The following is a 60,948-nucleotide window of genomic DNA, read 5'->3' as shown; positions in this document are numbered from 1 at the left end:
CACACTCCAAAACATTTGTCTTCCATTGGTGAGTTCCAGACCTTTAAAAATAGGCTTGCAATGGAAATGCTAACGTGCCAGCTGGCGGCTGCTGCAGTGACACATTCACTCTTCAGCCACAGGGAACCGGGAATGGGGAGCTTTGGGGGACTGGGAATGAGATTTAATCAAGGACTGCAGCAGCACAGCATCCTACACTTGTCTGTGCAGTGGTTGACTTCTGAGCCAAAAATTCAGCATGGAAAGTGTTTGAGCTATGGGGTGCACCAGCTTGTTCCCTTGTTTGTGCTCATTTCATCAAAATTATTTGGCAATTAAGAACGGTTTGAGTCTTCCTTTGCTCTATCTAAAGGGCAGGGCTTATTGATAAGACATAGTGTGTTCAAATACAAACTGTCATTGAGGCAGTTTTCTATCCTTTAAAAACATACTTTTGACAGTATCATCTAGTGTCTTCCAGCTCCTAAAATCAAACGGTGAAGGGGGAATATTATTTTTTCATGCACGCTTTTTCTCCTGCCCCCGTCTCCTAGCGCCGCTGTGTTTCTCTCCGAACACATGCCTCCAAACAAAGGCGTCGGGGCCGGTTTGTTGTCACCGCAGCGAGGCGGCTCCGCTGCTGCCCCGGCTACTTTTCGCTTCCCACCGTCGCAGGCCCCGTGGGGACCGGGCTGTGCCTCCCCGCCGCCCGCGCTTCCTGTCCCCACACCTCGCAAATTTGGAAAAAACAAAACCAAATGAAACTTTTGGGGTTTTTGTTTTGTTTTGTTTTTTTCCTTCCCCTCTGTCAGTTCTGTGGGAGGAAGAGCCTCCCCATGCCGGGCCCGCAGCCAGTGCCCCTTAGCGCCGATCACTGACAGTCTGCGTCCCCTCGAACCTGCCCCCAACCATACCCGTCCCCTCATCCCCAATCCTCTTATCACCAATCCCTTGATCAGCCTTCATCCCCCTCAGACCTGTCCCCGCAGTCTCGTGTCCTCACCTCCAACTCCCTCATCCCCGTACCTCATCCTGTGTCTCTCACCCCCAATCCATCCATCCATCCCAATCCCCCTCAGGCCTGTGCCTCATCCCCAATCCCTCCATCCCCAATTCTCCTCAGCGCGGCGCCACCTGCCTGCGGCCCCAATGACGCGTCACCGCGCGTCACTCAACCCCATGCAGGGGATTCTCCATCCCGCCCTGACGTCACCGCGGTGCGGCGCAGGCCCCGCCCCCGCGGGCCGCCATGTTGGGGGCGTGCGCGGGGCAGCGCAGCGCGGTGCCGCCTTCGCCGGCTGGCAGCGCCCGCGCCCCGCGCCTGGCCCCGCGCCGCTACGCACGGCCACCGGCAGCGGCCGAGCCGCCGCGGCCCCACAGACGGGACATGGTGCCGTGCGCGCCGCTGGACGACGAGCCGCAGCCCTGCCACAAAATGGAGCTGTACGTGAGCGGCGCCGAGGTCAGTGCGGGACGGAAGGAGGGGGGACGGGGCGGTCTGGCTCCGCGCCCCGCCGGCACCTGCGCCCGGCTCGGTCTCCCGCGGCCTCTCCTCGCTGCCCCCTCAGCCTGCCCGCCGCGCCCCCACCTCCCCGGCCTGCGCCCGGCCGCGACCCGCGCCCGCCCTGCCTGGTCCCGCCGCCCGGCCCTGGCCCGCAGCAGGTGGCCCCCGCCGTCCCGCGGGCCTGGCCGCCGCCGCCGCGCAGCCCCGCGGCCGCCCCGGGCCCGCCCGTGCCCCCCGGGCGCGGGCCGTGACACGTGTGGAGGTAGCTGGACCGGCGCCCGGGGGAGGCCGGTGCTTTGTGTCCCCTCCCGGCTGCTTCGTGTCACAGGTGTCCATCCCCACGTAGCATCCAAGGGGTAGTAAACTCACTTTTATGGCCGTAGGTCCTGTGAAAAGTTACTTTAAGTTCTGATGGTAATTTGCTCGCGCTAATGTGGCTGCACATTCAGGTAGGTTGTCACTACGGAGGTCCCTTTGCCTTCTCCTGGAATAACTATACATTAATTTTCATACACATAACGACTTGAGAGAACCGGGAGTGCCTGGCTGAGGTTTGGATGCTTAAACATGCTAAAGGATGAGGAACGACTTCGAGGTATTGCTTAGTGCTCGAGGTGCTTCATCAGCAAGGAGTAAATGCAATTTAAAAGAAAATAAAAGGTAAAACTGGTTCTGTTGCAATGATTGCTGTGTCTCAGCAGAACGTTGTGCTCGAGTATTAAAACTCTTGCGCTTTGAAATCAGAAGTGAAGGGTTGCATATCAGGTATCGTCAGCTATGACAAATAAAAGATTACACCTAGTTCTGTTAGACACACAAAAGATGTTATCTAAATAAAGCTGCTTAAAACTGGTCAGACTTGCTTTCTGTAGTGCACCAGACTCTTATTGTAAGTGAAAAGGGTCTGTAGCAAAATCATCTCAAAGTACAAAGTGTGCAAGAGAGAAAGGATGTCCTTTAAAGGGTCTTGTTGAATTTTTTTTTCCTGATAAAAATTGAAAGGGGAAAAAAACCCCAAATTTCTTAGTGCTTTTAGTATTTGGGGATTTTAGTACCACTGCAAAGTACTATAATTACTGGATATGCATTTTTATGCCGTGGCTGCTACACTCTAACACTTTAAAATGTTCTAATGATTAATAATACTTGCTGCGGTCCCTCTACCTTAATATTAGAGAACTCCTAATTATGTTAGTGAATCTACAGAATCAGAAAGCCAGCAGAAGTGTTAAGGCTTATTTGTTTATATTGTTTGTAAAAGTAGTTTTTTATAATTGAGGTTTGAAACTTAGCGAAGGTCTGCGAACTTTCTTAGTTCTGTTGATCAGTTCTTTAGGAAATATTAGGAAATTATGATGTATCAGTGCTAAAATAATCAAGTGTAGTGTTGCAGCTGAACTGGGGTGTGCATCCCTGGGTGTTTTTTGGCTGGACAAGTCCCCCCAGCAAGGGGAGCCAGCAGAGCACAGGACAGGGGTGTCCAGCTGAAAGGGCTCTGTGCTTGTGTAACATCTGAAGGCAACTGAAAGCAGCCAGTCACTCTTTAAAATGTATTTTCCTCAGGCCTGTACCTGAGCTATTTCATAAGGTCTGTGTAAAGCTTCTCCAGTTGTGCTCTGATTAAAAGGAGACCTGGTGTTTGTTGTGTTCGTATTAGGTTTGGCCAGCAGCACTTAAAGCCCATTTGTGCCAAACCAGTTTCTTCAAATTGAGTGTGAAGTTCCCAAATTCCAGGAACAAATACTTGTGTTGTCATAACCCTTTCTATATGTGATGTCAGGAATGTGTTGCACTTCTCACTTGTTGGATTTCTACATCCATATGGCTTGAGGATTCAACAAAGGTGTATTTTATGTCCAAATGAATTTTAGTTTCGGCTTAAATTTTATAGAATTAAGTATAGCTCATAGTATTCATTATAGCCTTTTATTGGCAGTCTGAAAGATCTCTGACCTTGGCCTTGCTGGAACTACAGTCAACAGAGCTACTGTGAAATAGGTTTTTATTTTGAAGATTAACTTCTGCCTTCTGGTGCTCTTGTCCATCAGCTGTGGCACAGGAGGAAAAATCAGAGGAATGGTTTTCTTTGAGGACTCTGCTTGTTGACTAAATTTAGGATTTTGTTATTAGCAGTAAGTGCATTTCCAGTAGCACTTGTGTTGACTTAGAGTGAAAACACCTGGCAAGGAAAGGAGGTGATCTTGAAAGTAGGAAACAAATTTTCATGCTTCAAGTCACGAGAACAGTATGAACTTTTGGAAGAAATCATTGAAGGTCAGGATTGAATTGTTTTGTCCTTTTTGGGGGGGGGTCTTTGAGGTGCTGAGGATTTGGGGCTGTGCACTGTGCTGTTGCTGTGTTTATATTCCTGTGACAGTATCACTTGTGAAGTTGTTTTGTGACTCTGGCAATTCCTTAAGCCTAGGTAGGAAGGATCAGTGTTGTGCTGTTAAAGTTTAAATATTCAGTGAACTTCTTTCCCTCTGGATATTTGATTAATAAGTATTTCCATGGTAATAAAAATAGGTACGAGGGTGTTGATCATAATCAACTGTTGTAGATTACTAAAATGTAATTACAATCTACAAAGAAACAGGAAAGTAGACATTAACATTTTACTGACCAAGCTGAATGAAATGCAGAAATAGTTGGAATTGTGTGGAATACAGGAATTTGGGCACTTTCTGCCCCTTGAACTGGGAGGATTGCATTTACAATGAGCTGTGTAATTGCTGTAAGCAAGTAATGAATATTGTGAATTGCATAAATGCAACCTCCTTCTCAAGTACTTATTTTTGCAATAAATACTTCAAGAACCAGTTGCTTAATTGCATGATTGTGACAAGCAAGACAAGGATGAAACAAAAAAAGTGGCTGAAAACTAAAGTGTTCTGCTGGAAAACGGGGCTGCATTGAAAGTTGCTGCCCTTCAAAAGGCATTTTCGTGAGCTGAGCTCTGCTGCTGTTGTGCATAAGCTGCTGCCTTTGCCAGTTGAAATAAATACATCTTTGATTTTGGCCAGTGTTTTCAGTCCATCCTCTGGAGCACATTCTGAGCCTGGTCTGTCAAAAGCCACTGAATTTTGTCAGTGTTAGGAGTTGCATAACTCCTTTGTGAGTAATTACTGGCAGTGACTTGGATGACTCAGCTCTACCTAGTTTTGTGCATCTCAGAATCTCCACAATCGGCTGGTGTTCTGTTAAGGAGAGAAAGTAAAACATTGCCCCTAATTTGAGTGCCCTCAGCCATTGCAACAATGTACAGATTTTGTAAAGATCTTGAAGAACAGGTTGCCTTTTAAAAAAAAAAGTGTTCACGTTAATGCTCTTAAAGGAGAAACAATGAGTGTCTTTATGCATTGAGAAGGACTGCAATACAGTAATAATGATGGTGGGTTTATTTACCACTTCTGACACTAATTTTGGAAATCTGCTATAGTATTCTGAGTATTTGACAGGAGCCAGGAGTCTTGCTGGTAGCTCACCTTGCTTCCCACAGGATACCTTTGGAGACACTTCACAATAACCCTAAATGCAAAGAATGGTATGATTTGTTTACTCATCATAGGTAGAATTCTGCTATTTATGTAGTACTTCACTACATTAAGAAAAAAATTTGAAATTGTTGCTTTACTGGCAGGAATTAAAAGATTTCAAGTCCTTTGCTAATTCAGTGATCCCTGTACTTGGGGTCAGCTTTGTGTCTTGTCAGAGCTATAACTTGGAGGCACACGTAATTCTCCCTTGATCTGATAATGGGAAGGATCAAAATGTTCTTTTAAAATCACTAATTATATGTTGCTGAAGGTTTGGTGTCCTGTCTGAATGTATGATTTATTTGCCACAGGAAAAGAACTTTGTAGCTCTCCCTGGTAATTGATTATGGGTTTCAGGTGTTTTAGATTGCCTTTATCTCCCTCTTTTACTTGGTGTGTTAAAAAGTGTGAGGGAGGTTAGAGCCCTCTTCCCGTTGTGGGGGAAATTGAGGGACTGGCCCGGAGTTTGTGCAGGTGGGGAGTGGATGTGCCCAGAACCCTCAAATTCTTCAGACCTATCTCAGGAAATCCTCAGTAGGCCAATGTGTTGCTAATTTAATTAATGATACAAACTCTCTATAGATGTAATTAAGAATAAATGAGGAACAAATGTGGTCATCCTGTCAGGATATTTTTTTCAAAGTCTTTTTGACATAATTGGGATTTCCGATGTAAGCTTCCACTCAAATATTTTAAAATAAGTATTTGAAGCATTCCTTCTGTGTGTGGGGAAGGAAACTGCTTATTCCTGTGTTCATGTGGGAGAACTGAGGTGCAGCTCTGGGAACACCACAGTAACTTCCCAAATGGAGCCCAGGGAAGGAGGAGCTGTGGAGGATACAGGAGGTCTTGGTGAGCCTTGGGTAGAACTTTACCTGTTTGAAGCCAGACAAGGTTTTAGGTGAGTAGTGTTGAATATTGCTTTTTACTTCTAATTATAGTATGATGATGAAATTCCCAGTTCTGCTTTTTCTAGAATTTTTAAAATTCTGTTTGGATGCCTCAGTGAAGACATGTAAAACCAGGGCAGGATGAACCTACTTTACATCTTCCACTGCTTTTCCTGGGATTAGGCATTTCTGCTGACCTTTGCCTGGCTTCTTTCAGCCAAAACCTGTAAACCCACCAGGTCCTAAGGCATTTACCATGTAAACAGTGAAAACATCCTTAATATGGGGGAGGGCAGATGGTTCAAATCTTTGGTAATACTGGGAATCCTCTGTTCTGCTGTACTAATCAGAGGAAAAACATGTGCAATAGTCATTAAACCTTTTTTCAGCCCACAGAAGCCCTTTGGATATTCTCCCAAGGTAACAGGGATGGTCCTAGCCATGGGATCCATGACACTACTTAAATCCAGAGGCACATTGCTCTCTGTGAGGCAGTTGGGACCCTCAGCCTGCATCTCTGCAGAAGTGTCCGACCTGCCAGGTGCTCTGACCTAAACTTTGAGCTCATCTATTTAGATAGTTCCTTTTGTTATTTTATACTAACCAACAACATGGGGTACTTTGTGTCATTTCCAGAATGTGCGTTTGGAAAGTATTGTCACTGTTTGCCTAAATGTCTGAGTTCAGTTTGTGTTTTCATGGGAGTTAATGTTTAAAATGTTCAGTTGTAGGACTTGAGCAGCACTGAACAGCAAAATGATTGAAAGATGAAGGAATCTCCTTCACAATCATAGTACTGGCTTCTTTCACCTGTTCTTTTTATAGAGAGCTGTGCTTTTTAATTCTCAATAATAAATTAAATTTGTGCATTTGTAGATATTTAGTAAGTAATTACTTAGAGGTTAAAATTGTTCTGTTCTATATATGTTTATGCATAAATATTCATGAATAAATCACTAAAAGGAGCCTCACTTAGCTGTAGAAGCTGCATTTTGTTATCTGGTTTCCACAGAGGTGGGAAATAAGTATTAACTGTCACTTTTTTTTTTTTTTTTTTTTTTTTTTTTTTTTTTTTTTTTTTTGCCAGCTTCTGGTTATTGAAACTTGGCCAATTAAGTGACTCTACAAGACAGTAATGATTTGATTTTTGTCATTGACTTTTTTTTAGCTGAATTACTTAACAAGCTACCAGACTTTGGGGTATATACCAACAAGTTTGCAGATTTTTGTTCCTTTTTTCTTTTAAATGGACAGTGACCAGACTTCACAAACAAATATGGCAAAAATGTAGTTGTGTGTATCAAGTAATAAAAGCATATTCATGCCTTTGAACATCAAATTCTTTGGACTACAAATTGGCAGGTGTCCCAGTCTGTATCAGTACAGAGAGACTGGACAGGAAAAAACAAACACAGACCAAGGAGCAACAGTGAAAGGGAAAAGTGCATGATAGGAAATTGTTAATTAAGATGATTACCTGCCATAAAAATCCAATAGCTTAGTGTACTTGATTTGCCAGCAAGTGGGAAATACATTAAACGGTGTTCTCAGGAACAACCTAGATGAAATAACACACTGATTTTGGGTTCAAAACCCCATTCCAGCCCCATTTTTTGTATCTATATTGTTTTCAGTGTATCTACAGTTCTTTTGGCTGGTAGCATTGGTTCCAGAGCTTAAATTTAAGTAACAGAACTTGGAAAATGTTGCCCATATTTATAGAAAGAAAAGGTGAAATGCACAATAAAATCACTTTGAATTAAAGTCCCTGAAGGTACAATGTTATGACATTTCTGAGTACCTGGAGTAGAAACCCAGTTTATTTCTAGTTCTAAATAAGCTTTTTGGACAATTTTGGTGGGCTTCACATTGGTACACACTTGAATGTAATCTTATCGTGTTGTGAAAAGAGATTGCATGGAAATGAGGTTGGAGGTCAGAGCTGGGCTGAACTTTGGTGTTACTTCTGGATTTATTCAGTTAATTTGTGCAATAGCAACCATCGTGAGTGTCTTGTCCCTCCCACTGTCTAATTTGGAAAAAAATATTTTTGCAAAAAAACAAATAAGTTATGTAGTGAATGAGTGGCTTTGGTTTCTGGATCCAGGGTAATGCATGAGTGATTTTTGGCTGTTAGAATTCAGGTGGCAACACATGAGAGATGAATGATGGGTATGGGTTGGAGGTACCATTGGTTAAACTGAGTTATGATAAATAGAAACTTGTAGAGTGAAAATAAATGAAGTTTTGTGCTATTTCTTTGATCTGTTTTTCTGGGGGGTTTTGTTTGTTTGTTTGTTTTTGTTTTTGTTTTCCCAGTGAGGATATAGTCCAAAAATCAGTTGTCAGTATCTTGCTACAAAAATTGGAGATTTAATTTTATCAAAAGCATTAATTTGTGAATTAGCTCTTGAAAGCTCTCAAAGGCAGGAGTCTGTAGCAGCAGTGGAAGTGGTTGAGGGTTTGCCTGGGTGACAGTCATGGTACAAACCTGTCCCTGCAGCCCCACCTGTTCCTTCAGATTCTGAGTTTGGTTCTGAACAGAGGAATCTGTGGGGCATTTCGTTGTAGTCCTGTGTTTTACCAACTCCCATGCTGACAGCAATACCATATTCCAGTATCTTAGGCAGGGATTTTAGAAAAACTCAAAAGTACAAGAAAAAAAAAGTCGTTACCCAGCCTAGGAATTTAATTTGTTCAACTTCTGTTTTCAGAAAAAAAAAGTTTGGTTTTTTATGTCATTTCTAGTTAGTATTTTAGTGTGAGACCTGTGCCACATAAAGGTAGAGATGCTGAACAATTAATATATAAATAAATTAGCAGTTATTACTAGCAAAATCCATAATGGCATTCACCTGTTTTTGTCGGGTATTTCCAGTTTTTAATGAATGCTTTGCATGTCTGAACAGAGCATGTCCTTCATATTTCTGGGGTTTGGTATTTTTTTATTTATTTTCAGCACTGAATTATTTGTGATTTAGAGAGTGCTTAAAGTAAGTTTTTAATTTTTTTATTTTTACTACAACTGTGAACTTGGTATTTTCAAAAAGGCTTGGAATCATTTTTGCATCTTTTCTGTTTAAACTGCAAATTAATTTTCATTAGAAGACCCTAGGTTTCTAAAAATCATCTGCAGCATAAGTTTCATGCATAACTGAGGAATCCTGCATTAGTGTCATCCTGTAGGGGTGGTATCTGTAGATTTAAAGGAGTTTTAAATTAATACCAATTAAATAACACTGGCATAATAATAATAAAAATGGCATTTACAAAGGGAGATGGTAAATAATACATAAGGGAGATGCTAAATACAACTACTGAGTAGTAGTGTTTGTTTGAAACTACAGCTTTAAATTAGAGCAACCCCACCACCAGTTTTCACTTGTGTGCTCTGAAATGTAAATTGGTCAAATTTCAAACTCTTATTAATTTGAAATTGCTGGGTCTCAATTATGTTTTTTGCCTTTTTTTTCCTGCATTCCCCTCTCCAGCTAAATGGCCTTAAAATGGCAGATGAGCCTATGGAAGAAGGTGAACCATATTCCTACCACGTAAGTGTTCGATTCCTGCTCACTTCAGCCACTCATTAGCATGACCTCCTGTTGAAGCAAAATTTATGCATTGCCTGCTCTTTAATAACTTCTGAACCCATCATTTTATGTGATGGCTTTGGCTTCTTCTCTTCCAAGGTCAGGATGAATAACACGGGAAACGATGTCGAGTTTGGGCTTGGAATGTTTATTATATCTTATCTATTTACAGTATTTACAGTCTCACGAGCCGTGAGCTTAACTAGCAAGCTAGAGAAATGAGGTAAAATGGAGTGCTTCTAACTCTTTCCAAGGTTATTTAAGCGATAAGTACCCAATACCAAGGTGACACCTATATTATTTATGTTTCTGGTCCAGTAATAACCACCCAAACCCATGAAGAAGAAGGAAGAAGAAGGACACAAAGACAACATGCAAAATCCTCCATCTTGACTCATATGTATTACTGTACACTAAAACCCCAAATTCTAAGTTTCTAGGATTCAAACATCTCCCCCTCTTGTTTGAACCATGAAGACTGCTTTGACTGCTTCATTTTTCTTGACTTACCACTCCCTAGAGTGGAAGAAAGAAATGTCCTTGACTATAGATTGACCTTTCTTGTATAGCTAAATTTGGCACGAAAAAATCATGTTTACAGAATTAGTGATGTCTAATTCTTCAGGTTCAAAAGATGCCTTGGGAAGGTGAGGAATTCACAAGCCTCATGCATCTACTGGCATGCTAATTAAACAAGTGGAAAGTGTCTTTTCTAGGATTGTACAGGAAAGACATATTCTATCTAAATCTGATGGACTAGCTAAAGTCTCCTAGATATTTTTTAGGTTGTGTAACTAGTAAATTTGCACTACTACAAGCAAGTAAGCGAAAAGCATGAGCATAACCTTTGATAGAACTCCATATTTCTCTTAAACTATCATCTAACAAAGGAATTCTACAATATTACTGATCTCCAAACTTTGGTCTTTGGTTGATTAACAGGTAAGGTAAGGTTGCATTGCTGAAGGCAAACAAAACAAGATATGAACATGATACCTGATATAACTCTATGATTTTCTTTGGTTAGTTTTTGATTTGAGGCATTTTCTTTTTCATTCTTAATTTCCAAGCAAATCTTTTAGCACATTCCTTTTTTGGTTTTTTTTTCCCCAAATTTGTTCTGGAACCACCCAAAGATATGGCACTAAATTGTTTTGTTTGTATTCAACTCCACATATGTGAATCTCTTTTGATTCTCTCAAAAATTCTGTTCTACGTTCCTCCAGAAGAGTAGGAAGATGAGAACTGTTTTCTTCTTCGTGACCCACTGTAACTAAAAATTCAATGGCTTTGTACTTAGTTTGGGATTCTAAATCATAACATGATGTACACCACGCTTGTGCCAATAGAGCTGTATGATACTGTCTTGGTTTAGGAAGACAGGTATCTGCCAGGGAAAGCTGAAGTTTCCCTTGGAATGGAGAATGTAAACCACCCCCCCCCCCCCTTTTCCAATTATAAATTTGCAGTTAGAGGCTTTCAGGCAAAGATTTGGGGATAGGAATAGCAGTTCTTTACTCGTATGTATAACAAAGCAAACAAAAACAATAACTACAGCATTAATAACAAAACAGTACCAAGGACCTTGAGGGCTTTGCTTCACAAAACCCAGGGCAGTTTGGTCTCGGTGCCCCTGCAGGACCCTCAGAGCACCAAGCTGGAATGGTGGAAAGTCCCAGGCTGGTGACTGGAATGGCAGGGTGTCCCAGCAGGGCAGGGGGGTGCAGGGTCACACTGTAGCAAAAGGAGCAGCGCCGAAGAAGCCACGATGGCGGGGCAGGGCTGGCCCAGCTCCAGCAGGGCAGCAGAGGAGCTCAGAATTCCAGGGCAGGGGAGCAGATGATGGTAGATTTCCCAGGGCCCAACTTTCTGGTGACAGTGAACTCCTCCTGCAGCAAGCAGCAGCCTGGCTGTTCTCTCTCTCCGAATGCCGAAAACCCCAAGAAGTCAAGCTGCCTCCAGCTCTGTCCTTTACCTGCCCCAAAAAACTCCACCTCTTTGTTTTGGTCAAGCACCCTTAAGCACCCAATACTTAGTCTCCTAGTAACTTATGGGGAAAAAAGTTCTTTAGAGTAAAAAAGGAACAAACTTAACCCGCAACAGATACCAACAACTCCCACACTTTTAACACTGTCACAAAACTCAAGGTTCACAGTTCTTGCATGCGGGACAAGAGACGTCTGCCGTCAGGTACAGTCTCTGTTCAGTTCACGTTTGCATGTTTGCTTTTCTGTTCTTGGAGTTGTCAGCGTGTTTCTGTGCTTGATATGACTTTACATTCTTTGCTGCAGTCCACTTGGGTTCTGTATCTGCAGAAACAGAAGCAAGCTCTTTGCCACTGGTTAATAGAGAAAGTGTACCTTGATGGAAAAATGCATAACTCTTGTTAAAAACTGAAAACAATTAGGAAGAAATTTAGATACAACAACTAAGAATATTTCAGATGACAAGCGTAATTAATGACTGTTAACAATAACACATGTAAAGTTGAATGATTGTTAATTACCAAAATACTGTCCCATTGTTCTAGAGTCTGCAACAGCTGAAGAACCCCTTTCCACTAAGGACCTGGATATCCTGTCCCGGGCAAGGTTTTCAGGTTCACTCTACAAGTTGGTCTAGCTATCATATTTATAAGGTTAAATTGTCAAGTTAAAGTGACTTGTATCTAGTTTTTTGGTGCAGAAAACATCTGGGTTTGTTGGTAAAAGCATCCCATCTAGTTAAAGTCAAGGTGTGGTCAGGACCCTGGCTTTATACTAGAGTCATGTCCTTTAATACATTTTTAAAACAAAACTCTTAACAATAGTAGTTATGAAATTCTTAAGCAGCTAAAGAACATAAGGAAGGATCCTGAAATGATACGTATCTTTTAGATAATTACAGAAAGAGATGTTAAAACATATACAAAGTCAACTATAAATATAGAAAATTAACAAATTCACATTGTGTAATTAATATATCAGCACTAGTCATCCTAGGAAGTTGAGATAACACTTTTCTAAACCATTATGTACTTATGACCTTAAGATAAAATACAGAAAAACCCAGTAAAACCGCTTACAACCAATAACAACCACGATGTAAAAATTGTCTTCTTCTATCCACAAATAAGCTTTTCAGTGTTTCATCACAGCTGTTTCAGTCAAAGCTGTCTTATTTTCAAGAAAAAACAACTAAACTTTGCAAATTAGATAAACATATTTTAACAAAATCTAAGATACTTTAAAACCTATGTGGAATAAAACTTTAATAAGATATAAATCTATTATCACTTAGACTTCATAAATCTTAATCTCAGATTTAACTTATACTTAACAGGGCCCAAACTTAAACTAAACCATACAGAAATTACTTTTAATAGTAATAGAGTACTAAAATATAACCTAACTAAAACTTAAATATAGTAAATGACACTATTGTGAAAGTAAGTCTCTTCCCCATACTGTAATGGGTTTTTGCACAACAAAAGAACAAATGATTACTGCTTTTCCTTCTGGTCCTGTAACAATAATTGGATTTTCACTCTGCATGCATAGAGAGGCTCCCCTTATCCCCAAGAGAGATTTCTGAGGTGTCACAAATCCCACTCTCTGGACCAAAAGATATAAGAAATAATTTTTACATGCCCCTGTATCTAGCATGCCTGTGGTTGCAATTGTCTTGTCATTTAGTGTCAAGTTGCAGGTTATATGTGGTTGGTCTTGGCTTATTTGCTTTATCTAGACGACATGAGCCTCCATGTCTTCACTTTCAATTGCTGTCTGCTGACTCGCTATTGGCATGACTTGTTCTATTGCATTGAGTGGTAAAGCAATGGCTTTAGCTATCGGGGTATTTTCTGGAATAATCAACGGAGCTTGTAAGGCTTGAGACAACTGTCAACTCTTCATTCTGATTTGCTGAAATGATTGTTGGATGAATTATGAGCCCTAAAATGCTGCTTCTGTTCTTGCCTATAATTAAAATGTCTTGTCTCTTCCATGGTGTTCCAGTGACTCCTGTGGATATCACTGCATGATTCTCATTCATGAAGTATGTTAATTTGGAAGTTGCCAATTCGCATTGTGCCCCTGGGGGCAGCAATTCTGGGTTGCTTGGGGTTCCTTGCATATTGTGTGTCTTGAGGGGTCCTGTGCTGATGAATCACTGTCTTGGTTTGAATGGACAGGTATCTGCCAAGGAAGATTGGAGTCTCCCTTGGAATGTAAGCCCCCTCCTCTCCTTTTTCAAATTATTATAAATTTGCAATTAAAAGGCTGTTAGGCAAAGATTTTGGGAATAGGTATAGCAGTTTTTTACTAGGGATATAAAAAAAATACAAATGTCACAGTACGAAAGAATAAGCAAACAAACAAACAAGGAATCCCAGAAAACCCTGACAGAGTCAGAAATGCAACCTGACGCCCTGTTAGTCAGGGCATTGGAAATAGTCCAAAGTCAGCCCTCCTGGAGTGGCAGATGTGGTCCTGTTGGAAGCAGAGATGGTTCTGTGGAGCCAGGGGTCCAGAGGTGGGTCCAGTCTTCCTTTGGGAGTCTCGTGGGAACACCGGAGTGCCTGGTGACACCTGTGGCTCTTTTTTTATCTGGGTAGAAATGGTTTGCCTTCTGCTCTCTGGTAGAGCATTTTACAATAGGATGATGAAATGTGTCATGCCATTGGTGAGCTTTAATGGTGCGTTAACAGAAGATATTCCCATGGGGGTAGTGAAAGGCTGAACAGAGATAAGAGACAATACCCCACCCGGTTTTTAACAGCTGGCTTGTTATCAGGGAAGGCAGTTACTTCCTCTCTTCTGGAGTTAGAACAGATAAGAAAAAACCTCCCCAACTGAGCTTTGGCCACCTCTTTGTTTTGGTCAAGTACTCTTAAGTATCCAACACTTAGTCTCTTTGGTAACTTATGGGGAAAAAAATCTTTAAAAAAGGAGCAAACTTAACTTCCAACAGTCACCACCATTGCTTTTGTCATCGCATTGGCATGCTACGCTCTTTTTGGAGTTTCCCTAGAGGTTTTCCATCCACATCCACTTTGGAATGATACTGACTTGCAAAGTGTTTTCCTTTTCTGCATCTTGGGCAACAACTTAATGCTCTTGCACTTTCTGCAGACTCTAGGAAATACTTTTTCAGATGTCTAAATCTTCCACACTTGAAACATGGTCTTCTGGCAAGTTCTGCTGCCATTACTTTTGTGGAGTTGTCTTGCTGATCTGCAGCTTCTTGATGTCTTTCAAATTTTTCTCCCAAGATGTTTGCTTGGACTGCTGCTACATTTGCAGAGGTGCTTATCTTGCTGCAGGCTTCTATCATTTGAAGTAAAGCTGGTTGTGCACCAGGTAAGGCATGAATTACAAGCTTGCATTCTTCATTGGCATTTGCAGAAGCTAGGCTTTGAATTAAATGTTGTGCTACTTCCTCACTGCATTGCCTCTCAACTGCTTGAGTGAGACGATCTATGAATAAGGTGAATGGCTGAGCTACTCTCTGCCTTACTTATGTGTAACTGCCCTCTGGAGCTCTTTCAGGTTGAATTTGCAGAATGGTTTTTGAGCTGCTTCTTTGATATCTGTGAGCGCATCTTGAGGCAAACTCATAGCTTGATCTTCGGGTTTATCGTGAGGCGGATTGCCGGCTAGTTGGGCTAATGTAAGGGCTGTATTTGGGCCTCTAGCATAAAATTCTTGCAATGTGATAAGAGCTCTTCTCCATTTGACTTCCCATAATATGTGTTGTGAGTCTGTTACAATTGTAGTGGCAATGTATTTGCAATCATAAGGCACCAAATCATAAGTATTAAAGATGCCTTTCAATAGTTGCTTGAAGTAGAGAGAACTCAAACAACTCTCTCTAAGTGCTTGTCTTAGGTCTTTAATTACATCGTGTGTCAATGGTATCTATCTGGGATTTATATTTTGTGGACTAAATCTCACTGGGATGGCCATTATTTGTGTTGATACCATGTTGAAATCTTCTTTTAATTCCTTTCTTCTAATTTCTGACCAATTAGTTGGATTTGGTATGTTTCTTGAAGGATCTTTTGCATTATTATTTGAAATGACTTCTGAAACAGGATGGAATGGAACAAATTCTTTTTTTATATTCTGTAAATTTGTGTCTTGCAAAGATACTCCTTCTTCGGGCTTCACTGTTGTATTCATTCCCTCTCCTCCCGTGTGGAGAGCTAGTGGTTGCATATGCAGTGTAAGTATCAGAGGGTGCCATAATAAAAGCGGCCAAAGGTGGCGCTGCAGCAGGAGGTCGAACGTCTTCTTAGAAGATGGCGTCGGCGGAAGTACATAGAATCATTTACGGAAGTACACAGGGAGTTGCCATGGCGACGCGTCTCTGCCCGCTCCGGGTGGTGATGGGGCCGCCCCTGCCGCTTCTGGCGGTGGTGTAACCGCTTCGCTCGCTCTGAACAGCGCCAGAGGTGCCTCAGTATCTTGCGGTGTTTGCGTATCTCACGCAATGTGTCCGATCACTGCTTGCGTAGCCCACGTAACCTGCGCAGTTTGTACTGCTGATTTCTGTGTGCCGGGGGGTCCGCCCAGTCCCAAACTCGTTCCCAGTAATTCATAGGGTCCTCTGTCTATCGGGATTGTGCCTTCCTTTGGCTGAGCTGCGGATAGTGTTCTTTTAAAAGCTGCCGACTCTGTCTGAGCAGGAGAAGGCGGGATCGCTCCTTTCTCCGCTTTTTGCCTTACGAGTTGCATCTGGGAATTTTTCAACTCAGCGATTACGTCGCTGGGATCTTCTGCGTTTGCCTGTCCTCCTGCAAGCTCCTCTTGTCCCTGGCTTGTCCTTGCTGGGGTCTGAGAGGTAGCTGAAGCCACAGCCGCGTTTTGTGGTTTTAAAATTCGTTGTGGAACCGACGGGGTGGCTTTGCTCACTTCTGGCGACGCCGCTCCGCTTGACTTGTGCGGGGGGGCTGCCTTGCCCACTCCGCCCGGTCCGCGCGGAGCCACTCCATACGCCCCGTGAGGGGGAGTTACTCCGCCGACCCCGGGCTGCGGGGCCAGTCTGCCCCGCTGCTTGCTTTGCTGCTACGCTATTTACAGGCGCCTCCGAGGGGATTAGCTCGGCCGCTCCACCCTGTCCGAGCGTCACGGGTCTTGCCGCCCCGCGCTGCGGAGTTGGTCCGCTTGCTGTAAGGTGCGGGATCGGTTCGCCCGGTCCAAGCTGTGCCGTCTTGCCGGCGCCGTGCAAGCGGTCTTTACCGTCCGTCTCGCTTAGTTTACTTAGACCGTTCACTCCCTGCTGCGCAGTGTCCGAGATTTGCGTTGTTTGCGGCAGTGTCTGCGCTGTTTGTATAACTGAGGTGATATGGGCAGCTACCGGCTGTGCAGTTAACATAAGTGGTGAAATTTGCTTGATAGCCGCTTTTTGTGTACGGACACATCCGCTTGATTCCGTACTGTTCCCCCATAAATCCTGGGGTCCTCTGTCTTGGGGCAAAGCCTCCACAGGGTCAGGGATTTCCTTTAACACCCGGGTTTGTCCCCACCTCATGCTGGGTAGCCATCAGTGATTTTTCAGGTGGCAGTGACGCTGCGGACACTGATGGGATGGGGGAGAAACTGCCTCTCCTTCCTGTACTTCCTCTGCTTTCTGCCATGCGGACTCAGTGTTGCTGAAGTGATTTTCGGCTTCATGTCTGTTTGAAATTGCCTCATATATTACCCTTCATACAGGGAGAAGCTTTGCAGCTGTGCTGTTTCTAAGGGTGGCTTGATTATAGTGTTACACTGACAGAGTCCCACAGAAACGGATGAAGAAGCAGTTCTGCATCTGCTTTTGAGAACTATTCTTGTACCCAGATCAGAAGGTCTCTGATCTGATCTCTTGAGACAGAGATAGGGTGATTTTTTATCATGGACTCTAGCCTATCCAGGCCTTCTTTTTGTGTTTTGAACATTGGGTTTCCCATTTTTATACCATATTGGCTCTGAAGGAGTATTTAAAAGAGTTCCTACCTGACTCCTGACTTCACCGTCAGCTTCTTTTCCTTGGTCTCCGGTGTTCCCATAGCCAACCTACAGACATGAGCTCCTGGAGCTGAGCTGTTTTTTCTTTTTTCCCGGGGATTTTATTTCTTTTCTTCCTAGCTTTCTGCTGCTTCTTCCCAGCTTTCCACTGTTTTCTTCCTTCAGAGAGGTTGTGACCTGGCACTAGCAGGTGTTTTTCCTCATGCGATGGGCACCATTTGTGATGGTTTTGGCTTCTTTTCTTCTCTTCCAAGGTCAGGATGAATAACACGGGAAACGAAGATGTCGAGTTTGGACTTGGAATGTTTATTATATCTTATCTATTTACAGTATTTACAGTCTCACGAGCCGTGAGCTTAACTAGCAAGCTAGAGAAATGAGGTAAAATGGAGTGCTTCTAACTCTTTCCAAGGTTATTTAAGCGATAAGTACCCAATACCAAGGTGACACCTATATTATTTATGTTTCTGGTCCAGTAATAACCACCCAAACCCATGAAGAAGAAGGAAGAAGAAGGACACAAAGACAACATGCAAAATCCTCCATCTTGACTCATATGTATTACTGTACACTAAAACCCCAAATTCTAAGTTTCTAGAATTCCAACAATTTTATTTGAACAATATCTGAGAAGACTCTAAGTCTCAAAGATGGCTTTGGAAATTAGTACCTGGATAGGGACTTATGATAGTTTGAGTGTTTACTCTGCTGTGAGATAGGATTAGGAGAAAAAAGGCAAGCAGGCCCAAACTTCAAGATACAAAGATAGATTTATTAACACACACCAAAAGGAGAAAATGAGAATCAAAATTAAACTTTCAAAACACTCTTCCTCCCCCCCACAAAGTGTTTACTTTCCCACAAACAACATAAAGAGACAAAACCTTTGATTTTCCATCAGTTTCACCATTTAAAATTAATCTTTCATCAGTTCTTTGGGAGAGGAGCCTCTCTTAGAACTTCCATGGAAATTCCTCACTGACAACGTAGAACAGTTCTCTTGTGGGTCTCAACTCTCACAAAGACACCTGCCCAGGAACCTGTCTTTGTGAAGTCCCTCCCATAAGCAGCTTTCCCAACACTGCATATGGGTCATGTCTGCTTATTTAGGGTACCATTTAAAGATGCCTCTTCTAGTATAAAACCAAGATTCTCTTCTTCCATCTCCAAAATCATCTTCATCTCAAGAACTAGAGATCTCCTTTTTCCCTAGGAGCAAAGGGCCACATATCACTTTTCCTTCCTCTGTTCAAAATTCTCCATTAAATCTCAATCATATCAGCCCACAACTTTTTACTAGAGCCATGCATCCCCCCAAACAGCATTCATATGTTACAGGAAATAGTCTAGTCTCCATGGTTTCACAAGAGAAGTCCAGCCAAATGAGGCTATTCCTCAGAACTTTACTGTCTCGCTGACTTTGTGTCTCAAACCATGTCTTCTCTATGTTCACTCTGTCCCTTTCCTCTCTCTCAGAGAAGGGTTAGCGCTCTGGAAACTTCATTTGTATAAGGAAAGAGTTAAATCTTGCCCAGGTCTACAGAGGGCATGATGGTTCTTCCTGGCGGTGACCAAAGGTGGTAGGGTCTGGCCTCACTGGGCTGCGCCAGAGTCTTTGGGTTCTGGCTGCTGCAGAGCCACTTGCCCGGCTGCAGAGCGGCCTTTGATCTTAGCTGCATGATCTCTCGAGCAGGCTGGGCTTTCCTTCCCCCCCCTTTTCTTCCTCTGCCTGTGAGTCACTGGAGGGGAGGAGGAGGCTCAGCCCCCGCAGCTCAGCGGCAGGATGTTTTACAGCTGCTGGAAACCTGATCCGGGCTGAGAAAGGGACATATTCTCCTCCTCTCCCCTGGCCCAGGAGTCACCGGTCCCAGCACCTTCCTGGGAAAAGCCTGGCCCGAGCAGGGGCCAGCTGGGCCGCGCATAGGCCCCGGAAGGGACCCGCAGCAGAACAGGGCCAGCCCAACCGTGCCCAGAGCTGCTATCAGGGGCTCGGCAGACATAAGTGGCAGCCTCCCCTCCCCCTCACTGGCAGCTGGGGGGAGTGGGGGGGCCCAGGGGCCCGGCCAGTCGCCGGGCCACGTGGCGGAGTGGGACCAGCCCTGTTACCTGTTCCAAGGCAAGAAGGGAAAAGGAAGTTTCCCAGGATCCTCCATTATTTACCCTCTGTGTGTTCACAGACATATTCCTTTCTAATTGGTTTGTCAAGCTATAACTTCCTGAAAAATCACTTCCTGACCAAACCACCACAGGACTGTAAATGCCTTGTTTGGGAAAATCTGCTGCATGAGGCAGAGCTTTATGGAAAGATTCCCTGTGCTGGAGGGAGCATTTGATCTCTCAGCCTCAGAAATGCTCAGGCCAACCTGGAACCTTTCATACAGAGTGCTGAATACTGCTCTTGCTACAGTCATTTGTTCTGCCTTTGTAGTTTTTAGTGTAACTGCTGTGCCTTCAGCTCAAAGGTACTTAATTCTCCTCTTTTATAACAGAATTAATATGTACACCAGTATGTTAATTTTGCTTTTATGTGGAAATATCCCAGGTAAGCCCCTCTTGAGCATGGGTTTTGTCCAGTGTCTGTTTAGGAGATACTGAAGTGTGATGAATGTTCTGTGTGCTAGCTAAACCTTGGACTAACTTCATGCTCATCCTGTGTGTGGTGAAATGCCTGACTTCCCATGGAAATATTGGCCAGCATTTCTCAACACACTCATCCTTGTATTTTTGAGCAGGGTCATGAAGGTATATGTTGCCCAGAGAGTCTCTGGAAGTGTCCAAGGCCAGGTTGGACAGGGCTTGGAGCAGCCTGGGATAGTGGAAGGTGTCCCTGCCCATGGCAGGGGGTGGCACTGAATGAACTTTAAGGTCCCTCCTAGCCAAACTAGTCTGGGATTCCAGGATAAGTAGATCTTGTCACCAGCTGTAAATACTGCTTTGTGTTACAATAACAACATGTATAACAAAGGGATTTGGAGAATGTAGTCTTAGGCATAGACCCACGTGCTGCCTGGACATTTCCTGGTGTGGAGTGGGTAAATAAAGTGTCAGAGTGGTCTCATGTGTAGCAAAGAAAGGAGCAGTGGATTGTCTGAGTTTTCTACTGCTCTTGAATGAGGAGGAGGAGGAGGGTTGCTGAGCTCTCGGGTGCTTGGAGCCACATTCCATGGAGCTGTGACAAATCATGACTGATCCCAGAGTTTCCTATGGCTCCTTGGCTCCTGGTGAAGCTGTTGGGAGCACGGAAGAGTTCCCTCTTGTGCAAGGCCACTGGGTAGTGTGAAAAACAAGGTTCACTTTTTGGTAAATTTTAAGAAATATGTTTATTAAAAAATTAAGACAATTAGGAGATAAAAAAAGCCAAGTACGGCTGGCCGGGTGACTTGGCATTCAGCCAAGTCCACACCTTGCTATCTTAGAGACATTCGTTAAATACCCTTTCTGTTATATCAATATATGAATATTCATAAAATTCTATAAACTAGTTTCCATATTCCAGGAACTGTTTTGCATGTCTCCTCCTTGGGTCTGCCTTTTTAGAGCATGTGTGTTTCGTGGCTGTGTCTTTTTTTCTTTTCTATCGCTTCCAGCTTGGGCCTTGGTCCATACTTTCTTCAGGTGGTAGATGCTGATAGTTGGTATATCAACAGCAGGGTCCTCTTTACATGTTCGTTGGATGTTATCCCGACCAAACAGGCAGTTTAAGCATGTTACATCAGTTACTACCACTATGCCTAATTTTCTAAAAGCAGAAATAAAAACTTATATTCTATATCCTTACCACAACATTATTAACCATATAGCACACATCTTGCGAAAAGCCAACTCTATAATATATATATAACAATTCCTCCCTCTTTTTTTTTTTTTTTATAATTCATTTGGCTTGAGCCATATTTTTTGTTTTCTAGCCTCCATTATTTGTTCATTTTTTTCATAGATCAATTTTGCTTCTTCAAGGGGGTCTTTTACATAATTTTGTTTCTTTAACACCATAATCCTTTGAGCTGTTCCGGATGTAGTCAATTTTGAGTCTGTAGGTACTGTTACCACTTGCATGCCTTGAACTACATTTGTAATCAGCTGAATGAAACAGGGGATTAAACAAGGAAGAAATATTAGGCCAGCAGTAGCACATAAGAGAAAAAGTCCTAGTTTTTTCCACCATTCTATTCTCAGTAAATTATCCCACCAGCTGCTTTTTAGCATTGATTCCCACTTTTGGACTGGTACATGAGCTACTTTTCTGATATCATTGACTATATCCAGAACAGCATCTCCATTGTCATCTATTTTCAAACAACAATCTGATGTATTAATTTTCCACAAACACCCCCTTCTTCAGCTAGTAAATAATCTAAAGCTAACCTATTTTGATATACTGCGGCCCTTGTTTGGCGTTGTTGACTTGTTATTAATTCCAATGCCTGACCAGTTTTGTTTGTTATTATTTCTACAACAGCCTGGAGTCTTATGATGCGGTTCAGCATATAAATTGGGGTCCGATATCCCCAACTCCCATCCTGTGCCCAGGTGGCTGGCCCATATGTTTCCAATATGCGTTCAGGGGGCCATTCATCATCCTCCCATATCTGGAATCCTCCAATTACATCTCTTTTATTTCTTTTTTAGTCCTCATAAACTGGTATCCCTAATTGATCTCCCTTTGGTCCTGGTAAAAGAAAGAATCCTGGCTGTATGATTCCCAAAGTGCAGCTCCCTTTCCACTTAGAGGGGAGTCTTGGGTATGCTCTCTTTCCACATATCCAGAATAAGCCATCTGGTGCCTTCTAATAATCTTTTTCCTGTTGATTTATATTCTCCCAAAATTTGGATATTTCTGGAATCTCGAAATAGGGGTTTTTTTTGTGTGTCATTACATTGAAAAAGTCCATCTACTTTATTATATTCACAATTTCCCCTTTTTATTTTCTTTTGAGTCCAATACCAAGTTGGTTTCTCTGGTATCCACCAAGTAAAAGTTCCATTGCTGACCTTATATCTTTTACAGGGAGTGTTTCCCACTTCATTAAGAAAGTTTTTTCCAGTGTGCCAGAGACATTTTTCACCTATTACTGTTGAGCTTAAAATCCACCCTTCTGGTCAGTTTTCCCCTTTTGTATTTGTCTGGTTCCACTTAAGGAGTTCAACCGGGCCTAAGCTACTGCCTTTCTATGGCCACTCCTCTGACATCAAAGCTCCTCCACAGACCCAACAGTTGGTTATGTTAAGTTCCTTGCTTATTCTTTCCCCCAGTTCCACAAACAGATTTTTTCCCCAGTCTTCAGATATCTATTTCTTTTTCTAATTGCTGGTCCAGTTTTGTATACAAATTCTGGAGTGAGATTTGTACCGGGTTTGATTGCTGTGCTGGCTTTGTCTTTTTGTTTACCAGTTGCTCTTTTACTAAATCTTGGGCTTTACTCCCAACAGCATATGTAAAACAAATCCATCTTTCTCCTTTTGGACATTTATTTCCCAACCTGTCACCACTTGTTCTCAAGTTTTCCACAATCTAATATTTTTTCCCATTATGAGTACAACTATCTAATTTGGATGGGTTATAGCAGTGACTGTCGATATGGGAATGTGTAATAAGGAAGGAACTTCGGTGTCTTTCTATGTATAACTTTCGATAGCATCTGTGGCATGACTTTGCCGATATCCCATAAGGGAAAAGACAAAGAATGAGTGACAGAAGAAGGAATGACAGAGGTCTGGTATGGCTTATACCTCCACCTTCCATGCCTTTGGGGTTGCAACCCACAGCAGGAGTATATGATCTTCTTGGTGGCAAGTACAGTGGCCAACCCAGTCTTGCCCTCTATTTTTTTTGTCACTTCCTTTTTGCTGATTCCCAGGCAAATTGTCTTTGACACTTCTTAACTGTAATTTCCCACTGTTCTTCAGGTATTTTCCCACTCAACAGTCACTAGTAATTCCCATACACAAAGCAAAGTTACTATTTCAGCTCTTCTTGGTTCTACCAGGATGGGGAATAAATTTGTCCCTCAACACTTTATACAATGGGTGTGTTACTTTTGTGAATTTACAATACTGAATTTTACTTTTAACCCGGCTAACATGTTCAGTATTGGCATGAATCAGGCAGGTTATATAGTATAGTTTTGATGAGAGTAGTAACTCCTCTTCTTCTGTGTATAAGTCCTAAGGCGAGAATATGAGAATCCTCTGACCAAAAAAGTCCTAATCCTTCTGTTTGAGGTGGAAATGTTTCCCCCACGAGGAGTATAATGGAGATATTTCGGAGTTCTTCTAGACAGGACTTGAAACTACTGATATGTTTGCCCTTATTTCCCAGTAAGGTATGATTCTTTATATATTTCTTGGGTCATTTAGGTTCTCCTCAGTTCATTATTACTCAGTCCTCTTTTAAGAGTCAGTTTAGTATCACCCGGTTTAGATGTTACAGTCCATTCCTTCGGTTCTTCCACGGGTCCTTTGATCCTGCTGGCGTGGATCCACCCTCGTTCCCTGGTCCAGACCGCAGCCTCAGTTGTCAGTAGTACCTGAAAAGGACCTTCCCATTGTGGAGTCAAAGATTGTTCTTTTTAAGTTTTAACTAGTACCCACTCCCCTGGATGAATATTATAGATTTTAAAGTCTAAAGGTGCAGTTTGAGGGAGTATTCCTTTTAATCGCAGATTTTCAAGGGTTTTTGCAATTGTATTGACATATTTCTTAACACTCATCTCTCCTATATCATATGTGGCTGTTTCATGTTGGGTGGTCAGAAAGGGTAATCCAAACATCATCTCATAAGGTGACACTCCCAAGTCTGACCTGGGTTGTGTGCGAACTCTCAGTAAAGCCAAAGGTAGGCATTTTACCCATGACATTTGGGTTTCAATTACTAATTTTGTTAAGGTTCTCTTTAAAGTCTGGTTCATCCTCTCTACCCTACCTGAACTTTGTGGATGTCATGGGGTGTGTAATTCCCACTTTATTCCCAAGACTTGAACTATTTGCTGTAAGACTTTTGATGTGAAATGTGTTCCTCTGTCCGAGTCTATCCTATTAACCATTCCATACCTGGGAATAATTTGTTCCAGAAGGGTCTTACATACTACATTGGCTGTGGCTTTGACAGTGGGAATAGCCTCCACCTAATGAGTCAGGTGGTCTGTTATTACTAATAAAAACTTTCATCTTTGTACCTGAGGAAGTTCAGTAAAATCCACTTGGATACTTTGAAATGGCCGGAGAGCTAACTCTCGACCTCCTAATGTTGTTTTTCTCATTACCTTTTTATTTACCTTCTGGCAAATTATACATCTTTCAGTTACTTGTTTTGCCAATCCAAAAATCCCAATACACCCATAATTCCTTAGAAAGTGATCACACAAAGCTTGAGTACCCCAGTGTGTTTTTTGATGCATGTTTTCTAATATTTTTTTTAGTGAGTGGCTTATTAAGTAACTGTCTCCCATCAGGAAGTTTCCATCTCCTTGATTCATCTGACTTCCCCCCTATTTTTCTTAATTCTTCTTCTGCTTTACTGAATTTTGGAGTTTCCAACTCCTCCTCATTTGAAGTCAGAATTAGCTTAACCTTTTTGGTCCCATTCTCTGCTGCATCTTTTGCTTCTTGATCTGCCAGATTATTTCCCCTTATTTCAGGGGTCATTCCCTTTTGATGCCCTTTGATGTGTACTCTTGCCAGGGAAACCTTGATAGAAAAAGGGAGGACTGGACAGAGGCGCGTAGGTCTGATCAATGTGATTAACACTACGCAACTCCTTTATTTCGAGTGTCTTTTATACACTTCTATATAGTTTACAGTTCAGATAGCTCAGTCATTGGCATACAGCGAGAGAAAGAATGCAAACACACATTATTTTAGTTACGATTAAGGTGGCCCAACACGTGCTTATTAACTACTTCACCTAGTGACCTTCAAACCTTAATACTTTTCCCAAACACCTTAAGAACTCTTTTTAACTGCGCCACAACCCTAAAGGAACTTTATCTGCGTCATGGCTCCAAGGCCCTGACAAGGCCTCAAACCAGGCCTTGACCAGGCCTCAGGTCAAGGTAGTTCAACATTCTGGCATAAATCATGACCTCCTACCCTGAGGAGATTAGCAACAGTGTACCACAGCTATCTCCTCTGGCAATTTTAGTGCTTCTAGGACTTCCAAAATAAGGCTCTTATGTATCAACCCTCTTCCTTTTGAATTGAGTAATCCCCTTTCTTCCCAAATTTTTCCAAAAGTGTGTACTACTCCAAAGGCATATTTTGAATCAGTATATATAGTTCCTTTTTTATGTGCCAAATATTCTAGTGCTCTTTTTAGAGCATATAATTCACAAGCTTGGGCTGACTAGTTTGAAGGTAACTTTCCTTTTTCAATGGTTTGCATATTTTTCCTATTCACCAAAGCATACCCTGACATTCTTTTCCCTTGTATACACCTGGAAGAACCATCCACATGTATTATTTCCCCTTCTAAAAGGACTTGCTCTTCGAGATCTTCTCGTACTTTAGTTTGGTACTGGATAATTTCTAAACAGTTATGTGTTAAGTCACTTTTTGGTTCTCCATATAAAAATTGTGCTGGATTTAAACTCTTGTTTACTTTTAATATCAGGTCATCACTATCTATCAGGATTGCTTCATATTTCAACATTCTAGAGTCTGTTAACCATTTTTGAGCCTTCTGGTTTAATATACTTCGAATCGCATGAGGTGTACACACAACTAGTTTACTTCCAAAAGTAAGCTTACGGCTCTCTTCTACTAGGATTGCAGTAGCTGCTATAGCTTGAATACACACCGGCCAGCCGTGGCTCACTGGGTCCAACATCTTTGTTAGATAAGCTATTTGTCTCTTCACTCCTCCCCACTCTTGAAGTAGGACTCTATGAGCTACTCCACTTTCTACATTTACATACAGATGAAAAGGTTTTTCTAATGAGGGTAAGCTCAAGGCTGGCACTGAGGCTAGTTTTGACTTCAATTTTTCTAATTTATCATCATCTTCTTTGGTCCACTTTATATTAGCTCCCTCTGTCATTTTTCCATATGAAAATGTTACTGCTTTTGTATATCCTTCAATCCATAATCTGCAATATCCCAATAATCCAAGTAGTTTCCTTATTTCCTTCTTTGAAGAAGGGGGAGGGAGGGATAAAATTCCTGCAATCCTGTCAGAGTTTAGTTTTTGGCTACCTTTGCTTATTAAGTGTCCAAGATATTTCACTTCAGGTTCTACAAATTGCAGTTTCCCTTTTGATACTCTTAATCCTTTTTCCCCAAGAAAATTCAAAAGTTTTATGGTAGCTTCCCCAACTTCAGCTTTAACTTCCCCTGATAATAAGAGATCATCTACATATTGTATAATTTGTATTCCAGGAGGAGTAGGGAAAGTTTGTAATATTGTTTCTAAAGCTTGTCCAAATAAGTTGGGAGACTCAGAAAAACCTTGTGGCAATCTAGTCCATCTTAATTGCTGCTTCCTTCCAGTATGTGGATCTTCCCATTCAAAGGCAAAGATATTTCGGCTTCCCTCCGCTAGTGGACACGCCCAAAAAGCATCTTTTAAATCCACTACACTAAACCACTGATGCTGGGGTGGGACCTTACTTAGAAGAGTATAAGGATTGGGTACCAGGGGATAACGGGTCTGGGTTCTTTTGTTAACCTCCCGTAAGTCTTGTACTAATCTCTAATTCCCATCAGGCTTCTTTACTGGTAGAATAGGGGTATTATGAGGAGACATACAAGGTTCTAATGTCCCATCCTTTATTAGTCCTTCTATTACCGGCTTCAAACCTTCTCGCCCTTCTAAGGATATAGGGTACTGATGTACACGTATAGGACATTTTTCTCTTTCAATTGTGACCCTTATGGGGTCTATGTTTAATCCTCCCCTATTTCCTTCTTCAGCCCAGATTTCTTTGTTAATTTTATCCTCATCCTTTTGGTCAAGTTTTAAAATTTTAGCTGTCATTTTCCCTTCTTGTGGTATGACCCCTATTCCCAATTCTACTTGTAAATCTCTCCCTAATAAATTACTACTTGCCCCTGGGACTAATAAGACATCTCCCATCCAAATTCTAGTTTCACCTTCTATCACCACATCTTTAATAACAGGAACTGTAAAACTTTCTCCTTTTGCCCCTGACACCTTTACAGTGTCGGCAATTGTATCTACGACAAATTCTATTTCCTCCTCTTGGGGACCCACTTTTAAAGTTATCAAAGGCTCTTGATGGTATTTGTCCCCTAAAAAATAGAGCCTATGACTCCCCTTTTCCTCTTCTCGGTTTATCTCTCTGAAAATTTTCAAATCCTTTTTTCGATGTGGACACTCACGTTTGTAATGTCCCTCCTCCCCACAAAAGAAATAGACATTCTTAGAGTGCTCCTGGGATTTTGTTTGTACTGAGGCTCTGTTTTTTTCCTTTTCCCTGTCTTTAAGACCTGAATATCTAGGAGTGGTACCTGGGGGCTTTGGGATTTTTTTGGAAATTATTTTCTCGCATCATGGCTACCATGATCTTTGCTTCTGTTTTGGCTTTTTCTTCATCTCTTTTAACATAAACCTTTTGGGCCTCCCTTAATAAATAATTTAATGATTTTTCATGCCAGCCTTCCATTTTTTCCAGCTTTCTTCTAATATCTGGCCAGGCATGAGTAACAAAATTAACTCTCAATAAAGCCTGTCCAGCGGGTGTCTTAGGATCTATTTCAGAATATTGTTTCATATTTCTCTTGAGTCTCTCGAGCCAATCAGTCAGTGTTTCCTCTTTTCCCTGCTGTCCTTCAAAGGCTTTCCTGGTATTCTGCCCTCGTGGTACAGCCTCTTTTATTCCTTTGATTATCAAGTTATGATAATCATTCATAGGTTTTCGTCCCACCTCATCATTATGATTCCAATTTGGGAGTTCTATTGGCATTTTTTTGTCTTTTGGTTCTCCTTGTGGGTTTTCCTTTTCCCATATCCTTATGCCAGCAGCTCTAATCATCTGTCTTCCTTCTTGGGAAAAAATAATCTTCATAATTGATTGTAACTCTGCCCAAGTAAAAAAAATTGGCCCTAAGAAGAGGTCTAGTTGCTCTGAAACACCTACAGGATCTTCCAACAACCCTTTAATTTCTTTTTTAAAACTCCTGACTTCTGAAGAAGGTAAAGGATCATTTACAATTCCTGTGCTTCCGCCTCCCATGGGGACTTCTCGTAATGGGAACAAATTAATCTTTCTATCCCAGTTTTTCTGGTTTTTATCCTTATGTTGGTATGGTGTTTCTCCTTTAAGAGGAGAAGTCCCCTGGCTGGTAGCAGGTGTCGTTACTATGGGGACGGTGGCAAAGGCAGGGGCGGCTGCGCTTGGCAGAGAGGGAGGGGTGGGGGCAGGGGTCCGCCCCGGGGCTGAGTCCTCCAGAGAAGGGAGGGGGTTAGCGAGGGCTGTAGCCGGAACTGCCGACAGGGCAGGGTTTTTCAGCGGAAACCAAATTGGGGCATGGATCTTTTGCACGTGGTCTACACTCAGCACTGCCGGAGCCATTGGGGGCAGAGCCGCTGGGGCCGGGACAGCCGGAGCACTCTCAGGCAGGAGAAAGGTGGCCAAAGCGGCCGTGGCTGGGGCAGGCGGGGTTTCTGGCAGAGCTGCTGCAGCCCATGCTGCCGGAACTGAAGCTGGGACATGTCCCAACATGTCTATCGGAGCAACCCCCGGCCATGCGGGCTGGCCTGGAGCAAACACAGGCGCCATGGATGGCTGGGCAGCCAGTGGTGGGGGAACAACATGCAGGGGGGGCAGCTGCTGGGACAGGGGCCAAGGCGGGCGGGGGGGCCGAGTACAGGGGAGCGGCCGGCAGGGAAACAGGGTTGGCTGGGGGGGGCGGCAGGGGTGGGGGAGAAAGCGGCGCGGGAATAGGGGCTTGTGGGGCGGCTGGCAGAGGTGGTGGAGGCAAAATTTTCAATACATCTAGGCCCTTTTCTCTTTTTTTCCCTTCTTGCTCTGTCTTTGGGGTTTCTGATAATTTAAAAATTCTTATCCCCATAGGGTCCATGTCTCCTTTCCAGCAGGCAGCATATTTTTTTCTCTTTTGGATTAAACGGTTCTTTTGAATTTACAAATATATTTAAAGCCTGACAAATCCATCCTTCCAAAGAACCATATCTGGGCCAATAAATATGGTCAGATCTTATTTCCCTTTTTGTCCATTCAATCATACAGTATTGAATCATTTTTACTTTGTCTTTTTTTTTTTTTTTTGTACAAGGATCTAGATCCCAATTTGCTAGCATAACTCCTAAAGGGCTATCTTGGGGTATTTCTACTGGCAACTCTTTTCTTTCCTTTTTTCCTAAACTTTGATTTTTACTAAGTTTCTGTCCCATTTTCAGGATTTTATCTAGTTATTGCTCGGTCTCTTTTCTGTTATCTAACAGCCTGAACACCACCTTTTCCCTCCCCCCCCGAGACACAGAAAACTCTTTACTCTTTATCTCAGTAGTACAGTACCATGTGTTGCATGCACAGTCTTTCAAAACAAAAATTCCTTTTTTACTTCAGCAGTCTATATTACACATACATTCACTCACCCCACTTACACAATTTTTTTTTTCTTTCACTTTCCTCCCCTTCACAACCAGACCACACAAGCAGACAATACAAGAAAATGGTACCCTCTTTTAGTATTTAATATTTACCTATAGGTATTTAACTAACCCCCAGATTTTCTTGGATTATCACACTTTTTAAGCCTCTAGTGTTTCTCGACCTGGCAGCCTTTTTTTTTTTTTTTTTTTTTTTTTTTAAACCCGTTTTCCCAGTGGATTGTATGGGAAAACTATTGGCTCCCTCCCTGAGAGGTCCAACCCCTCCCTGGGACCGTCCCAGCCACTCGGGGTTTTTTACAACCCCTCTTTCCTCTGGGACCCCGTCCCAACCACCTGGAGGTCACATTCACACTTTTTATCTTTCGCTTCAACTCTGTGCTGGCCGTTTCTCTCATGAGATAACGAAACCGCAGCGTGAGAAGCCACACCACACTCGTTTCACCCGTCTGGGGTACCCAGCCAGTGTCCCATTCACACACCACGCAGACCCCCTTTAACCCGCTTCCCTGAGAAATACAACCCGTTTTCTTTCTCAGGTTCTTTGTGCATGAGGTTTTTACGAAGCAAAAAAATACTGCAGTTTTAGGGAGCCTTTTCCTTTCTCCTTGCTTTTCTCTTTGGATGTTTTACCCGCAATCCCCAAATCTCACCAGGAAGAACAAAGTTTTGGGCTGCCAAAAACCCAGGCTGGGTGCCTCCCTTGCTCTGGATTTCCTGGGGTTTCAGGGACGAGGTATATCCTGGCAGAGCCCCCAAACTGTGAAAAACGAGGTTCACTTTTTGGTAAATTTTAAGAAATATGTTTAATAAAAAAATAAGACAATTAGGAGATAAAAAAAGCCAAGTACGGCTGGCCGGGTGACTTGGCATTCAGCCAAGTCCACACCTTGCTATCTCAGAGACATTTGTTAAATACCCTTCCTGTTATATCAATATATGATTATTCATATTTTTCCATAAACTAGTTTCCATATTCCAGGAACTGTTTTCCATGTCTCCTCCTTGGGTCCGCCTTTTTAGAGCACGTGTGTTTCGTGGCTGTGTCTTTTTTATCGCTTCCAGCTTGGGCCTTGGTCCATACTTTCTTCAGGTGGTAGATGCTGATAGTTGGTATATCAATAGCAGGGTCCTCTTTACATGTTCGTTGGATGTTATCCCGACCAAACAGACAGTTTAAGCATACTACATCAGTTACTACCACTATGCCTAATTTTCTAAAAGCAGAAATAAAAACTTATATTCTATATCCTTACCACAACATTATTAACCACATAGCACACATCTTGCGAAAAGCCAACTCTATAATATATATATAACAGTAGGAACTGGTGCCTCAGCTTGGAAAGAAATTTGCTGCTCAATCAGCAGAACACAAAATGAGATAACCAAATTTGCAGTTTGTGGAGGCCAAAGTAGAAATGAAACTGAAAGTGGCTTGGAGCTGCTCTGCTCTGTGTGCTCATTCCTTGGTGGTGATGAAGAGGTCTCTATACCTCAGTCATGCCAATTTTTAGTACCTAATGATAGTTAAATAAGTGAAATTATATAGACATCTTTTTTGAAGATAAAACACTTTATTACAAAAAACCCAACTCATTTCATCCATCTCAAGTTAGTCTTTATTTGCATGGAAAACATTTCTCTCCTGAGTTCACATTTAGAAATCCTCTCAATCTCCTCAGCAACTGTGTGATGTCACAGGCTAATGGCTCGAGGTGGGTGATAAACACAGGAGAGGCTGAACTCTTAAAGAGCTTTTCTCATACAAAGTTTCACAGTGTTAAGGTATACAAATTAGGATGGTGAAGAAAAAAGGCTTCTAAATAGGGTATTTACATATTTCATAGCAAGAAGCAGCCATTAAGTGTGTTACACAACTTGGTATGTAATTAAACAACTTGCTGCTTTCATCTGTCATCAGATGACTTCGAAATGCTGCTGTTCTTACCTGCCTTAAATTAGGCATGTGTTTAAAAAGTCAAGGAAAATGAAAAGATAGGTGTATCTTTCCTCTGCATAAATGCAGGGTCACCAAGGGGGATAGATGAGGGGAAATTGGGATGTTTACAGTATGTCATCAGTGTGTGATGGGGGTTTGTGACCAAAGAGGGAAATAAAGTAGCTTGATTGTGAATTATAGAATTAACTTTGTTTTCCAGCAGTGTCTGGTGTTAATACCCACCTTTGTGTGGGAAGCAGGCAGAACAAACAGGCCTTTCCCAGAAGGAGGATGAAATAAGAGAGGGGAGGGGAAAGGAGTCGTGTGCACTAACAGCTGGACTACAGTTTGGGAATATACCAAGATGTTTGTTCGAACTCTTTCTTTCCCCCTCTGGACAAACAAAGCAATTAAGGCAGAAGCAATTAATGCAGTGTGATGATTGCTTCTTTTTTTTCTTTAATTACTGCAGTATGTACAAATTCAGATGAGCAGATTTCTACTTCGAATTTCTGTGTAAAACCAGAATTTCATCCAGGTACTTTTGTATGAACTGTGATAAAGCTGATTAGAAGTTTTAATTCACAGTCTGGGGTAGTAAGTTCACCTGACTATAGAATGATGTTATTTCCAAAACCCAGCTGTTTCATCCAGTGCTCAGGTCCTTTCCTGGTGCTGCTTGCAGTTCTCATTGAGGGGCTGTAACTCACAGGAGGTTGGCGAGGTGTTTTTCTGGTCTCTGCTAAGAGCAGCTTTCAAAATAAAGGCCTGAAGATGAGGATGGGAGACAGCTGATAATCATTTGATGCCCCAAAAGTGAAGTACTGCAAATCAGATGGGATTTTCACTTGTGATTTTGTTGTGTTCAAGAATTTTATTGATATTCTTGATAGGGCTGAGGGTGCTGCTCCTTTTCCACCTGCAAGCTGAGGTTGCTGTTGTAGGCCTCAGTTTTTAATTTCAAGGGTGCTTATTTTGACACCTTGCTTGTTTTGGCTCTCAGAAACTTCTCTTACACCATAAAAACTGTAATTCATCATGGGATTTGTTGTCACCTGGAACATTTGTCTTTTCACAAGTGGGGCTGCTATGCCCTGCTTTGCTAAAGATGAGAGGGACATGAGAAAGTCAAGAGAACATTAAATCACTCACCTAGCTCAGAATTGCCCTCAGCTGTCTGAAGGAGGTCCCTACACGGGATAATCTCTCCAGGAGCTCTGTACCCCAGAGCAGTTTCTTATCTTGGATGCAAGAATTCTCAGAGTCATTAAGATGACTCATCTCTTATTTATGGTCTTCAAATGCTGCCTGTTCCTCCAGCTACAAATGGATGACCAGTTATTATTTGCTGCTGTGAAAACCAAGAATTACCCCAAATGATGAAATTCATTTTGGCTTTCATTAAGACTTATTTCAGGAAGGAGGAAAGATGAGAAGAGTAATCATTGGGAAAACTAAAGCTGCTAAGCAGAGGTGAAGCACAGAAGTCTTGGTTTAAAAATCTGTGCATTTATTCCTTTCATGTAAAATAATTCAGCTTTTCTGTAGTTTAAATATTTATGGTAAAAGGAAAATAGCATTCTTTGAGAATTTTCCTTCAGTTTAGAAATTTTAGATGCATCTATTTAAGAAAAGATACATGGGAAAAACTCTTCATTTGAACAGTTTTCCTTGAAGCCTTATTAGAACTTCAAATATTTTACTAAAATAAAACTAAACAAAGAAAAATCCAGGTATTTACATGCACTTTTAGCAAGACTTAGTTACTGCAGGCCTGTTCACTGTTGTATTTTGTTTGCTTTGAAATCACAGGATGAAGGAAGTGTCAAAGAAATTCCTATTACACACCATGTGAAAGAAGGATGTGAGAAAGCAGATCCAGCGCAGTTTGAACTACTTAAGGTCCTTGGACAGGGATCATTTGGAAAGGTAAGATGATAAACTTGTTCCATAGACCTGTCCAGACACTCCAGGGAAATAGTGGCCAGCAGGGGTGCTGGGAATGTTTAAAAATGTATTGAGTAATTGAATCCTTTCCCAGCCTTGCTCCAGTGCCATGGACAGAACCTTCTGAAGGAAATGATGGTTTGTCTTTTAGTGATGGCACTTGACATGCTGGGAATGTTTGGCCTTTTTCAAGACACAAAATCTGTATTTATGTAACTACAGAAGAGTTGATTGTGGCAGTATGGAACTTAAAGTAAATCACCTGGGAAATGGATTTCAGGTTTTCGAGTTTGCTGTATTTATCGAGTGATCTACAGCTAAAAGACACTAATTATTCAAATGGCACAGAGAAGAAATATGGCAGGGTTTTTGTTACAATATTTTCCTTTTGTAATGTGACACTGGGTGTCACTTTGCAGAAATGAAGTTGAAAATCTGATCTTTTCAGTCCCTGTGTTGAAACACAGTAGTTGAAATATTAATCCTAGTGTATAGGAAGGTAATTAATTTTTTAAAACCGGACTCAAACTACATATTTTGCAATATCTAAAGTAGTCAGTCAGCTTTACATTTGTTCTCATTTTCCTGTTCTTTTGCTGGTTTTGTGTGTCTCTAAGCAGGAACAAACCCCTGCATAGAGTGTGATGGGAGAGGAAGAAATTGACTTTAGGCTGGCATTTTATGCATAAGTGATAGTGTAGAGAACAGACTTTAAATATTTCTTAATATTTTGAGGTTTCAGAAACATTCCTTTACCTGTCAATGTTGGTTGCTGATTTCCTCACACAATTTTCACTGTAGAAGCCTGAAAGGCTCCATATATTTATTACTCCTGACTTGAGATGTCAAGCTCCCTCAGGATTCAGCACAGCTGGCACAGCCAGCCCTGACTCAGATTGGGCTTCCTAGAACTCAGGGTTCTGCCAGCCGGAGGAGTGCTCCTGCTCAGAATCCCAGCAGCTTGGCCAGATATGCTCTGGAGCTTTGGAATCCTGGCAGTGCCTCTTCAGGAAGCAGCTTCAGGAGCTGCATGGTGCCTGTTGCACACCTGAGTTCACAGCTCTTTATCTCTGTTCTTTCCATTGAAAAGTGAAAACAAACCAGGAGGATCAGTGGCTGTTGCCTTCATGGTGTTTTCTCTTCCCAGTTTCTACTCCCAGGATCCTTCCTTTGGGCTTGGCAAACACAAGGGTGGTTTCCTGGAGCCTGGTTTTGACATCCGTGTAGGATATAACACCTCCACAGAAATAAAGGGTTAAACCTTCTGAATTACTGAATTTCTCTCTTCATTCTTTGAGGAATGATGTGCCTTCTAAAGCAGATGTGGAGTTATGGATGATTTGTCTGCAAATTAAATAAATAGGTGGTGCTTCAGTAGTTTTCCGCTATTTTGGGTCTTATTAGCTAAAATTTGTAACTTGTACATGAATTCCGTATGTTCTCACAAGTTGTTGGTTATTAAGACTAAAATATTCCTATGTCCTCATTATTAATATTTTATAGTTGTGATTGTATTAATCTACAGCTGTTTTCTTAGTTGCTGGTGTTCAAATTACTCCCTTTACTATTTTCTATCACCTTGGCCTTTAGGAGAGCACTGTTGTAGGTCAGTTATTGGGCAAAACTTATTAAAACAAAAACCCAGACAACCCTGAAACATGATGACATTTTCCTTCTAACCAGAGCTTCAAATAAAAACAACCCCTCTCTCAACCTTGCATAACTTAGTCATGACAGTGCTTGAATTTCTGATTCTAGAATAGAAAATTTGACAAGATCATTGAAAATATATATATAACTTCTAGATGTAAATAAATTAATTGTAAATGAAAGTCTGGATAAGATGAGATCAGAGAGGTAATTTTGGGGAGCTCTTGGCTTTCTCTTGTGACTTGTATGTTGTTTTTTACAGCAAAACTCAATAATTCATAACTAATAATTGCTATTACAAGAACAGCAATTTAGAAGTAGGAGCACATATCAAACCATTTTGTAAATTGGAAGATCTGACGGTTAAAAATTAGCGTAGCTCCATGTCTTTGTACTGCAATATTTTATATAATGTGCTTTTTTAAGTGTTAGGTTATATCCCATCTATCTTTAAAATTCTTCTGGAGACAAAAAAGTAGAAAAACCTGTTGGAGTTGCTATTCCAGAGGGAAAAGGTGTTTTGATTTTAAATGGTGAGGTTTCCTTGCTTTCATCTCACCACTTGCACAGAATTCATTAATAAAAATGAATGTTTCATGTTTGAGACTTGGGTCTTAAACCTCAAAAACCTCTTGGGAAGCGGCAGACCAGGCAGAATTGTCATTCTCCAAGAAAGTGATAGAAAGAAACATCTTTCTGTAAGAACTTCTTTGATAAATCAGGAAAGAATCCAAAATTTATGGCCAGTGTCATGCTTCAGAGAACTTGGTGCTTTGCAGCTCTGATCTGATCAAGGAATGCAGTTTTGCTCTTCCTTTAAAGGTGTGTGCTTGGTACAGAGCACTGGAAGCTGCCTGACATTAATGGGAGGTTTGCAAATGCTTTGTGAGTGTTTGGTTTTGATTACCAAGCTTGCAGTGATTTAAAAATGGGCTTTGTATTGCCAGGTCTTCCTCGTAAGGAAGATAATTGGGCCTGATGCTGGGCAGCTTTATGCAATGAAAGTGTTGAAAAAAGCTTCTTTAAAAGGTAGGTTTGTCTTTCAACTGAGACTTTGGACCATGGGGTTTAGTGCACCTGTATTTAAAAGCTTTTTTTAATCTTAAGTATTTGTCAGTGAGTTCATAACTCTTCTCTGACAGGAGGTTTCTTTTAGAGTAACTTGTTAAATTCATGTTTAAGTATTATTTTAAATCTGGCCAGGTAGCTTTAATTTGGTCAGAAATGCTCTTTCAAAGTTTAAAATTGGATTATTTAATTATTTTTAGACTTTTCATTTTATGAAAACAAGTTAATTTCATAAACAGTTTTCCTTTTGTCTTTTGTCAAGGCAGAACTCTGCTGTGGTTAAAATTAAGTAATTCCCTTGTTCTAGGAGCCAGAACAATTTAATTCAGTGTTTTGGCTTTCAGGAGACACTTGAATGGGTGCGAGTCTACTGTGTATAAATAGGACTGTTACTGTTAAAGGGGAAAAAGTAATCTTAAAAATATTTTATATTCAGGACAGAGAGTTAATACAAAAATTGAAGTTGGGAACGTAGATGGGAGCTTTTTTCTTGAAAGCAATGTGGATTATCACAAAAGATGGGGATTTGCTGGAAATATAATGAAGCAAAGAAGAAAGTTAGGGCAGGCAAGAAGCAAACCAGAGTTTTGCTGTCTGAAAGGAGGAATTTTGTGGGAGACTTGAGCATTAAAAACAAATAAGGTGATAAAGGAAGAGATTCCTTTAGCCAGCAAAGCCTTTCTGCTGAGTTTGTGTTGTAGCAAATGCATTTGTTTCACACTGTTGTTTTTTCATGTCTCCCCTCAGTTCGGGACAGAGTCCGTACCAAAATGGAGCGAGACATCTTGGTAGAAGTAAATCACCCGTTCATCGTCAAACTGCACTATGGTTGGTACAGATTCCTTTTCTTTGCCTACACTTCCTTTCCTTGCTTGAAGGCACAGCTGCTCTTGTTCTGTCTCACTTTTGGAGGGTCTGCAATAGGTTCTAGCAACTTGGGGAAAAAAAGGAATGTAAATACATGTCTGTATAAAAGTTTTGGGTTGAGCCCTCTTATAAGAACATTCTGAATCTTCACATTCAAGTTCTGCAGAGATTTTGTACTTTTCATTGATTTAAACCAAACCACAGTAATTGACATCCTTGCTGTTTCCCTGTTTGAGAAAGGGGAAATAAAATAACATTATTTTAATCATCTCCCATGACTAAGATTTTCTTCTGTGAAAAAGTGAGGGATCATTCAGTAAATTACCTTATGTGCTGCTGAATTATTTCAGTTCCACAACAAAAGTATTGCCTGTGACTGAAATTTCCTAGTTGTAAAAACATTCAGATCTGTTTTGTAGCTTTGTCATGCAACTATTGATTTTTATTTACTTTTTAAAATTTTTTAAAGCCTTTCAGACTGAAGGGAAGCTCTATTTAATATTGGATTTTCTCAGGGGAGGAGATGTATTCACACGATTATCCAAAGAGGTAAGTACCTAAAATTTTATCTCCACTCACTCTTAGACGGGGATTGGGTTTTGTTAGTACAGGATTGACTTCTAAACCTGTTTCCCCCCATATTTCTTGTCATAGTGAAGTTTTTAATAACTTTTGGGCTTTCCTTACATATTATAGATTCTGTTCTATCCTTAAGAAACCCAAGTGTGTATTGATGAGTAGTCCAAGTTTTAATTTGGCATCTGCAAAGTACAGTTCTTTTGTCTAAAAAATGTTTTGTTGCTTGGAAACACAACTGAAGTAAATGAATATTTAGCACTGAAAGAAGGGGATGTGTAGTTCTCATGCTCTTAGTCAGCTTAGGTGCTCCTGGAATCCTGCAGCCCTGAGAGCTTTCTGCTGCACTGTAAAATTGCCTCGTGCTGCAATCCAAATGCTCATCCTGAGTCCCACAAAGTGGGAACACAGAGTGCATTTGAGCCCACTCTCCTCCATCCAACCCTGGCACACAACTGGACCTTGAATTTTTCTAATTTTGTTTCCTGGAGGGAGAGCTCCAGAGGAGGGAATGGGATATAGCTACAGGCTGTTTTTTTTTTAAAAACATTTGCCATCAGATATTTATTACGTGCTATCTTAAGTGTTATGAACACGTTTTAGAAGACTTTTATTTTCTTTTGGCAAACCTTTTATAAAGGTCTAAATTTTTAATGGCAGTTTCTCAACAGCTTCACAGCAAGAGAGGTTTTCAGTGTTTTCACCACTGTAAATCCATTTATATTGCCAAAGCACAGGAAAAGCCACTTTCTTAAATTAAAAAACTGTGTTATCTGATTTTTTTCATGGCATGGAGAAGGTTGTTTATTCCCAGTATGTAAGGCCAGGAGAGAGTTTTTTCCCCTTATACTTCTCATAAAAATAAAGGGTTTACTTTAGGAACAGGCAAAAGATAAAGAATTTAAAGGCATTTTTGTTAAAAGCTGAGCTCGGTAACACAGTGATTATGTCTAAGAATTGAGTTCAAAAATAATTAATCTGGAAGCTAAAATGGCTGTTAAAAACTTCAAGTGACTGACTTGTCCTGGGTTATTGGAGCAGGAGGTAGGAAAGAGGTTGGGCTCTGCTTTGATATGGAATGTCTAATTCCAGAGGGAATTCTGGAATAGCTCTTCTCTTGCACTAACCCAGCTGGGAGTATCCCCTATGGATCATTCTTAAATAAGGGATGCAAGGTTATCCATAAGAACTCTTGCTGGGGGTTGAAAGAGGGATGTGTTTCCTGTGGGAATCAAGTCATAATTCTCAAGTTTTCTTACTGCTGAGACGCCACCTGTTTTTTTTTTGGAACACTTCAGTTACCTTTTATATTGGCTTTTATGTATATAAATATATTAAAAAAATCAGGTTTTTATTTTCTGGTGGGAAGGTGAGATAGTTTCAAAAGTCCATGGTAAAACACAGCTTATGGACTATGCACATGAGAATAAATTCCCTGTGGCATTCCATACTTTGCACACAAGGATTATTTTAAATTGATTTGGTTTAGTATAAAGTTATTAAAAGACTGTTGGTCTTTAAATTCTAATGTGGGTATGAGAGTTTCAGCTGTGGCAGTGAGATGAGTGTGCAATGAAGTTTTTATTGGTAATATTTAATGAAGCTGACTTGCATCATGTTTAACTTGACCCAGAGAAGAGCTTTAGATGTCATTATGGGGAGATGGTAGATTAGCATTTAGCGTCACTATATTCTGAGATTTGCATTTTGGCTGCTCCAAGGAGTAATGAAATCCAAGGAGTAATGAAATCTAAGGTTTCCCTTTGCTCTTTTGAAAGAGATGAAACCCGGCATGAACACTGCTCTTTAAAGGTGTGAAGGTGACACTGTGTGGAGTGTAACAGCTTCATTGTTCACCCGAGGTCAGCACCTGTCATTATGGAAATCAGGGAATATTCTGTGCCTGGAGAACAGATCACACCTGAGCAATTCAGAGCAGTGGCACTGAATCAGGGAGCCCAGGTACTTCCATTCCAGCCTTGCTGAGTGGCTGCACTTCCCATTCCTGCTGGATTCAGCAAATGAGGGAATAGTTCCCTTAAAGCCCAAATTCAGTCCAGCCATTTAAAGATTCCAGTAATTTGTAGAACATGACAAGAGCCAAAGCAGGCACAGTTTTTGTATAATAAGTTAGAAGCAACCTGTGGAGTATTCAGGACAGAAATTCATCTCTGCTCTAGATGTAACATCAATATTTCAGTGCCTCACTAGGCTTCTTTAATATTCCTTTTTTTTTCCTAAGAGCAGAGTAGGTTCTTCAGCTCCCAGGCAGTCATTGTTACTGCCACCAGTGTTTTATTCTGCATGCTTTTTCCTAAATGATTTTTGCTTTTTTTTCCTAAATCTTGTTAATGTGAATTCACACTCACCCAATACAGCAGCCATATATTAAATTTTATGATGCAGTGCAAAACTGTCTGGGATTGTGACAGGAGGAGTGCTGGGTGTCAGTTACACCAAATATGACAATTAATTTATTATCTAAAAGTTAATTAATGCTCTGCAGTAATGCTGATGGTTTTATTTAAGTATTGCAGGTAGTTCTTTGTGTACTTTATAATTAACAGATATTAGTAAATAATTTCTCTTGGCTGAAATCATGAATTATGAGTTCACAAGGGACTTTTGAAACTAAGTTTGGAATTTAGGCAGACAGGACTATATTTTTTTTAGATTGCAGTTTTAAAAACTGAAGACAAGATCAGAAGGTAAATCTATACAGTTCTTATTAGGTTATGTTTACAGAGGAAGATGTGAAATTCTACCTCGCAGAACTGGCCCTTGCTTTGGATCACCTTCACAGCTTGGGAATTGTGTACAGGGACCTGAAGCCAGAAAAGTAAAGTAAAATATATTTTACCACTATTATGTGTATTTTGCTTGTTGCTTTGCCTTTTCCACTGTAAAAAATTAAAACTATTTCTGTTAAGACTTTGTAAAGAAATACAAAATCTAAAACACGTATCTGTGGTTTAAATTAAATAATATTTGCTCGTTAAAGTAATAACAGAATTGAATATAATCGGTTTTATCTTATATTTTTAATGTTTTATGTAAACATCGCTCTTTATGTGTTTTGATGAATGTGAATTTTAATTTTCAGCATTTTGCTTGATGAAGCAGGACATATCAAGTTAACAGGTAGGCACCACTCATTAATATAGCCCTTTGTAAATAAGTGTTTTTGAGTTTCTGTAGTATCAATTTTAAATGCATATAAAATTGCAGAAAATAATTCTGTGAGGATCAATCCAAATACATATATTCTAGAAAATTATGTATATAAAAGACTGACTATTTGGGAAACAAATTACTATAAATTTCTGAAAGCTTTAAATTACATTGAAGGTGATGATTTTGTACTAAAGATTGCATCATATATTTTAATCTAAGATATTGCTGTTAGATTCCAAGAGAAAATGAAGTTTTTTAAACCCTCAGAGACTTGATAGAATAATGGTGATGGAAATCAGGTTTATAAAATACATGCCTTTTTAAAATTCTGCTATATTTAAATACAATTCAACCCTAAATTTGTCACTTCCTTCTGAAAGTGGAAATAATGGATGGGATCATTGATCATCAATTATTTTCCCCTGCAAAAAAAAAAAGGGTGTTTGAGAGTTGAGCCAGTGTCAAGGACTTGTGTATTCACTGTATTCAAAACAGGGAAAAAAGTGTTCTGGGAATGAAATATTCTGGGAATGCAGGGCTGTTCTGTACTGAACTTGAGGCAGGTTACAGAACCATGTTGCCTTATGTAACAACTATAATTTTAGTGTGATTTTATTCATTCATCATTCAGTAAGACCAGACCATGCCGGTTGCATTCCCTTTGAAACTGATTTTTACTTTTATCCAATTTTATGTGTGAATAAAGCAGACAGTAAACAGAGAAAATGAGAACTTCTCAGTATCTTAGAGCTCTAAATGTGTAAGATTTCAAATATCGAGTTATTTCAGTGATAATTTTGATGGCTAATCATGAATTTAATGACTTTTAGAATGGTTTTGGGCATGTGTAGTAAACTAAATGTGCTGTCTCCAGATACCTACCTGCAGTCTCTTGTTTCACAGAGAGCTATGCTAATCATATTTCTGAAAATAACCAACCCAAACCTCTCAACGCTTGCGTTTTGAATTACCATATATTGATTGATTTGTCTTCCCCTGAAGTTCTTTACTGGCTGTGTTCTTGTGATGCTGTTGTAGACTTTGGACTCAGCAAGGAATCAGTAGACCAAGAGAAGAAGGCCTATTCTTTCTGTGGTACTGTAGAGTACATGGCTCCTGAAGTGGTAAACAGGCGAGGGCACAACCAGAGTGCTGACTGGTGGTCCTTTGGGGTCCTCATGGTACTGTATTTGCCTCTTGCTTCCCTTGCTAAGCTCACACAAATGCACTTAAAATAAGCTCATCCAGTTCTGATTAGGGATGCTTGGATAAGGGGGACAATTCAATGACTGAATTGATACTGGGTGGAATAAAATTGACTTTTCACCTCCAAGGAATGTTTATCAGGCACCTGAAAAATCCTATGTCGTCTGTTAGTAGTTAAAACTAGTTGTAGTCAGTGTGAGACTTCACTTTGTATATTTATTTTGCATGTTACTTGAGAGTTACATTTAAAAACAGACTTGAAGACTTGGTTTGAAGGAATATTAATGGCATTTCTGTGAGAGTGAGCCTACGGAAGGAGTGTTGGAGTGGAATAGTGAGATAAGTCAGTAACTGCTGCCACTTCTGCGCTTGCTGGGATGTGTTAGAGCATCAGCCTGACATGCAGATGGACTTGAAAAGTAAACTACTGCTCTAGAATTTACCATTCTTGCAGTTTTTGGAATATGACATCTAAAACCTAGTTGTGGAGGAGATTTTATTACTTTCAAGTAGCTTCCTGATGTATAATATTCCTCCATCATCATCATGCTACACTTGCCACTGTTATCATCATGTAAACTGCAAGTGAGAACAGAATTTTAGATTTGGTAACACTTCCATAATCTTTTCAAAGTTCAACCAGAGTAATGTAGAGGTAGGAAAGAGTGCAATGCTTAACACTTTGTTTCAGCAACTGGGGGAAGGAGTGTTGATTTAGATTAACATTTATTCTTTCCAGTTTGAAATGCTTACTGGTACCCTGCCATTTCAAGGTAAAGATCGAAATGAGACTATGAATATGATACTGAAGTAAGTATATCTCCTTCCTTTTTCAGAAGTCTGAAAATGTAATTTTAAACATGTTTTAACAGCTTGTTATAATTCCTTGTGCAGCCTGGTCTTGTGGGAGGTGTCCCCATGGCCGGGGGTGGAAGAAGATGAGCTTTAAGGTCCCTTCCAACCCAAACCATTTTTTGATTCTAAGAGCACTGAGCTGCAACAGGAGCAAAAAGCAAAGCCCCTTGATAAGCTTTAGATCCCAGACTGTGAAGTACCATTAAGTATCCCCAGCAATTAAAATCTCATGGATGAATCTGTACTTTGATTGTAGGCATATAATAATGATAAGAACAGTGACTGAGAGCAGCTTGATTTACATTACTGTTGTTGTTACACTCCATTGCTACTGTTACAGCACACCTTGTTTTGTAAGCAGCAGGTGATCAGGTGTTGCTTTGTGTACAGATGTGTGGAGAGCCCTGACTGCTCAAATTCTCATCTTAAATTACCCCAGTTACAACAGAAGCTGTTGGACTGGACAAACTGGGTGAGCTGGTGCTCAGTGAGTGGACCTGTTGGGCAAATATGTTCTCATCTGTCTGTGCTCAGCTAACAGTTTCCTCCTGGCACAGGCAGAGCCTTGGGCCCTGTGAGGGGTGATGGGGAAGGGGAGGAGGGAGAAATTGTTCTTCCCAGCACAGGGCACTTGGAGCTTGCCCTGAGAGGGAGTTCATGCTGGTGCTGCCTGTGAAAGGATGGTTTAGACCACGAGCTGCCTCCCTTGCAGCTCCCAGTGATGCTGCAGTTCTGCACAAGAATTTCCTGCCTTGGCATTAGAGTTTCCCTTAAATAAAATAAATGGTAAAGTCAGTGAGCTTCTATATGATGGCTCAATGAGCCCTGGAGGAATAGTAGCAATCCCTTCAAGGGCAGGTAATTGGGGATTTGGTGAGTCTCTTCTGAGTTACTGGTAGTTATTTTGGTAAAAACCTCCTGGTGACATGAAGATATCTTTGAAAATGCTTACATATTCCTGAGATAATTATTTTACTCTGTTTCAGCATAAAGCTTGCTTTGGGGACTTGAGTGGGGTTTGGTGGTTTTGGTCTGATGTGTTAGTTCTTTGTTGGGTTCTATTTTAAACCACTCCTATAATAGGAAACTTAAAAAGTTGGTGAGTTAAGTATGTGCACTCTACAAGGCTTTGGAATAGATCCTTGATACATCAAACTGTGCAGTGAAATCTGTGTAGACAGTTTTTACTAAGATAAGTTTCTTCCTCTGACTTGTTCTCTGTTTTCTTTTAGAGCAAAGCTGGGAATGCCTCAGTTCCTCAGCCCTGAAGCACAAAGTCTCCTGAGGATGTTGTTTAAAAGGAACCCATCAAATAGATTAGGTTGGTTCATTTATTTGGATCTTTAAATAATCAACTCAGCCTAACTTTTTATTAAAAAAACAAAAGTAGTTGCTAGAGACTCAAGCTCTGGGTGATCAGTACCATTTGGGTACCATTTCCTGTTAGTTTGGATCATGACTTCCTGGGTTTGGCCAAGGAATGGTCAAAATGTGGGATCGGTGACTTAGGAGTGAGCCAAAACTCTGACAGTGTCGCAGCAAAGAATATTGACACTGTATTTGTGGGCTTTTTGTGCTCTCTTTGCCTCCCTGGGTATTTTACATCCTTGCAATATTTCTGTATTCACAGTTCCTCCAAATAACCACGTCTGTGCAAACTTTTTAGAAATGAACTAATTTTTAGTGCAGTCTTCAAAGACTTTACCCACAAGTGTGTTAAATACAGTATTTCTTTTGTTCAGGAGCTGGTTCAGATGGAGTTGAAGAAATCAAGAGACATCCTTTTTTTTCTACTGTTGACTGGAATGTGAGTACAAAAAGATCTGAATGATAAAGCTGTTGTTAATTTTTCTGTGTGTTGTAGCATTTGTATAAGTATTTACATCTGAATAGGGCACAAAAAACACTGCATTACTGCTGACTGGCACATCCTGACTTCTGTAATTCCTTGGCATCTGGAGCTGCAGTATTTACTGCAGATAGGGAGTATGAACTATAAATTGTACATTTACTTTTTAAATAATTAAGAGTTGCAGCATTCTCAAGCTGAAATGGTCCATTAGAGCATTTGGAGGTGGGAGAGGCTGCTGGTATTCCCAGGAATCCCTCAGGAAGTGTCTCTCCAGTGCTCCCTGCAGGGCACAACAGCTCCCTGTGGCTGTAACTGTCCTGAACTTCCCTCTGCATCACTCCCATCCCAGTCAAAGGTCAGGAATTAACTCAAGTGCTCCAAAGTCTACAAGATCACAACTCCTGGCTTCAATTCCTCATGAGCACTTTATGATTCTGCTCTGTGGCTCACTCATCCTCTGAGCTGTGTTTGCCAGAAATGTTCTCAAAGCCAAGGTGCTGTGTGTGAAATAAATCCCCTCTTTGCTGTGATGGAATAAATATGATGTGGCTGTGCTGGCAGAACTGCAGCCACCTAGGGAAGTGCTGTGCTCACCTATTTCTTCAAAGCCCCTCATCATTATCCATCTATTTATCTTCTGTATTTATTTCTGAAAAGTGATTTTCTAGTTGTATTCATGCAGCAGCTACCTCAGAGTCTGTTCAGCAACAAGTTTTTACTAAGAGCAAAACTTCACTGCTTTATGTGAATATACTTTAGAAGTTGTTGTCTTGTTTGGCTTGATTATTTACTTTTTTTCCTTTTGAAGGGACTGATATTGGAATAAATTCCAGCAGGGAAGTTTGAAGAAAGCTCAGCAGTTCTAGCTCTTTTTTTTTTTTTTTTTTTTTTTGACAATAATTTGTATTTATTTCACTCCAGTGGTGTTGATGACACTTCTGTATTTTACCTCTATTTCTTTGGGATGAATTTAGGAATTTAAGTCCCCTTTCCTTGTTGTTGGTTGGTTGATTTGGTTGTTTTGGTTTTTTTAACTGAAATATACTGTATGCTTTTGTGCAGGAAGGTTAAATTGAAAAAAACTGCACAAAATAGGTCTGAAAGGAAAAGAGAAATGGCAAGGAAATGCTCTTAGAACTTCCTGAATTTTTCATGGGGATTCAACATCTTTTGACATGAAGTTTTCTGTTCCTTAGCTGTAAATGGGATTTATTGCAGATTTGAGATCTTCCCCTGATTTAGTTTGGTGGATCAGGAAAAACCTGGAATAGAGCTTTGAGAATGGGCAGTTTCTTGCCAAGAGGGATGTGCCTGACACTGGTTGAGGTCTTTGTCCTTTACCCTTTATTTTGGCAAAATAACAGCACCCATGGAAGCTTCATTGACTCTTAAATCTTTGTCCTTCTCTTTCAGAAACTGTTCAGAAGAGAAATTCAGCCTCCATTCAAACCTGCCTCTGGAAAGCCAGAAGATACTTTCTGTTTTGATCCAGAATTCACAGCGAAAACACCAAAAGGTAACTGTGCATGGCTATAAATGGGTGAGGTTTGTGGGACAGGAGGGTCAAATTAATGCTAAAGCAACAAGCAGAAAAGCCAGGGACAAAGTTAAATGGAAAGGATACACCAGGGTTCCAGTGCTTTGAAGGAGGATGTTCCCCTCAGCAGGTTTCTGTTCTTTGAATATTTTGCTAATCTTTGACTCAGGAAGAAAAAAATAAATGGAACATTAAAAACTGGACTATGGTTTCTAGTTATGATTAAAGTCAGGCATGCAGTGTTTGAGGGGAAGTATTTATACTAAAAGTAAACTCGATTTGATTGCGGCTGTGATTCTTTTTATGGTCAGTATTTCATTGAGAATGCCTTGCTTAAAGAAACATTAACTATTATCAATATTATTGCTTGGTCTGCTTCAAGTTTCACTTCAGGTTTTCTTTTGTGAATTTTTTTTCCTGCTGCATCCAGCTTCTAAACCCTCTTCCCATGTTTGTTGGGAGAAGATCTGTGCTCTTAATAGGCTACACAAAATTATTGAGCTGTGCTCACTGTGAGATTTCAGACAGTGGATTCAGAGGTGCACAGACTATAACCTGAGGAAAACTTAATTCTAATAATTCAGGGATATTTTTTCAGTGAAAATTTACTAATTGGATATTCTTGTGTTGCCTCACTTGTGCCTTGCCAGCAGCTCATTCACCACCGAACCAGCACATTCTGTTGTTGCTCTTCTGTGTTAAAAAGCTGTTGAGCACAAGACAATGATCTTTATTTCTTTTCCATAAGTAGTTTTGCTTCAGTAAACTTAATCTTTAAAACATGTGTTCGCGCATAAATTCCTGCAGTGCTTTGCAGTTTTTATCTAAACCGTTTGTGTTTGTTACTGAAGTAAGAGAGCACAGATAACAAACTAGAAGTTTTATTTAACATTGGTGTTCCTCTTGTTTGCTTCCCTCCCCTCAAGATGGTTTTTATAACATACCTCTCCTGAATGTTATGAAATGGCCTTGCTGGGATGTAGCCACACTAATCCTGTGTGTCTGTGTGCCCCCAGATTCTCCAGGGGTCCCACCCAGTGCAAACGCCCACCAGCTCTTCAAGGGATTTAGTTTTGTTGCAACTACTACTGTAGAGGACCATAAAATATCACCCCTCACCAATATCCTGCCCATAGTCCAGGTAATGCTTTGCTTTTTGAGAAACTTCTTTGACATGTCAAAGACTTATCAATATGCAGTATTTAGAGTTGCTCTTGCTTTGTTGAGGACACCACTATAAAATGTGTCTTATTAAATACTTCCATATTTTTGATTTAAAAAAGTGAGTTACTGTTTCTCTGGAGACAGAATTTCAAAGAAAAATCATGAGCAAGCAGGAGAAACTTCTGCTGTTGGTACCATTGTAATGGCAAAGAGAATCCTGTTCCTTTAGATAACCATTTGCCTGTGTTTTTTTAAAGCAACTTCATGGAAACAGTGCACAGTTTGCTGATGTCTATGAACTGAAGGAAGATATTGGTGTAGGCTCCTACTCTGTTTGCAAGAGATGTATCCACATAGCTACAAACATGGAGTTTGCTGTGAAGGTATTAGCATAAATTCCACTCTTACATTCTGAAAATATTAGCTAGTAGATTTGAAAACTTATATTTGCGAATTTTCTGGTTATTGTGGCTGTTTGTGTTTATAAGTTACAATCTTGAAAGCTGAAAATCCTGTACAATGATGGGAACACCTGAAATAAAATGGGATTCACAAGGGTAGAACTGGGCTGCAGGGAATTAATGATGCTTCAGACCAGTGCATTTCCTTGTTCAGTGGAGCAGGATAGGCTGCATTAATGATAGAGTTTTAACAAGGATAGAGCAAGAAATGAATAAATGGGATTAGAAGCTGGAAGATTAATTACTCATGATTAGTAAGAAGTAATGAACTCTAGATATTTTTTTTATTCTGTTGTTTAAATGAGAATATAAATACAAAAAAATGTCTTTATTAAATAGACTTTGCTTATGCAGGTTGTTTTTCCTGTTACATTTTGCAGATTATTGATAAAAGCAAAAGGGATCCCTCAGAAGAAATCGAAATTCTCATGCGTTATGGGCAACATCCAAATATTATTACTTTAAAGGATGTATGTATTATGACTTTAAAGGATGTATCCTTTTCTGCTGCCTCTGATTAGAAAGTGCTGAAAAAATAAATGCAGATGTAGGCAGTTTATTGGAATTCATTAAGTTTCTTTTACATAGAAAAATCTACTGGGAGAGCAGTATGTAATAGTAGAGGGAGTGTTTCAAAATACATTGTCCTGATACTAATTTTTTCTAAAGCCTGTTTAACCAGCCTGAAGTGAGAAATGATGTAAAGGTTAGAAATGCCATATTTCTTCTTGTTTCAAAGGAGCAGCCTATGTGTTGGTAACCAAAAAAGAAAAGAAAAGAAAGCAGTGGCCGGCATGTTGTCCTGTCTATGCCAGAATGACCCTGGAAGGGAAGAGCAGTAGGGAGTTGTATGGCTGCTCTCCTCTACCAACAGAAGTCCTTACACTGAAAAATGTAACTCAGAGTGATGAATTAACAACTTGAATTGAGAGTGATGAATTAACAGCTTGAGTCATGAACTCCCAGGATGACACATGAGCTGCCATGCACTCCCTGCTTTGGCAGTCCCTGCTGTTTGTGCTGTCTGCTCCTGTGGGAGGAGAAGATTTCTGGGGATGTGTAACTGCAGATGTTGCCTTTTAATAGCTCGAGATGTATTCTGTGTGAGTGCACTGTTCAACCTCTCCCTAGGTGTATGATGATGGCAGATTCATCTACCTGGTCACGGAGCTGATGAAGGGGGGGGAGCTGCTGGACCGGATCCTGAGGCAGAAATTCTTCTCGGAGCGGGAGGCCAGCGCTGTGCTCTTCACCATCGCCAAGACCGTGGACTACCTGCACTGCCAGGGGGTGAGTGAGCCCTCCCACCCCACACCCCCCTCACAGCTCTGAAATTACTTCTCCCTTGCCCTTGTGTACTTTGCTTGGCTTGTTCTCATGCTACAGGGTTTTGTATTTTATCACAAAGGTGAATAATAGAAACAACTTACCCTGTTATCCTGGCAAAGCCTTTGGACTCTACACTTTATGAAACAGCAGATTTCTGTCCTGTTCTCCTTGTTGCCAAATGGTGATGTTGGTTCCAGTTGCATTATGAGCCAGGAGGTTTTTATTAAATCACTTGAACTAGAATTTTTGGATACTATAAAGTTATATAGTTCTTTATCATAAGTATGTTAATCTAGAGAATAGCTTTCATAAATTGTAAATTACAAACAAATATACCTGCTCCTCCTAAATGATGGCTTTTCTAATGTCTTTGCTTAAAGGTGGTGCACCGAGACCTTAAACCCAGTAATATTTTATACACTGATGATTCAGACAATGCTGATTCCATCAGGATTTGTGATTTTGGATTTGCAAAACAACTTCGAGGAGAAAATGGACTACTTCTAACTCCCTGCTACACGGCAAACTTTGTGGCACCAGAGGTATTTCAAGCTGCTCTGTGTTTTCTTTATGCTGTTTTTGGTGCATCAAATGATTAAACGTTTCAGCAATGCTTGGAAAAAAACTTCAACAGTTCCACTAGTTTTCTTTAAATATAATCACACATACTTTTTAAACACTGGGACATGTTTATTATAAACCTACTTTAAAAACAGCAGAGGCCACCCTCAAAAATAAGATGTGAGTTTGTTGAAAATCTTAAGGGATGACCTGGGAACAAGAAATATTGTTGGTATTTACTGCAACCTGTATGTTAGATAATCAAGAATCAAATCTCTGATGTGATCCAGGGTTGGTCTTACCCTTCTATAGGCTGTGGTGGTATTTTTTTAATATATGGCAAGTCTTAAATGCTCTTTGTTTCATAGGTTCTCATGAGACAGGGATATGATGCTGCTTGTGACATATGGAGCTTGGGAGTTCTCCTTTACACAATGTTGGCAGGGTGAGAATATTTCTGAGCTGTTTTCTTTACCTAAAATCCCAGAATGTTGCCTGAATCCTTGCTTCCATAGAAATGGTGAGGCATGGGCTCATGGAATGACACAGACACTCAGGCGGGACAGGCAGCTCTGAGTCAAAGCCAAGTAAACCACACTTATCTCACAAGTAGGATCAAAGTTTCTCTTCCCATAGTGCAGGACTTGGGGATGTCAAAGACTCCCCGCAGTTTTCAGGAGGGAATTGGGTCTGTGACAATATGTGGTGGGTTTCTATTTACCCTCCTGCTCCTTGTCCTCCTACCCTGTCCCCTTTACTCACCTTGTGTCTCCTGCCCCTGCTGCATTCCTGTGTAGAACACTCTGGATTGTGATCTCTGGAGTTTCCTAAACACCCAAACCTGATGAAGCTCTAGGAAGCATCTAGTGGCCAAATGAGAGATGTTTGCTGAATTCTACTCTAACAGAAAAAGAGCAGGTTTTTAGTCTTATGGCTAAATCCTGTCTATTCAAAATTATTCTCTTGATAAATCTGTGCTTCCCATTTAATATTAGAAATAATAATATTTAATTATATGTGTATATATTCTGTGATATGTTTCTGTTGGCAGTGGGATATTGACTCTGATTCACGAGATTTTACCAATTTCTTGCAGTTTTTAATCTAACAAGGTGTTTTTGTTGTTTTTTTTCTTTCACCAGCTATACTCCATTTGCCAATGGTCCCAATGATACTCCTGAGGAGATCCTAGTACGGATAGGCAGTGGAAAATTCTCTCTAAGTGGAGGCAACTGGGACACTGTTTCAGATGCAGCAAAGGTGTAAATGTGTTTTGGTTTTATATTTTTGTAGAATTCCAAATAAGTCTACTGAGCTTTATCAGCTCAATGAAGTCTACTGCTCTATAAGTGTAGTTTGTTATTATTATCTGCAGACTTTATTGCAGGGAAGGATATCTGCTCCAACATTTTATTTAAAGACTCCATCTGTAATCAATATGGATTCCCTGGGATGGTGTTGACCCATTCTGTGGGTATCTTAATCACCAGTGTTACCTTTTAAAAAGATCAGCATTAATATAAAATATTAATGTTTAAATATTTTTCCCGATCCTTTGGAACTGCACTATTTGTTCATTTCAGTAGGAGTGATTCAGAATGCTTTTTGGCTGCTGCTGTCTTAGCATGAGAAATTCACTTCTGGATATTTAAGAATGCTTCACATTTTGTACCTAAACCAGAGGGAACATTCTGTCAGCTTGCTCATATTTTGGTTTTATTTCAAACTATTGCTGTCTCTGTTCTGTGCCCTTCCCACCCACCTCTCCTTTGCACCAACATTGTAATTGATCAGTAGCTTATTGCTAATGCTTCTAACAAGCAAAAACAAATGTCCATTGCTGCTGGCTTTATGTGGCTCCTTGAATGAAAAATTCCTTGCTAGTGTCTCACTGTCTCTGAATTCAGTTGTAGTAAGGAGTCAGCAGAGCCCAAAGTGCAGAATGAACAAGGAGAGAGATTTGCAAATAATAGCTTTCCTCTGTAAAATCTGCCTGCTACATTTGAATAGGATTTCTAGTCTTTTAAAGATTATATTCATAATAAACATGAAAGGCACAACAGTGAGTTGCTTTGCAATCGGGGCTGGCTCTGTTGAACTGCTCCAATAGTACCACACATTGTTCTCAGCCTTCTGCAGTGTCAGAGCATAGAATTATCCTGTTTGTCTGCTGATCTCTGTGTATTGGCATTGTGTTAATCCCTCCACATTGGGTACTTCTCTCATTGCTGCCATCCCTGTTGCTTTAAAGGCCACCTAAGATGATTTGGACTGAGCAATCTTTGTGTTTCCCTTCCCTGCAGGACTTATTGTCACATATGCTGCACGTGGATCCCCACCAGCGGTACACGGCTGAGCAGGTGCTGAAGCATTCCTGGATTGCCTGTAGGGACCAGCTGCCTCATTATCAGCTCAACAGGCAAGATGCCCCACATCTAGTAAAGGTAAACCCACCTGGGATGCTGCTTCAGCTGGGGGCTGTGCAAGGAGTTCAGTTGGTTTAGAACTACAGACAGAAGTCTCATTTTTTTCTATTTGTTTTCCATAGTGCCAGCACATTTAAGTTACATAGTGAGACAAATTCATGGAATGGTGGAATGGTTTGGGTTGGGAGGGACCTTAAAGCTGGGCCATCCACCCCCTGCCATGAGCAGGGACACCTTTCACTATCCCAGGTTGCTCCAAGCCCCATCCAACCTGGCCTTGGACACTTCCAGGGATCCAGGGGCAGCCACAGCTTCTCTGGGCCCCCTGTTCCAGGGCCTCCCCACCCTCACAGGGAAGAATTCCTTCCAAATATCTCACCTAACCCTGCCCTCTGGCAGTGGGAAGCCATTGCCCTTGTCCTGGCACTACATACCCTTGTATAAAGTCCCTCTACAAATTAAATTAGTAAATAATTATTTTTAACCTCTATGTAGAGGAAGAGATTTTTGTGTATGTTTTCTGTAAGGTAGTTCTTAAATTGTCTCCTAAGTCAGGACCTGAGTAGCCACTGAAGTAAGTGGCTGTATTTGAGAAATTGGTGCTAATCTGGCTTGAAAGATACAAATTCTGACCTACATTAACAGGTCACTCCTACATCTAAGGGATACAAAAAAAAAAAAAAAAAAAAAAAAAAAAAAAAAAAAAAAAAAGAAAGATAAAGAAGTGTTAGACATTGATGCTTAGACATTGGAAGGAGTCAACAACAGATTTTTTTTTTTCCTAACAAACTTTAGAGAATTCACATGACCTGGCATAAGTCTTGTTTGGTTTTAATGGAGTTAGTTGAGATTTAATGTGTAATTGCTTTATTTTCTGATTAAAACTTCTATATATATGAATTATTATTATGTATTTATTTTTTCTCTAGGGAGCCATGGCTGCTACATATTCTGCACTGAATCACAAGACATTTCAGCCAGTGCTGGAGCCTGTGGCAGCTTCCAGTTTAGCTCAGCGACGGAGTATGAAAAAACTCACATCCACAGACTTATAGATCCACTGGGACAGCTGAGCAGACACAAGCAAAGGGGAAACCCAGCAAGTGGCTCTATTTTGCCTGACCTGTGATCAAAAGGCATCTATGGTTTCCTGCTACACTACTTGAATTCTGTAAAAGTCCTTTTTTTAAAAAGAAAAAAAAAAATCCACAGGTTCATACTGTGTTTGTTTTACAGGCTGTATCTGTTAAGTTAATTTAAACATCAGGTACATCATAATGGATTTATCTACACTGTCCTTTGAGATCTGTTGCAAATATTCTTTCACATTCTGTATAGTTTTGCTGGGTTTAGTTAAAAAAAAAATGGTTTAGGGGACTGTTGCCAATGACCAAGTTGTACATAAAGTGTCAGTGTGAGTTTTCTTGCTTCACACCTTTAGACTGCTGTGAAGGGAAAATTCTTCATTTTGTAATTGGGCACTTCATTGATTCAACTCAATTCCTTTCCCTTGTCCATGACTATTATGCAGAGTTGAGCAATGTGATGTGCCAGAGTTAATTCATCACTGTTGATTTGGTAGGCCTGTGTTTGCATGGTGCCAGTAACTGAGGAGTTTCTGTGGAAATGCAAACCAAAGGGATGTACAAGATCCTGCACTTCAATTTGATCTCTTGTGACCAAAAAGAAATGCTGGTTATGGCCTCTAACATGAAAATGAACATTTCTGGTTGTTAGCACAAATTGTGTCCTGCACTGAGCTGGAGAAAGTCAATATGTGCATAAACTGTCAAAATTCAGGCTCTCAGAAACATTGGTGCTACTTCAAAACAGCATCATGCAGCTCAATCCTTTGTTATTTATATTTCCCATCCATTAGTACAACTACTGTGTTATTTTCCTCAGCGGTCTTTCCACTAAATACACCCAGTATTAGGTTTGTTTGGCATATGAGACAAACTGACACTTTATTATAACCAACTTGGCACTTGGGGTTTATTTTTTATTTATTTGATTTTATTTTTAATAGAAGGTTGCTTCTTTCTGACTCTCTTGCTGCATGTACAAATATTACAGAACAGAAATGCAAAATTCTCTTTGCCTAACTGTAGGGGTAGCTTGGGAAAATAAATAAGCCTTGCTGTGTGCCCAGATAAGGGAATTCTGACCAAGAAATTTCACAGTTAGGGACAAATTCCTTTCAGCATCCTGTGGCAAACAGTCACTCACCCTCTCTAACTGATGTTAGGACTTCAACTGTTCCTAAATGCTCTGGTGGAGAGGGAATTCATTTCAGGGCCAGAATTACCTTAGGGTTTCCTGACTGAAAACCAATGCTAACTGCTGGTAATTCATTCAGAGATACACTTAAAAGCATTTTCAAAAGTTGTAGACACTGAGCAATTGTAGTGACAAAGCAGGATGATTTTAAATATTAAATATATTAGTGACATTAGACTGTGAAGTGACCAAAACTCAAACATAGTTCAGACTCATTTGTCATAATTGAATTTTCAAATGCAAGACCCCAGGGCTGACAGAAATCAGTGTTTTGAGACAGCAAAAAAAACCCAAAAAAACTTCCAGGAGAATTCTGGCCCAAGCACCAGGAGTGGTGATGATAACTCAGATCTCACAAGAGGTGTTGCCTGGTTTTTGCTTATACCTGTGAAGGACTTGGTGGTGTTGGAAGTACTTTTAGATAAGCTGCTTTCTTCTGTTGTGGTGGGGGAAGATGGACATTATCTGGCCAAATAGTTAGGTATGATTATATGTAGATTTGAGACTTAATGATATAGCAAACATAGGTGTGCTCTTTGTATTACACAGAACATCCCCCAGATGGAATTTCTTGAGTGTTTGATAGATGTTGGAAACTTTAGGGGCCATTTGTGCCTAGTTTTGAGGTGTCTGTTTGAAATGCTTGAAAGCTTATCAAAGAACACAACTGCTTCCTGGAAAGCTTCTTGTTTAATACAAAATCTGTCCCTTTTGCTGCTACTTCATCCTCCTTTTCCTTATTGAAGACCTTTTCCAGCAAGAATGCCTAGAAATCTCTTGTCTACACTCTGTCAGGGTCATTTTTATGTAAATTTAAAGATGATTGCCAGAAGATTTTGACTTCACTAAAAAAAAAAAAAAAAAGAAAGGCAAAAGTGGTGGAAATTAAACCCCCTGTGCCCAGGTCTGGGCGTAATGTGGGTTGAAATGTCCTAAAAGTTGTGTCAGAGATAAGAGGTAATACAAGGCCTGGAATACAATGAAAATGTCAAACTTGAATCGTCTTCAGCTTTCCTGTAAGGCAGCAGCTGGTCTTGAATGGCTTTACCCATGAGTCATTTGACAGTGTTTCTGTTGGTATTTCTTTTTAGCTTGCTTAGAAGCACCACAGTATAAGCACCTTAAAAGCATTTGGCACAAGAGCAATTGGAAGCAACTGAAGGGACTCAAGTTGTTCTTGATGTGCAGCACAAAGGTGGTGAGAGGAAAAGAACAAACAAGGTGGATGTTCTGATTCATTGCAGAGTATTTAAAACATCTCCTGTAAAGTTATCCCTGTTTTATATCACTGCTGACCTTTAGTGCAAGTGGTACTTCAGGGGTAAAAGCAACGTTTCAGTGACTGCAACATTACAAAGTTGCCTTATCGTGGAGAAAACATATAGATGTGTTATATCTGACAGGCCAGTGTACCCTGGTATGCCAATTATAATCCTTATTTTGGGGGAAAAGTTCCCTTGCTCTGACTATTTCAGCATATCAGTCTTGAAAATATTTGGGATATGCAGGAAGACGAAAGTTCACTTGCAGTTTACTTTTACTGTATTTAATGATCATCTTTGTGAGGCTCCTTTGGGAATTCCTCGCCTGTTTCTCATCCCTTTCTTTCTCAGCTTAGGTTTTGATATCTACAAGTAGCATGGTCTGCTCATGAGATGTCAGTTAAAGGTTTGAGATGGAAGAGCAGGTGGGAAATGGGAAAGTGACGCTGTTTTACACCACAATGACACAGACTCCGAGTTTCAGAAGGCTGAAAATTGCTCCTTTATTTTTGAGATGTGTCTCCCTTATATACTATTCTACACAGACCAATTCGATTGGTGAAACAAAGACAAACCTCTTCAATCACATTGGTCAGACCAGAGGGACATCAAGAAGAAGTCCCTCCTAGGAAAAGGAATTAATAACATAGGTACAGTTCACAAAAACACTTTTGTTTACGGAAAATTCCCTGGGAAAAGAATTTCAGAAAACCAAAACATCTGAGGCACGAAACCAGGGCTACAGGAAAGTGCTCTGGCTGCAGTGAAAGCTTGGTGGAAATTATTTCATATCATCTGGGCACAGTTCAAGTTTACAAACTGGTGATGTTCTTACTGCCTTACTGAGTTAGAAAAAAAAGCCAAATTTTCACAAAGGCTCATAATTACACAGAAGTAGGCATTCAGACTAAAGGAATTTCCACAGAACTAAATCTTTAATGATAGAATATTTTGGCCGTGGCTTTCTGCCAAAAAAGCTCCTGCTCTGGTGTTTGGTGATGATCATTCTCAGTAAATTCCAGCTCTGGTGCACACAGAAAGCAGATTCACGCTGGAGTGGGCTCAGGACCTCTTTTGCTGTTCTTTCACTCTAGGATATCTCAATTTCTACCTTCAGTTATCCTTTGGATCTAAAGTGAGGAACCCTATTGTATTCCTGTTCCATATCCACAAACTGCAGTGGCACCATGGTGAGCCCATGCTGGGGTCACAAGGTCCTTCCTGAGAGCTTTCCTGGTTGGGTCCAGTCAAGCCACTGATCCGTGGCTTGTGTGTTTTTCTTCTTTTGCCCATTGTGCTCAAAATCAGTGAATTCCCCTTGCCCATGCCAGGAGGTGCAGTGGGCTGATCCTGCTGTTCATTTGAGGCCTCTGTTGTTTGAATGTTCTTGCAGCCAGAGAAGGCATCCAAAACCTCACCCAAGTCAGTCATGCTGAGCTTGAATTCTGTCTTCCATGTTTTAATACCTTTTCCAAAGCTGATCTTCAGCTCTCCAATAGTTAAAATAACCTCTAGCAAACTTCAAGATTTCCTTGCAATCTACTTAGAGACTGCTCTGTAGAGCTGTGTGCAATTAATTACACAAGGTTATAATAATTCTTCTGGTTTGTGTCAGTGAAAATAGGCTAAAACATCAATGCAAACAGAAGGTTTTATGTATTTCTGTAGCACTTAAGCTTTTCAGTCTTACCCAGAACTAAAAGTTTGCAAATATTTGTGGGAGGGGAGGGAGGAGCAGATTTTTCTTTCTCAAAGTTTCCAGAAAGCTTCTGAAGCTGTGATCATAATAGAGTCCATATGTAATCCTATAGGAACTCTAGGGTTAAAACCATAAAATTCTCCTTAAAAGTTTGTTCCAAAGCTCTTTTAGGTGTGCACTCCTGTTGGTAACACCCCTGCACTTCATTCATACCACACCAGCCTTCTGCATCAACATCTCTGTCCCTGCTCCAGTTAATTTTTTAAATATTTGCTCCTCCAAATTCTACTGTTAATGTATGGCTGAAGCTGATTGAGTATTGTAATAATTTGCATAATTAGAAAGTCCCCCACAAAATCATCAGCAACTGATTTTCTTGAGATTTTTCCTGTATAAAGAAAGCAAACTTTCTCTGAAAGCTTTAAAAGATACTTAATTATGTCTCCTAATTATTAATTTTTGGATAATAGCTTATTACCAATAGTGAGTTTGAATAACCCTGAATCCTCTTGTGGGGTTTTTCACACAAGGACCAAGGATGCTGGAGGTGGATCTGCTTTGCAGGACCAAGTGTTCAGGTCTGGGTATTTTGCATTAGGCTTTTGAGCAGTGTTTGCTAATTAATTAATTGCATTGTCATAATGTCCCAAGCACTTTGGCATCTTGCACTGATGCTCTGGTTAGAGCTGAAACTCTCCTGGCACGTGGCTAAATCTCCATAAAGGGCATTAATTGAGAACAGTGTGCAATGAATTCCATGCTCTCTGAGGTACTTCAAAGATGAAACTCTACACAAGGTCCCCATTATCAGATATTGTAACTGTCATTTCTTTCTCTTAAGCATATTGTGGATTTTGTATCATACTGTATTTATTTCATTTAATTTTAAAAGAAATGTTTTCTTTAAAGCTCTGTATATATTGACATTAAAGTTTGCATTGTACTACGTTCTCTTCTTGCAAGGCTGGGTCTGGCAGTGCAGTGGTGTTTCTCTTGGCACTGCTGCCTTCAATTACAACACACCAAAGACAACCTCAAAATTGTATTTATTTTTGTCAAACTCGCTGAATAATCATAAAGGTACAGTTTTAATTAGCTGGCAGTTCCTTGAGTACTAGAATATAAGGGTTGCAAATTCCTAACATTTGGCAATTGACAGAAATCCATCACTTCTGCTTTGAAAGTTCACTTGCTTCTGTTTTTCAAATGGATATAAAAAACAATGAGCAAACATTCCTAAATTAAATGTATACAAATTATTTCATAAACCTTGCCAAAAATCTCACATACATCAAGAGGTATTTATAAATTTATATTCAGTCAAGTGTTTCATGCCACACTTGCAGCAAAACAGACATTCAGTGGTAGGATTGATGTGTTACCTCAGGGAGGGATCATCTACCTCTGTGTTTTTAAGTACCTATTAAATTTGACTCCATATATTAAGAGGAAATAATTTCCTGCACATATTTGATCATTTGAAAGTAGATACTTGCATTACAAGTGGCAGGAATGACATTAAAAACTGGATTTAAAATCCTGCTGAGGTATTTGATAACTGCTGGTGCTGTTGGTATTCACAATGGTTTATAAATACTTTATTTTTTTGAATGCACAATAAGGTTTTCCCACCTTTGCCTCAGGTCCATCTCCCAGGTGCTGTTTGCTCACACAAGACACTGCTTTTGCCAGCAGTGGTGGCAGAAGAAGGGAGGGACTGGAGCCACAGAGGAGGCAGCAGGTGCAAGTTTCCCGGATTGTGATGATTTGTTTGATTTCATTCAAGATAGGCAGGAAAAACGAATCAAATTGGACAAAAACATTAAAATATTTTTTTTAAGCCCTGAGTCTCAGATATTGAGATCTGCAGGCTTCATGAAGGTGTTGCTGGGTGGGAGGAGACAAGGCATGGATTAAAAACCAACCTTACTGGATTTTTGAAGAAACCAAGGACAGGGATGAGCCAACTTAAAAAAGACTCCAGAATGTGCCTTAATTGCATCCTGCTCTTTGTTTTCTTGCAAACTTTGATTCTCGGAGCTGTTTTCCCCATGATTCATCTCTGAAGCGTTATGACTGTAAGAGGCACCTTCCCATGTCTCTTTTGTGGTTTTATGGGATGCAAAATGTTTTCAGGTAAAGATGTTCCAACCTTTACTTGCCTCAGCAGTAGCAGGAAGAGGGAGCACAGGTGTGTGCTGGCAGTTTTGCCAAAATATGGATTTAACTGCATTTATTTTAACTTCTGTTTAACAATTTCCCTCCAGAACCTCTGGGGAACTTCTCTCAGAGACTGGGGCTTCTTGTGGGCCTCTTGAAAGACTCAGGAAGCTTTTGGCAAAGATGAGGTCAGTTCTGCAGTCCCTTAAGGCACTGTTTGGGCAGGAGCTCGCTCCCCTTGGGGTCGTTTGTGTTTCCAGGCTTGGAGCCAATCTTTAGCTCTCCAAAGCTGTTTTGGGACCTGCTCTTTGATTTTTTGGCATGCCCAGTGTTCTACCCCAGAGCAGTTCTGTACCAAGCTGTGTTTAAACAAGAAGTGTAATGCCCTAATGCTGGCTGATTGTGCAAATTCCTTTATTCCTGAACCAGGTGCATTTTGGGCTCTTGTGGCCCTCCATCCAGGTTTGTGTGCTGGTCTCTGCAGGGATGGCTGGAATTACAGAGGGAGGGATATCTTAATTTAAGGGGATTTATTGCTTCTTAAGGGTTTTGTGGGGGAAACACAGTATAATTTTGATGGTCTTGTGCTTGTCCCATCCCTGGTAGTGTCCAAGGCCAGGTTGGACAGGGCTGGGAACAACATGGGATAGAGGAAGTGTCCCTGCCCATAGCACGGAGTGGAAAGAATTGGGCTTTAAGGTCCCTTCCCATTTTATTGAATCACAAATCTTTTTCAATTGTAACTGCAGTTATGGAGTGCTGATCCAGGCCCTGTGTATCCCTAACCTGGCACCTGGCTGTGCTGAAAGCCTTGTTTGGAGATCTTGGCAACTAAACTGAAAGTTGATCTCATAGCAAG

General features: G+C 40.7%; 1 protein-coding gene across 5 annotated transcripts; it reads left to right on the top strand.

Moving 5' to 3' along the window:
- The first annotated feature begins 1,360 nt into the window (after positions 1–1,360).
- Positions 1,361–55,896, top strand: LOC310922109 (ribosomal protein S6 kinase alpha-6-like). Of its 5 annotated transcripts, none has more exons than XM_083882461.1 (22): positions 1,361–1,441; positions 9,401–9,460; positions 33,828–33,944; positions 36,560–36,641; positions 37,428–37,508; positions 38,017–38,096; positions 40,856–40,962; positions 41,227–41,264; positions 42,336–42,478; positions 43,243–43,313; positions 44,591–44,679; positions 45,101–45,165; positions 46,624–46,726; positions 47,764–47,888; positions 48,169–48,294; positions 48,753–48,842; positions 49,504–49,662; positions 50,082–50,243; positions 50,631–50,707; positions 51,405–51,522; positions 52,566–52,706; positions 53,618–55,896. In XM_083882461.1, the coding sequence occupies exons 1-22, from the start codon at positions 1,367–1,369 to the stop codon at positions 53,741–53,743; spliced, it is 2,235 nt and encodes a 744-aa protein (XP_083738587.1). In that variant the 5' UTR covers positions 1,361–1,366; the 3' UTR covers positions 53,744–55,896. The 5 variants fall into 5 exon arrangements, with proteins under 5 accessions (XP_083738587.1, XP_083738586.1, XP_083738590.1 ...); XM_083882460.1 differs by having other exon boundaries at positions 40,846–40,967; XM_083882463.1 differs by lacking the exons at positions 1,361–1,441; positions 9,401–9,460 and adding exons at positions 28,918–29,070; positions 32,488–32,553 and having other exon boundaries at positions 40,846–40,967.
- The last annotated feature ends 5,052 nt before the right edge of the window (positions 55,897–60,948 follow it).

Source organism: Zosterops lateralis (genome assembly GCF_965231275.1).
Source record: "Zosterops lateralis genome assembly, chromosome: W".
Classification (NCBI taxonomy): domain Eukaryota; kingdom Metazoa; phylum Chordata; class Aves; order Passeriformes; family Zosteropidae; genus Zosterops; species Zosterops lateralis.
This window is presented reverse-complemented; position numbering and strand designations above follow the sequence as displayed.

Bases quoted from the DNA above. Each gene is read 5' to 3' on its own strand.
- LOC310922109 (XM_083882460.1), top strand. From the start codon at position 1,367: ATGGTGCCGTGCGCGCCGCTGGACGACGAGCCGCAGCCCTGCCACAAA. The intron at 40,968-41,226 runs GTAAAATATATT...TTTAATTTTCAG, and splicing joins CCTGAAGCCAGAAAAGTAAA to CATTTTGCTTGATGAAGCAG. The intron at 46,727-47,763 runs GTAACTGTGCAT...GTGTGCCCCCAG, and splicing joins CACAGCGAAAACACCAAAAG to ATTCTCCAGGGGTCCCACCC.